The sequence below is a fragment of the Lolium perenne genome, chromosome 3 (genome assembly GCF_019359855.2).
Source record: "Lolium perenne isolate Kyuss_39 chromosome 3, Kyuss_2.0, whole genome shotgun sequence".
NCBI lineage: Eukaryota > Viridiplantae > Streptophyta > Magnoliopsida > Poales > Poaceae > Lolium > Lolium perenne.
Window position 1 is genome coordinate 230,256,551 of NC_067246.2, and position 72,089 is coordinate 230,328,639.

Below are 72,089 nucleotides of genomic sequence, written 5' to 3' on the forward strand. Positions count from 1 at the left end.
ATCCTCAGATATGTACGCAACTTTCATTCAATTTGAGCATTTTCATCTGAGCAAGTCTGGTGCCATTTTAAAATTCGTCAATACGAACTGTTCTGTTTTGACAGATTCTGCCTTTTATTTCGCATTGCCTCTTTCGCTATGTTGGATGAATTTCTTTGATCCACTAATGTCCAGTAGCATTATGCAATGTCCAGAAGTGTTAAGAATGATTGTGTCACCTCTGAATATGTCAATTTATAATGTGCACTAACCCTCTAATGAGTTGTTTCGAGTTTGGTGTGGAGGAAGTTTTCAAGGATCAAGAGAGGAGTATGATGCAACATGATCAAGGAGAGTGAAAGCTCTAAGCTTGGGGATGCACCCGGTGGTTCACCCCTGCATATATCAAGAAGACTCAAGCTGTCTAAGCTTGGGGATGCCCAAGGCATCCCCTTCTTCATCGACAACATTATCAGGTTCCTCCCCTGAAACTATATTTTTATTCCATCACATCTTATGTGCTTTTTCTTGGAGCGTCGGTTTGTTTTTGTTTTTGTTTTGTTTGAATAAAATGGATCCTAGCATTCACTTTATGGGAGAGAGACACGCTCCGCTGTAGCATATGGACAAGTATGTCCTTGGTTTCTACTCATAGTATTCATGGCGAAGTTTCTCCTTCGTTAAATTGTTATATGGTTGGAATTGGAAAATGATACATGTAGTAATTGCTATAAATGTCTTGGGTAATGAGATACTTGGCAATTGTTGTGCTCATGATTAAGCTCTTGCATCATATGCTTTGCACCCATTAATGAAGAAATACATAGAGCATGCTAAAATTTGGTTTGCATATTTGGTTTCTCTAAGGTCTAGATAATTTCTAGTATTGAGTTTGAACAACAAGGAAGATGGTGTAGAGTCTTATAATGTTTTCAATATGTCTTTTATGTGAGTTTTGCTGCACCAGTTCATCCTTGTGTTTGTTTCAAATAAGCCTTGCTAGCCTAAACCTTGTATCGAGAGGGAATACTTCTCATGCATCCAAAATACTTGAGCCAACCACTATGCCATTTGTGTCCACCATACCTACCTATACTACATGGTATTTTCCGCCATTCCAAAGTAAATTGCTTGAGTGCTACCTTTAAAATTCCATCATTCACCTATGCAATATATAGCTCATGGGACAAATAGCTTAAAAACTATTGTGGTATTGAATATGAAATTATGCACTTTATCTCTTATTAAGTTGCTTGTTGTGCGATAACCATGTTTACTGGGGACGCCATCAACTGTTCATTGTTGAATTTCATGTGAGTTGCTATGCATGTTCGTCTTGTCTGAAGTAAGGGCGATCTACACTGAGTTGAATGGTTTGAGCATGCATATTGTGAGAGAAGAACATTGGGCCGCTAACTAAAGCCATGTTCCATGGTGGAAGTTTCAGTTTTGGACAAACATCCTCAAATCTCTAATGAGAAAAGAATTAATTGTTGTTATATGCTTATGCATAAAAGAGGAGTCCATTATCTGTTGTCTATGCTGTCCCGGTATGGATGTCTAAGTTGAAGAATAATCAATAGCGAGAAATCCAATGCGAGCTTTCTCCTTAGACCTTTGTACAGGTGGCATAGAGGTACCCCTTTGTGATACTTGGTTAAAGCATATGTATTGCGGTGATAATCCAGGTAGTCCAAGCTAATTAGGACAAGGTGCGGGCACTATTAGTACACTATGCATGAGGCTTGCAACTTATAAGATATAATTTACATGATGCATATGCTTTATTACTACCGTTGACAAAATTGTTTCATGTTTTCAAAATCAAAGCTCTAGCACAAATATAGCAATCGATGCTTTTCCTCAATGAGGACCATTCTTTTACTTTCAATGTTGAGTCAGTTCACCTATTTCTCTCCACCTCAAGAAGCAAACACTTGTGTGAACTATGCATTGATTCCTACATACTTGCTTATTGCACTTATTATATTACTCTATGTTGACAATATCCATGAGATATACATGTTACAAGTTGAAAGCAACCGCTGAAACTTAATCTTCTTTTGTGTTGCTTCAATATCTTTACTTTGAATTATTGCTTTATGAGTTAACTCTTATGCAAGACTTATTGATGCTTGTCTTGAAGTGCTATTCATGAAAAGTCTTTGCTATATGATTCACTTGTTTACTCATGTCATACACATTGTTTTGATCGCTGCATTCACTACATATGCTTTACAAATAGTATGATCAAGATTATGATGGCATGTCACTCCAGAAATTATCTGTGTTATCGTTTTACCTGCTCGGGACGAGAGCGAAACTAAGCAGGGATGCTGATACGTCTCCGACGTATCGATAATTTCTTATGTTCCATGCCACATTATTGATGTTATCTACATGTTTTATGCACACTTTATGTCATATTCGTGCATTTTACGGAACTAACCTATTAACAAGATGCCGAAGTGCCGATTCTTGTTGTTTCTGCTGTTTTGGTTTCAGAAATCCTAGTAAGGAAATATTCTCAGAATTGGACGAAATCAAAGCCCGGGGGCCTATTTTTCCACGGAGCTTCCAAGACCGAAGAACACACGAAGTGGGGCCACGAGGTGGCGACACCACGTGGCGGCGCGGCCAGGGGGCCCGCGCCGCCCTATGGTGTGGCCCCCTCGTCGGCCCCCTGACTCGCCCTTCCGCCTACTTAAAGCCTCCGTGACGAAAACCCCAGATGAGAACCACGATACGGAAAACCTTCCCGGAGACGCCGCCGCCGCCGATCCCATCTCGGGGGATCCGGGAGATTGCCTCCGGCACCCTGCCGAGAGGGGAATCATCTCCCCGGAGGACTCTACGCCGCCATGGTCGCCTCCGGTGTGATGAGTGAGTAGTCTACCCCTGGACTATGGGTCCATAGCAGTAGCTAGATGGTCGTCTTCTCCCCATTGTGCTATCATTGTCGGATCTTGTGAGCTGCCTAACATGATCAAGATCATCTATACGTAATTCTATATGTTGCGTTTGTTGGGATCCGATGAATAGAGAATACTTGTTATGTTGATTATCAAAGTTATGCTTATGTGTTGTTTATGATCTTGCATGCTTTCCGTTACTAGTAGATGCTCTGGCCAAGTAGATGCTTGTAACTCCAAGAGGGAGTACTTATGCTCGATAGTGGGTTCATGACTGCATTGACACCGGGACAAGTGATGGAAAGTTCTAAGGTTGTGTTGTGCCGTTGCCACTAGGGATAAAACATTGATGCTATGTCTAAGGATGTAGTTGTTGATTACATTACGCACCATACTTAATGCAATTGTCTGTTGTTTGCAACTTAATACTGGAGGGGGTTCGGATGATAACCTGAAGGTGGACTTTTTAGGCATAGATGCAGTTGGATGGCGGTCTATGTACTTTGTCGTAATGCCCAATTAAATCTCACTATACTCATCATGATATGTATGTGCATGGTCATGCTCTCTTTATTTGTCAATTGCCCAACTGTAATTTGTTCACCCAACATCTTTGTTCTGTCTTATGGGAGAGACACCTCTAGTGAACTGTGGACCCCGGTCCAATTCTCTTTCTTGAAATACAATCTACTTGCCAATCTTTGTTCTCTTGTTTTCTGCAAACAATCATCTTCCACACAATACGGTTAACTCTTTGTTACAGCAAGCCGGTGAGATTGACAACCTCACTGTTTCGTTGGGGCAAAGTATCTTGGTTGTGTTGTGCAGGTTCCACGTTGGCGCCGGAATCCCTGGTGTTGCGCCGCACTACATCCCGCCGCCATCAACCTTCAACGTGCTTCTTGGCTCCTCCTGGTTCGATAAACCTTGGTTTCTTTCTGAGGGAAAACTTGCTGCTGTGCGCATCATACCTTCCTCTTGGGGTTGCCCAACGAACGTGTGAAATACACGCCATCAGCGTGAGAGTCCGTTGCATAGCCAACAAAGATTCCTTCTTGTGCTCTTGAATCAAACTTGGATAGGCGTGTGTCCTTGACAAGCACATAGCACTTGCATCGGAAGACCTTGAAGTAGGAAACATTGGGCTTGTTACCGTTAAGGATCTCATATGGTGTCTTCTCTAAACCTTTGCGAAAGTAGATGCTATTAGTAGCATGGCAAGCGGTTGAGAGAGCTTCCGCCCAAAAATTATAGTTGGACTTGTACTCCATCATCATTGTTCGAGCGGCTTCAATCAAGGTTCGATTCTTCCTTTCGGCAACCCCATTTTGTTGGGGGTATATGGCGAGGAGTATTGATGTTGGATTCCTTGTTCACCGAGGAAGTAATCCAAGGTGTAGTTCTTGAACTCCATTCCATTGTCGCTCCTTATTGCGAGGATCGTGGTGTCGTACTTGCGTTGAACTTGGTTGGCAAACTCCATCATGGTCCGTTGCGTCCCACTCTTGTACTTGAAGAAGAATACCCAACAATAACGTGAATAGTCATCAACGATGATGAGGCAATACTTCTTTCCTCCAAGACTTTCATGAGACGGTGGACCGAAGAGATCAATATGTAGAAGCTCCAAGCACCCTGTGGTAGATATGGTTTTCTTGGCCTTGTGAGGAGCTCCATACATTTTTCCTTGAATGCAAGCCTACAAACACGATCTTTGCATAAGGAAACATCTTCTTTTAGTCCGACAATGTGGCCTGATACGTCTCCAACGTATCGATAATTTCTTATGTTCCATGCCACATTATTGATGTTATCTACATGTTTTATGCACACTTTATGTCATATTCGTGCATTTTCTGGAACTAACCTATTAACAAGATGCCGAAGTGCCAGTTCCTGTTTTCTGCTGTTTTTGGTTTCAGAAATCCTAGTAACAAAATATTCTCGGAATCGGACGAAATCAACGCCCAGGTTCCTATTTTGCCCGAAAGCATCCAGAACACACGAGAACCGCCAGAGAGGGGGCACAGGCCCACCAAACCCTAGGCCGGCGCGGCCAGGGGGGGCCCGCGCCCCCCTATAGTGTGGGCACCCCCTCGACCTCCTGACGCCGCCTCTTCCGCCTATTTAAAGCCTCCGTCGCGAAAACCCTGATACGTTCGACGAAACCCACAGAAACCTTCCAGAGCCGCCGCCATCGCGAAGCCAAGATCTGGGGGACAGGAGTCTCTGTTCCGGCACGCCGCCGGAACGGGGAAGTGCCCCCGGAAGGCTTCTCCATCGACACCGCTGCCATCTCCACCGCCATTTTCATCACCGCTGCTGCTCCCATGAGGAGGGAGTAGTTCTCCATCGAGGCTCGGGGCTGTACCGGTAGCTATGTGGTTCATCTCTCTCCTATGTACTTCAATACAATAATCTCATGAGCTGCCTTACATGATTGAGATTCATATGATGATGCTTGTAATCTAGATGTCGTTATGCTAGTCAAGTGAATTTTACTTATGTGATCTCCGGAGACTCCTTGTCCCACGTGTGTAAAGGTGACAGTGTGTACACCGTGTGGGTCTCTTAGGCTATATTTCACAGAATACTTATTCACTGTTATGAATGGCATAGTGAAGTGCTTATTTATATCTCTTTATGATTGCAATGTGTTTGCATCACAATTTATCTATGTGCTACTCTAGTGATGTTATTAAAGTAGTTTTATTCCTCCTGCACGGTGTAATGGTGACAGTGTGTGCATCCGTGTTAGTACTTGGCGTAGGCTATGATTATGATCTCTTGTAGATTATGAAGTTAACTATTGCTATGATAGTATTGATGTGATCTATGCCTCCTTTCTTAGCATGAAGGTGACAGTGTGCATGCTACGTTAGTACTTGGTTTAGTTGTGTTGATCTATCTTACACTCTAAGGTTATTTAAATATGAACATTGAATTGTGGAGCTTGTTAACTCCGGCATTGAGGGTTCGTGTAATCCTACGCAATGTGTTCATCATCCAACAAGAGAGTGTAGAGTATGCATTTATCTATTCTGTTATGTGATCAAAGTTGAGAGTGTCCACTAGTGAAAGTATGATCCCTAGGCCTTGTCCCTAAATACTGCTATTGCTGCTTGTTTACTGTTTTACTGCGTTACTACTGCTGCGTTACTACTGCTTGTTTACTGTCCTGGGCAAAGCACTTTTCTGGTGCCGTTGCTACTACGTATTTATACCACCTGTATTTCACTATCTCTTCGCCGAACTAGTGCACCTATTAGGTGTGTTGGGGACACAAGAGACTTCTTGCTTTGTGGTTGCAGGGTTGCATGAGAGGGATATCTTTGACCTCTTCCTCCCTGAGTTCGATAAACGTTGGGTGATCCACTTAAGGGAAAACTTGTTGCTATTCTACAAACCTCTGCTCTTGGAGGCCCAACACTGTCTACAGGAAAAGGAGGGGGCGTAGACATCAAGCTATTTTCTGGCGCCGTTGCCGGGGAGGAAAGGTAAAAGGTACTCACACTCCGGATCTCGGCTACTAAGCTATTTTCCGGCGCATTGTAAGTACTCGAAGCTATTTCCTTTAGATCCTGCAATTGCATCTTTTTGTTTCTTGTTTACACTAGTAAGGTATAATGGACAACAATGAGCTTCTTATTCTATTTCCTGATTTAAGACATGGATGGTTTGATCCGAAAATTAAAAAACCCATGGAACATATTAGCATGAACACATTGAACACCATTGTTGCTAATGATATGAAAAATTCTAAGCTTGGGGAAGCTGGTTTTGATGAGCATGATATTTTTAGTCCCCCAAGCATTGAGGAGAAAATTTACTTTGATGATACTTTGCCTCCTATTTATGATGATTATAATGATAGTGGTCTTTTGTTGCCGCCTACTATGGAGGATAAATTTGATTATGATTACAATATGCCTCCTATATTTGATGATGAGAATAATAATGATAGCTACTTTGTTGAATTTGCTCCCACTACAACTAATAAAATTGACTATGCTTATGTTGGGAGTAGTAATAATTTTATGCATGAGACTCATGATAAGAATGTTTCATTTGATAGTTATATTGTTGAGTTTGCTCATGATGCTACTGAAAGTTATTATGAGAGAGGAAAATATGGTTGTAGGAATTTTCATGTTACTAAAACACCTCTCTATGTGCTGAAATTTTTGAAGCTACACTTGTTTTATCTTTCTATGCTTGTTGCATTATGCTTCTTGAACTTATTTATTTACAAGATTCCTTTTCATAGGAAGCATGTTAGACTTAAATGTGTTTTGAATTTGCCTCTTGATGCTCTCTTTTGCTTCACATACTATTTCTTGCGAGTGCATCATTAAAATTGTTGAGCCCATCTTAATGGCTATAAAGAAAAGAACTTCTTGGGAGATAACCCATGTGTTATATTGCTACAGTACTTTGTTTTATATTTGTGTCTTGGAAGTTGTTTACTACTGTATCAACCTCTCCTTATCTTAGTTTTGTGTTTTGTTGTGCCAAGTAAAGTCGTTGATAGTAAAGTTCATACTAGATTTGGATTACTGCGCAGAAACAGATTTCTTTGCTGTCACGAATCTGGGCAAAATTATCTGTAGGTAACTCATAAAATTATGCCAATTTACGTGAGTGATCCTCAGATATGTACGCAACTTTCATTCAATTTGAGCATTTTCATTTGAGCAAGTCTGGTGCCTCAATAAAATTCGTCTTTACGGACTATTCTGTTTTGACAGATTCTGCCTTTTATTTCGCATTGCTTCTTTCGCTGTGTTGGGTGGATTTTTTTGTTCCATTACCTTCCAGTAGCTTTGAGCAATGTCCAGAAGTGTTAAGAATGATTGTGTCACCTCTGAACATGTGAGTTTTTGATTATGTACTAACCCCTCTAATGAAGTTTATGAGAAGTTTGGTGTGAAGGAAGTTTTCAAGGGTCAAGAGAGGAGGATGATATACTATGATCAAGAAGAGTGAAAGCTCTAAGCTTGGGGATGCCCCGGTGGTTCACCCCTGCATATATCAAGAAGACTCAAGCGTCTAAGCTTGGGATGCCCAAGGCATCCCCTTCTTCATCGACAAATTATCAGGTTCCTTCTCTTGAAACTACATTTTTATTCGGTCACATCATATGTGCCTTACTTGGAGCGTCTGTATGTTTCTTGTTTTTGTTTTTGTTTGAATAAATGCTTGTGTGGGAGAGAGACACGCTCCGCTGGTTCGTATGAACAAATGTGTTCTTAGCTTTTAATTTTCATGGCGAAGGTTGAAACTGCTTCGTTAAATTGTTATATGGTTGGAATTGGAAAATGATACATGTAGTAATTGCTAAAATGTCTTGGATAATTTGATACTTGGCAATTGTTGTGCTCATGTTTAAGCTCTTGCATCATATACTTTGCACCTATTAATGAAGAAATACATAGAGCATGCTAAAATTTGGTTTGCATATTTGGTCTCTCTAAGGTCTAGATAATTTCTAGTATTGAGTTTGAACAACAAGGAAGACGGTGTAGAGTCTTATAATGTTTTCAATATGTCTTTTATGTGAGTTTTGCTGCACCACTTCATCCTTGTGTTTGTTTCAAATAGCCTTGCTAGCCTAAACCTTGTATCGAGAGGGATTACTTCTCATGCATCCAAAATCCTTGAGCCAACCACTATGCCATTTGGGTCCACCATACCTACCAACTACATGGTATTTCTCCGCCATTCCAAAGTAAATTGCTTGAGTGCTACCTTTAAAATTCCATCATTCACCTTTGCAATATATAGCTCATGGGACAAATAGCTTAAAAACTATTGTGGTATTGAATATGTACTTATGCACTTTATCTCTTATTAAGTTGCTTGTTGTGCGATAACCATGTTCACTGGGGACGCCATCAACTACTCTTTGTTGAATTTCATGTGAGTTGCTATGCATGTTCGTCTTGTCTGAAGTAAGAGAGATCTACCACCTTATGGTTAGAGCGTGCATATTGTTAGAGAAGAACATTGGGCCGCTAACTAAAGCCATGATTCATGGTGGAAGTTTCAGTTTTGGACATATATCCTCAATCTCATATGAGAAAATTAATTGTTGTTACATGCTTATGCATAAAAGAGGAGTCCATTATCTGTTGTCTATGTTGTCCCGGTATGGATGTCTAAGTTGAGAATAATCAATAGTGAGAAATCCAATGCGAGCTTTCTCCTTAGACCTTTGTACAGGCGGCATAGAGGTACCCCTTTGTGACACTTGGTTTAAACATGTGCATTGCGATGATCCGGTAGTCCAAGCTAATTAGGACAAGGTGCGGACACTATTAGTATACTATGCATGAGGCTTGCAACTTGTAAGATATAATTTACATGATACATATGCTTTATTACTACCGTTGACAAAATTGTTTCATGTTTTCAAAATCAAAGCTCTAGCACAAATATAGCAATCGATGCTTTTCCTCTATGGAGGACCATTCTTTTACTTTCATTGTTGAGTCAGTTCACCTATTTCTCTCCACCTCAAGAAGCAAACACTTGTGTGAACTGTGCATTGATTCCTACATATTTGCATATTGCACTTATTATATTACTCTATGTTGACAATATCCATGAGATATACATGTTATAAGTTGAAAGCAACCGCTGTAACTTAATCTTCCTTTGTGTTGCTTCAATGCCTTTACTTTGAATTATTGCTTTATGAGTTAACTCTTATGCAAGACTTATTGATGCTTGTCTTGAAGTACTATTCATGAAAAGTCTTTGCTATATGATTCACTTGTTTACTCATGTCATATACATTGTTTTGATCGCTGCATTCACTACATATGCTTTACAAATAGTATCATCAAGGTTATGATGGCATGTCACTCCAGAAATTATCCTTGTTATCGTTTTACCTGCTCGGGACGAGCAGAACTAAGCTTGGGGATGCTGATACGTCTCCAACGTATCGATAATTTCTTATGTTCCATGCCATATTATTGATGTTATCTACATGTTTTATGCACACTTTATGTCATATTCGTGCATTTTCTGGAACTAACCTATTAACAAGATGCCGAAGTGCCAGTTCCTGTTTTCTGCTGTTTTTGGTTTCAGAAATCCTAGTAACGAAATATTCTCGGAATCGGACGAAATCAACGCCCAGGTTCCTATTTTGCCCGGAAGCATCCAGAACACACGAGAACCGCCAGAGAGGGGGCACAGGCCCACCAAACCCTAGGCCGGCGCGGCCAGGGGGTCCCGCGCCCCCCTATAGTGTGGGCACCCCCTCAACCTCCTGACGCCGCCTCTTCCGCCTATTTAAAGCCTCCGTCGCGAAAACCCTGATACGTTCGACGAAACCCACAGAAACCTTCCAGAGCCACCGCCATCGCGAAGCCAAGATCTGGGGGACAGGAGTCTCTGTTCCGGCACGCCGCCGGAACGGGGAAGTGCCCCCGGAAGGCTTCTCCATCGACACCGCTGCCATCTCCACCGCCATCTTCATCACCGCTGCTGCTCCCATGAGGAGGGAGTAGTTCTCCATCGAGGCTCGGGGCTGTACCGGTAGCTATGTGGTTCATCTCTCTCCTATGTACTTCAATACAATAATCTCATGAGCTGCCTTACATGATTGAGATTCATATGATGATGCTTGTAATCTAGATGTCGTTATGCTAGTCAAGTGAATTTTACTTATGTGATCTCCGGAGACTCCTTGTCCCACGTGTGTAAAGGTGACAGTGTGTGCACCGTGTGGGTCTCTTAGGCTATATTTCACAGAATACTTATTCACTGTTATGAATGGCATAGTGAAGTGCTTATTTATATCTCTTTATGATTGCAATGTGTTTGTATCGCAATTTATCTATGTGCTACTCTAGTGATGTTATTAAAGTAGTTTTATTCCTCCTGCACGGTGTAATGGTGACAGTGTGTGCATCCGTGTTAGTACTTGGCGTAGGCTATGATTATGATCTCTTGTAGATTATGAAGTTAACTATTGCTATGATAGTATTGATGTGATCTATGCCTCCTTTCTTAGCATGAAGGTGACAGTGTGCATGCTACGTTAGTACTTGGTTTAGTTGTGTTGATCTATCTTACACTCTAAGGTTATTTAAATATGAACATTGAATTGTGGAGCTTGTTAACTCCGGCATTGAGGGTTCGTGTAATCCTACGCAATGTGTTCATCATCCAACAAGAGAGTGTAGAGTATGCATTTATCTATTCTGTTATGTGATCAAAGTTGAGAGTGTCCACTAGTGAAAGTATGATCCCTAGGCCTTGTCCCTAAATACTGCTATTGCTGCTTGTTTCTTGTTTCTTGCGTTACTACTGCTGCGTTACTACTGCTTGTTTACTGTCCTGGGCAAAGCACTTTTCTGGTGCCGTTGCTACTACGTATTTATACCACCTGTATTTCACTATCTCTTCGCCGAACTAGTGCACCTATTAGGTGTGTTGGGGACACAAGAGACTTCTTGCTTTGTGGTTGCAGGGTTGCATGAGAGGGATATCTTTGACCTCTTCCTCCCTGAGTTCGATAAACCTTGGGTGATCCACTTAAGGGAAAACTTGCTGCTGTTCTACAAACCTCTGCTCTTGGAGGCCCAACACTGTCTACAGGAAAAGGAGGGGGCGTAGACATCATGGCCCCCCTTGTGGAGACTTTGCAAAGTCCTCATGTTGGCATGGGCTAGTCGGTGATGCCATAACCAACCCTTGTCACCTTTAGCGAATAGGCAAAGAGCGGATGATGTTGTCTTTCCGAAGAAGTCAACAACAAACAACCCGCTCTCCACATATCCAACAAAGGCTACACAGAGTGTCATGCTCCACAAGAGGACCACCATATGTTCATCAAAAAGGTACAAAGACCCATGCATGCAATTTGATGAACGAAAAGTAAATTGTAACCAAGGGTCTCGACAAGGAGGACATTCACTAATGAAATGTTGGGTGTTACCACCACCTTGCCAAGACCCAATACCTTTGAGCTTTTGTTGTCGCCATAAGAAACGGTAGAATGATATGGCTCGAGGTCGACAAAAATTTCCTTGCTTCCGGTCATATGACTTGTGGCTCCACTATCAACCACCCATTTATCACCACCGGAAGCATAGTCCTACAAGGAATCAAGTCTTGGATTTAGGTACCCATTTCTCAATGGGTCCTATCATGTTAGTAACAAGGGGTTTGGGAACCCAAATAGTCCAATCAACATTGTCCTCATAAGGACCAATAAAGCGAGCACGAATATGTCCATAGTAATCAACAAAGAGAACATGAGAAGGGTTGTTAGCACCGGCGTAGCCCCTTGTGGTGGGATCGGGAACTCCACCCCTCCTTGGGTTAGAGTCACCTGATACGTCTCAAACGTATCCATAATTTCTTATGTTCCATGCTACTTTATTGATGATACTCACATGTTTTATACATACTTTATGTCATATTTATGCATTTTCCGGCACTAACCTATTAACAAGATGCCGAAGAGCTAGTTGTTGTTTTCTGCTATTTTTGGTTTCAGAAATCCTAGTAAGGAAATATTCTCGGAATTGGATGAAATCAACGCCCAGGATCTTATTTTTCCACGAAGCTTCCAGAAGTCCGGAGGAGATACGAAGTGGGGCGACGAGGCGCCCACATAACAGGGCGGCGCGGCCCAGGTCCTGGCCGCGCGGCCCTAGCGTGTGGGGCCCTCGTGGCGCCCCCTGACCTACCCTTCTGCCTACATAAGCCTTCGTCGATAATAGTTCCAGTACCGAGAGCCACGATACGGAAAACCTTCTAGAGATGCCGCCGCCGCCAATCCCATCTCGGGGGATTCAGGAGATCGCCTCCGGCACCCTGCCAGAGAGGGGAATCATCTCCCGGAGGACTCTTCACCGCCATGGTCGCCTCCGGAGTGATGTGTGAGTAGTTCACCCCTGGACTAAGGGTCCATAGCAGTAGCTAGATGGTCGTCTTCTCCTAATTGTGCTATCATTGTTGGATCTTGTGAGCTGCCTAACATGATCAAGATCATCTATCTGTAATGCTACATGTTGCGTTTGTTGGGATCCGATGAATATTGAATGCTATGTTATGTTGATTATCAATCTATCATCTATGTGTTGTTTATTATCTTGCATGCTCTCCGTTATTAGTAGAGGCTCTGGCCAAGTTGTTACTTGTAACTCCAAGAGGGAGTATTTATGCTCGATAGTGGGTTCATGCCTCCATTAAATCTGGGACAGTGACAAAAAGTTCTAAGGTTGTGGATGTGCTGTTGCCACTACGGATAAAACATCAACGCTATGTCTAAGGATGTATTTGTTGATTACATTACGCACCATACTTAATGCAATTGTCTGTTGTTTGCAACTTAATACTGGAGGGGGTTCGGATGATAACCTGAAGGTGGACTTTTTAGGCATAGATGCATGCTGGATAGCGGTCTATGTACTTTGTCGTAATGCCCAATTGAATTTCACACTACTCATCATAACATGTATCTGCATGGCCATGCCCTCTTTATTTTTCAATTGCCCAACTGTAATTTGTTCACCCAACATGCTATTTATCTTATGGGAGAGACACCACTAGTGAACTGTGGACCCCGGTCCATTCTTTTACATCGAATACAATCTACTGCAATACTCGTTCTACTATTCTCTGCAAACATCATCATCAACACTATACATCTAATCCTTTGTTACAGCAAGCCGGTGAGATTGATAACCTCACTGTTAAGTTGGGGCAAAGTACTTTGGTTGTGTTGTGTAGGTTCCACGTTGGCACCGGAATCCCTGGTGTTGCGCCGCACTACACTCCGCCGCCATCAACCTTCAACGTGCTTCTTGACTCCTACTGGTTCGATAACCTTGGTTTCTTACTGAGAGAAAAACTTGCCGCTGTACGCATCATACCTTCCTCTTGGGGTTCCCAACGGACGTGTGCTTTATCGTCACAAGAAGCAAAGCTTTTTCTGGCGCCGTTGTCGGGGAGATCAAGACACGCTGCAAGGGGAGTCTCCACTTCCAATCTCTTTACTTTGTTTTTTGTCTTGCTTTATTTTTATTTACTACTTTGTTTGCTGCATTATATCAAAATACAAAAAAATTAGTTGCTAGCTTTACTTGATTTACTATCTCGTTTGCGTTCTCTATATTAAAAACACAAAAAAAATAGTTACTTGCATTTACTTTATCTAGTTTACTTTATTTACTGTTACTAAAATGGGTACTCTTGAAAATACTAAGTTGTGTGACTTCACAAACACAAATAATAATGATTTCTTATGCACACCTATTGCTCCACCTGCTACTATAGCAGAATTTTTTGAAATTAAACCTGCTTTACTGAATCTTGTTATGAGAGAGCAATTTTCTGGTGTTAGTTCTGATGATGCTGCTGCCCATCTTAATAATTTTGTTGAATTATGTGAAATGCAAAAGTATAAGGATGTAGATGGTGGCATTATAAAATTAAAATTGTTTCCTTTCTCACTAAGAGGAAGAGCTAAAGATTGGTTGCTATCTTTGCCTAAGAATAGTATTGATTCATGGACTAAATGTAAGGATGCTTTCATTGGTAGATATTATCCTCCTGCTAAAATTATATCTTTGAGAAGTAGCATAATGAATTTTAAACAATTGGATAATGAGCATGTTGCCCAAGCATGGGAAAGAATGAAATCTTTGGTTAAAAATTGCCCAACCCATGGACTGACTACTTGGATGATCATCCAAACCTTCTATGCAGGATTGAATTTTTCTTCGCGGAACCTATTGGATTCAACTGCTGGAGGTACTTTTATGTCCATCACTCTAGGCGCCGCAACAAAGCTTCTTGATAATATGATGATTAATTACTCTGAATGGCACACGGAAAGAGCTCCACAAGGTAAGAAGGTAAATTCTGTCAAAGAAACCTCCTCCTTGAGTGATAAGATTGATGCTATTATGTCTATGCTTGTGAATGGTAGATCTAATGTTGATCCTAATAATGTTCCGTTAGCTTCATTGGTTGCCCAAGAAGAACATGTTGATGTGAACTTCATTAAAAATAATAATTTCAACAACAATGCTTATCGGAATAATTCTAGTAACAACTATAGGCCATATCCTTATAATAATGGTAACGGTTATGGTAATTCTTATGGGAATTCTTACAACAATAATAGGAATACACCCCCTGGACTTGAAGCCATGCTTAAAGAATTTATTAGTACACAAACTGCTTTTAACAAATCTGTTGAAGAAAAGCTTGGGAAAATTGATATACTTGCTTCTAAAGTCGATAGTCTTGCTGCTGATGTTGATCTTTTGAAATCGAAAGTTATGCCTAATGAAAATAAATATATTAAGTCATTTGCTACAGCAAACTCCATCCAAGTTAGAATTAATGAGAATATAAGATTGATGGCCGAATTGCGTGCTAGGTGGGAGAAAGAAGAAGATGCTAAAGACAATGTAGCTAAAGTTTGGACTATTACCACCACTAGTAATGCTAATGCTTCACATGTTGCTGCACCTCCTACTATTAATGGTAAAATAATTGGTGTTGGCAATGTTTCCACTTCTAATGCAAAGCCTGTAAAACTACCGGAACCTGCTAAAACTGCTAAAATTGCCTGTGATAAAACTGCTGAAATTTTTTCTAATGTTGGGGATAATGATCCCATTGCTTTATATCATAATGGTTTAGATTTTGATGATTGTCACATCTCTGAAGTTATAAAGTTCTTACAAAAACTTGCTAAAAGTCCTAATGCTAGTGCTATAAATTTGGCCTTTACAAAACATATTACAAATGCTCTCATAAAAGCTAGAGAAGAGAAATTAAATCGTGAAGCTTCTATTCCTAGGAAGTTAGAGGATGGTTGGAAGCCCATCGTTAAGATGAAGGTCAATGACTTTGATTGTAATGCTTTATGTGATCTTGGTGCAAGTATTTCCGTTATGCCTAGGAAAATCTATAACATGCTTGACTTGCCACCATTGAAAAATTGTTATTTGGATGTTAATCTTGCTGATAACTCTACAAAGAAACCTTTGGGGAGGGTTGATAATGTTCGCATAATGGTTAACAATAACCTTGTCCCCGTTGATTTTGTTGTCTTGGATATCGAATGCAATGCATCTTGTCCCATTATATTGGGAAGACCTTTTCTTCGAACTGTTGGTGCTATTATTGATATGAAGGAAGGTAATATTAAATATCAATTTCCTCTCAAGAAAGTTATGGAACACTTCCCTAAAAAGAGAATGAGGTTACCTTTTGATTCTATCATTAGAACAAATTATGATGTTGATGCTTCATCTCTTGATAACACTTGATTCACACTTTCTGCGCCTAGCTGAAAGGCGTTAAAGAAAATCGCTTATGGGAGACAACCCATGATTTTACTTCTGCACTTTTGTTTTATATTTGAGTCTTGGAAGTTGTTACTACTGTAGCAACCTCTCCTTATCTTTATTTTATTGCATTGTTGTGCCAAGTAAAGTCTTTGATAGTAAGGTTCATACTAGATTTGGATTGCTGCGCAGAAACAGATTTCTTGCTGTCACGAATTTGAGCAGTAGGCTCTGTAGGTAACTCAGAAAATTCTGCCAATTTACGTGAGTGATCCTCAGATATGTACGCAACTTTCATTCTATTTGAGCATTTTCATTTGAGCAAGTCTGGTGCACCTAAAAAATTCGTCTTTACGGACTGTTCTGTTTTGACAGATTCTGCCTTTTATTTCGCATTGCCTGTTTTGCTATGTTTGATGGATTTCTTTATTCCATTAACTTTCAGTAGCTTTGTGCAATGTCCAGAAGTGTTAAGAATGATTATGTCACCTCTGAACATGTGAATTTTGATTATGCACTAACCCTCTAATGAGTTGTTTTGAGTTTGGTGTGGAGGAAGTTTTCAAGGATCAAGAGAGGAGGATGATACAATATGATCAAGGAGAGTGAAAGCTCTAAGCTTGGGGATGCCCCGGTGGTTCATCCCTGCATATTTCAAGAAGACTCAAGCATCTAAGCTTGGGGATGCCCAAGGCATCCCCTTCTTCATCGACAACATTATCAGGTTCCTCTAGTGAAACTATATTTTTATTCCATCACATCTTATGTGCTTTACTTGGAGCGTCTGTATGTTTTTATTTTGTTTTGTTTGAATAAACTTGGATCCTAGCATTCATTGTGTGGGAGAGAGACACGCTCCGCTGTTGCATATGGACAAATATGTCCTTAGCTTTACTCATAATGTTCATGGCGAAGGTTGAAACTGCTTCGTTAATTGTTATATGGTTGGAAACGAGAAATGCTACATGTGGTAATTGGTAGAATGTCTTGAATAATTTGATACTTGGCAATTTTTGTGCTCATAAGGATCATGTTTAAGCTCTTGCATCATATACTTTGCACCTATTAGTGAAGAAATACATAGAGCTTGCTAAAATTGGGTTTGCATGATTGGTCTCTCTAAAGTCTAGATATTTTATAGTAAGGGTTTGAACAACAAGGAAGACGGTGTAGAGTCTTATAATGCTTGCAATATGTTTTTATGTGAGTTTTGCTGTACCGGTTCATACTTGTGTTGGTTTCAAATAAACTTGCTAGCCTAAGCCTTGTATTGAGAGGGAATACTTCTCGTGCATCCAAATCCTTGAGCCAAAAACTATGCCATTTGTGTCCACCATACCTACCTACTACATGGTATTTCTCTGCCATTCCAAAGTAAATTGCTTGAGTGCTATCTTTAAACACTTCAAAAGTTATTACCTCTTATTTGTGTCAATGTTTTATAGCTCATGAGGAAGTATGTGGTGTTTATCTTTCAATCTTGTTGGGCAACTTTCACCAATGGACTAGTGGCTTCATCCGCTTATCCAATAATTTTGCAAAAAGAGTTGGCAATGGGATTCCCATTCCCAAATAAATTAACCTTCATAATTTTACAAAAAATAGACACTCCTCCATGGTATGTGATTGTTGGACGGCACCCGAGGATTCGGTTAGCCATGGCTTGAGAAAGCAAAGGTGGGGAGGAGTGTCATCTAAACAAAACTAAAATAAAAAGGCACTCCTTCATGGTATGAGATTGTTGGCAGGCACCCGAGGATTCGGTTAGCCATGGTTTGTGAAAGCAAGGTTGGAAGGAGTGCCACCCAAAAATAAAAATGTTTCATGGGAGCCGCCCTTTGAAGGTTTGTCTGGCAAGGGGGTTAGAGTGCCCACTACCATTCGTTGACAACAACAAACACCTCTCAAAACTTTACTTTTATGCTCTCCTTATGTTTTCAAAATAAAAGCTCTAGCACAAATATAGCAATCAATGCTTCCCTCTGCGAAGGGCCATTCTTCTACTTTTATGTTGAGTCAGTTCACCTACTTCCTTCCATCTCAAGAAGCAAACACTTGTGTTAACTGTGCATTGATTCTTACATACTTGCATATTTGCATTCATCATATTACTTTATGTTGACAACTATCCATGAGATATACATGTTACAAGTTGAAAGCAACCGCTGAAACTTAATCTTCCTTTGTGTTGCTTCAATGCCTTTACTTTGAATTTACTGCTTTATGAGTTAACTCTTATGCAAGACTTATTGATGCTTGTATTGAAAGTACTATTCATGAAAAGTCTTTGCTATATGATTCAATTGTTTAACCATTGTCTTTACCATTGCTTCGAATCGCTGCATTCATTACATGTGCTTACAATAGTATTGATCAAGATTATGATGGCATGTCACTTCAGAAATTATCTTTGTTATCGTTTACCTACTCGGGACGAGTAGGAACTAAGCTTGGGGATGCTTGATACGTCTCAAACGTATCTATAATTTCTTATGTTCCATGCTACTTTATTGATGATACTCACATGTTTTATACATACTTTATGTCATATTTATGCATTTTCCGGCACTAACCTATTAACAAGATGCTGAAGAGCCAGTTGCTGTTTTCTGCTGTTTTTTGTTTCAGAAATCCTAGTAAGGAAATATTCTCGGAATTGGACGAAATCAACGCCCAGGATCCTATTTTTCCACGGAGCTTCCAGAAGTCCGGAGGAGATACGATGTGGGGCGACGAGGCGCCCACACAACAGGGCGGCACGGCCCAGGTCCTGGCCGCGCGGCCCTATCGTGTGGGGCCCTCGTGGCGCCCCCTGACCTACCCTTCCGCCTACATAAGACTTCGTCGATAATAGTTTCAGTACCGAGAGCCACGATACGGAAAACCTTCCAGAGACGCCGCCACCGCCAATCCCATCTCGGGGGATTCAGGAGATCGCCTCCGGCACCCTGCCGGAGAGGGGAATCATCTCCCGGAGGACTCTTCACCGCCATGGTCGCCTCCGGAGTGATGTGTGAGTAGTTCACCCCTGGACTATGGGTCCATAACAGTAGCTAGATGGTCGTCTTCTCCTAATTGTGCTATCATTGTTGGATCTTGTGAGCTGCCTAACATGATCAAGATCATCTATCTGTAATGCTACATGTTGCGTTTGTTGGGATCCGATGAATATTGAATGCTATGTTATGTTGATTATCAATCTATCATCTATGTGTTGTTTATGATCTTGCATGCTCTCCGTTATTCGTAGAGGCTCTGGCCAAGTCGTTACTTGTAACTCCAAGAGGGAGTATTTATGCTCGATAGTGGGTTCATGCCTCCATTAAATCTGGGACAGTGACAGAAAGTTCTAAGGTTGTGGATGTGCTGTTGCCACTAGGGATAAAACATCAATGCTATGTCTAAGGATGTATTTGTTGATTACATTATGCACCATACTTAATGCAATTGTCTGTTGTTTGCAACTTAATGCGGAGGGTTCGGATGATAACCTGAAGGTGGACTTTTTAGGCATAGATGCATGCTGGATAGCGGTCTATGTACTTTGTCGTAATGCCCAATTGAATTTCACACTACTCATCATAACATGTATGTGCATGGTCATGCCCTCTTTATTTGTCAATTTCCCAACTGTAATTTGTGCACCCAACATGCTATTTATCTTATGGGAGAGACACCACTAGTGCACTGTGGACCCCGGTCCATTCTTTTACATCGAATACAATCTACTGCAATACTCGTTCTACTGTTCTCTGCAAACATCATCATCCACACTATACATCTAATCCTTTGTTACAGCAAGCCGGTGAGATTGACAACCTCACTGTTAAGTTGGGGCAAAGTACTTTGGTTGTGTTGTGCAGGTTCCACGTTGGCGCTGGAATCCCTGGTATTGCGCCGCACTACACTCCGCCGCCATCAACCTTCAACGTGCTTCTTGACTCCTACTGGTTCGATAACCTTGGTTTCTTACTGAGGGAAAAACTTGCCGTTATTCGCATCATACCTTCCTCTTGGGGTTCCCAACGGACGTGTGCTTTACCGTCACAAGCAGCATCACCTCCCTCATGGGTGATACCCATGTTCTCGTTGTTCTTCTTCTTCTTTGTCCTTCTTCTTATCTTCCTCTTTCGCTTGGTAGCCACTTATCCTTCATTGCAAGAGCCCTCATTGGCTCCATCTTTAGCTTCAATGACTCCTTCCAAGTATTGGGCTTGGATTTGGAGTCTATCAATCTTGGCCTTCAAACGATTGACTTCATCTTCATGTTCCGGGTGAGGATGAGTGATATCAAACACTTGGACCTCCTTCGCCTTGTTCACCCGGAAATGCTCCATCAATGCTTCTTCTTGGAGAGAGTTCATCTTCATAAGAAGGCGCTTGTGGCTCTCCAACGTGGCAATGTCACATTCATGGTTGCAACATACACGGTCCTTGCTCAAAGGAAAGTACTCCTTCAAGGCTTCCTCTTGCATGGAATTGATCTCCATGAGCTTGGCCTTGCTCCTCTTCAAAGAGGCAACTTCTTCCTCATGATCACAACAAGTGACCTTCTCTTTTCTCAGGCGGAGGCACTCCATCAAGGACTCTTCTTGCATGCCACCCAACTCCAAGAGCTTGGCCTTGGTATTATCAAGGGCAGAAAATTCTTCTTCATGATTGCAACATGATGTCTTCTCCTTGCTCAAGCGGTAATACTCATCCAAGGCTTATTCTGAAGGGAATTGACCTCCAAGAGCAATGCATTATGCCTCTTCAAAGAAGAAACTTGATCAACAAGCTCGTCACAACAAGAGTTAGGGCCTTCGTCTTCTTTCTCCTTGCGAGCTTCCTCGTGAGGATGATCACATATCTCGGAGAAAAGCGCAAACTTAATCTCCAAGGATTTGAAGTCCTTGGTGAGAGTTGCAACTTCCTCGAGCAACAATTCGTGGTCATCCTCAAGAAAAAGCTTCTTCTTCTTGAGCTCACCCATCAAGCCAAGAGCATGATCTCGGTCCTTGGTGAGTTGGGATATGATAGCATTGTTGGAGTCTTCAAGGGCAATGACAATTGCTTCAAGAGACATGCGCAAGTTTTGCTTCTCCTCATGGGCTTGAGTGAGAGAGGCAATCTCATTTGCTGCCTCCCTCTCAAGCCTCTCCTTCTCCTCTATAAGGTCTTGAGCCGCACCAAGTTGAGCCATGAGGGCCTCAACATGGGTCTTGATATCCCCTTGCATGTTAGTTAGAAAAGCATTCAAACCCACAATCTCACGCTTAATGGTGATACTAGTGGCATCATCAATAGATACGGCATTAGAAGAAGATGTAGGTTTGGAAGGGGGTTCTACCTCCGACGATACCTTTCCCATGAGGCAACGGGAGTTGTTAGCGACGAGGTTCTCATTAGGGGAGTCGAAGAGGGAGATGGAGGGAGTACAAATGGCGATGGTGGCCACTCCCTCTTCCTTCCTTGTTCGAGCTCTTGTCTTCACGCTCTTCAGCTTCATCGGAGGAATACTCCTCATGGATAATGAAAGCTCTAGGCTTCTTGGTGAAGGAGACCTTGGCGTCACCGGGCTTGGAGAAGAACTTGGAGAATCCTTTGGAGAGGGATTTGAACTTGTCCTTGCGGACGAGCCTTCCACCATTGTCTTCCCTTCTCTCATAGACACAATCCGCAGCAAAATGACTTTTGTCGCTGCAATTGTAGCATGTTCCCCCCATTTTCCCCTCCCTTGGGCTCTTGGAGAAATTTCTTGGAGAGTCACGAGGTGAGTATCTTCTTGGTCTTTAGCTTCTAGTCTTGTTCCCATCTCAAAAGCTCTTGGCGGCGAGAGCCATGTGTTCATGATAGTTGGTCTTGAGATCATCCGGACCCCACTCAATGGGATCCTCGTCACTTTCACTAGCTTCATGCTCCTTCATATTCAAAGCGAGGTTGGGCTTGCGGGTGTTGTGAGCACGTGCAACAAGATCCTCCGCATTCTTCTTGGAGATGTCCAAAGCGATGACTTCGCTAAGGACTTCATCGGATGTCATAGCACGGAAAGAGGCATTTTGGCGGATGGCCGTCAACTTGACTTCCTCATAAGGGAGGAGAGCGTTGTAGAACTTTTGCTTGATCCAATGGTCATCCACAAAAGTTTCTCCAAGATCTTGCATTTGTACGGCAAGAGCGATGAGGCGCCAGTACATCTCTTTGGGAGATTCTCCTTCAATCATGACGAAGTTGTCGTCCATATTGTTCACTTCATCGAAACAAGAGATTTGAATGCTCTCATTTCCGAGGAAGAACTTGTCGAGTTTATCCCATGCTTCTTTGGTGGTGTTGAGAGAGAGAATGTGAGCACGGTCCTTGGGTGTGACGGCCATGTGGATCATGTTGATGGCGATGGCGCGTTGAGTGGTCATCCACCACTTCTCTTCTAGTCAATTTATTCGGGTCTCGTGGTGAATAACCTTCCTCGATGATGAGCCAAAGCTTGGTGGAGGTGCTGCGCACATGAAACGCATTAAGAATTGCCAATTTTCAAAACTATTGGATTCAAGTAGCGGTGGTGAACAATGAGACAAAATATGAGGCATAGGAATTGGAACATTTATGGTGTAATCACTTGGTGGTGGCACCGCATGATTACCTCCTAAATGTTCCGCAACCGGTGGTTCATCCTTCCCTTTTGATGAAGTGCCGGCCTCCCCAAGCCCTTCCTCTTGCAGGCCTTTTGTCGATTGAGCGACAAAGCCAATAAGAGGAAATTGATTAGATTTTGGTGGGGGAGCCTCGGCACTTGCCTTAGGATCTATGGCGGGGGTTGGTTTTGGAGCAACCAACTCCATCATCATAGCCGTTGTGCTATCGATGGTAGATGGTGGAGGTGGTTGCTCACCAATTTCTTAGGCGGTAAAGCCCGAGCAAGAAAACCTTGCTCTGATACCAATTGAATGGATCGTAGCGAACAAGAGGGGGATGAATTGTCGCTATACAATTTTTATGCCTTTTTCAGTTTTTATGCGATGCGGAAGTAAAGGTGATAACTTTGGTGATAGGGGTGCTCCTAGTATGATCCTAGGCTATGCAACAAGCAAAGGAACCGAACAAGGTAGTAAACAGAGGGAGTGAAACAACCGGGGACGCGGAGACGAGGCAAGGTTTGTTTCCCGTAGTTCCTCCCACAAGAGGGAGTACGTCTGCGTTGAGGAGGAGCTAACCACGAAGGCTAGACGGCCACGAAGGCCTCACCTTGTTCCTCGAGAAAACCCCACGAATGAGATTCCCCTTCTCCACTAAGTAACCGGTCAAACCGGCGGTTCCTTCACAAGGTTGGGGTGAGCTCCACAAAAACCGGAGGCTCCCAACACCCTATGGGGCTAGCACAACTCCAAGCTAGCCTCCATAGGAGCACTTCCTCCAAGATCCCACCATAGGAACCCTAACTCCAAGATCCACTAAGGACTAGATGATATTGATGAAATCTCTCTTGGTAGAACTATAGATCGGGGCCTCCTCCACCACTCCTCAAAGTTGGGCAAGATTGGTTGGGTAGGTGGGGAGATCCTCAAGGTTTGAGCTCAGCAACAATGGAGGAGAGAGAAGGAGAAGAGATAAAATCGAGCAAGGGCCCTTTTATAGGCTCCCCCAAATTCAACTGTTATGTGCATATCCCGCACAACCGGTACTACCGCTTGGGCAAGCGGTAGTACCGCTCTGGGTTCGAATTCCGCCTACAGATCTGCCACGTGGGCTCGAAGTGGTAGTACCATTGGCGGTACCGCTGAGGTACCGTCATGGCCTTTGCGAGCCCCGGACTCCACCCGGTACCTTGGCGGTACCAGGGCGGAAGTTTCGTAACTCAAAGTTACGGTACCAAAGCGGTACCATGCCGGAACTACCGCTTGGGAGCGGTACTTCCGTACCGTCAAGGTACCATACTTTGTTCTTTGGGCATTTCTGCATGCAATTCCAGAGCGGTATCTCAGGCCGGTATCAGTAGGGTAGCGGTACTACCGCTACTGGTACCGGTAGTACCGGTCAGGCAGATTCTGCAATTTCCTCTTTCCCTCTCCAACCACGTCACCTCACGACACACACACACAAAACCAGAAAACCTATAAGCTACGCTTGAGTATTACGATCATGATGCGTTCAGCGAGGGCACCGTGCACCTGCAAATCTATCAAAGACAATCTATGCCCACGGTTAAATTCATTCAAGTGTTGCTATCAAACACACAAAACACGAGGTATAGACCTTGCTCTTTCATGGTGTCTGAAACAACGAGGTCTCCATGTATCCACGCAGAAGCGGTGGGGAAGGGTGATGTCCCCTAGCGTCAGTGCGAAGGCACCGAAGGATGGAGTGGGGAGAGGCAAGGTTCCCCGGCGTCAACGGTGGAGTAGGGGCATTAACGACTAGGGTTATGTTTGTGGAAATATTGGGGAACGAGCGAGATGCGGGATTTGCGTTTGGCCAAAGTTTGGATGACGTGCACTAGGGTGGCTGACATATGGCCCCAAATACTAACAACCATGCTCCAATGGAAAATTTTGGTTCCACGTCAGTACCTCTATCCACGGAAAATTTTGGTGCCACATTTCAGTACAAGAACAAGAAAACATAGAGCTTGATTAATTATATTATTTAAACACGGTGTAAGTACATTTAAGTGCCTATACTACTACCGATAAGCAAAATTATTTACATCATCCACAAGCGGCTTTATCACCCCCACAAGGCGATCACATTCGTTTTGCAACATTTCAATCTCAGGCTCCACCTGCTGAAAGGCTCTCTCCATTTTTTCTACAACCATTTTGTTCTTGATATCGGCATCAGACATGGTGAATTTCCCTGTTCTTCGCATCGTTCCACATTTTATCCAGCTGGCGATTGACAGTTGGCTGTGACGATCATCAACAAACTTTATGAAGCTTCACCTCGGGGCTTGTAGTGGCACCCGAGGAACATGCGGCCATTGTGCTTGTCCTGGCCGTATGCGACCTACCGACTAGGCTTCAGAAAGACTTTATCTTTAGTTCTGCACTAGCAACCGAAGGCCAAGAATTGTGGGTGTTAGACCAATCTTTCGATTCCGATAAATTGATCCAATCCAGCGAGCCATCCAGAGATAAAATCCCCATATTCAATTCTGATGAAGAGATATTGATGAAAACAACCAAACAATAAAGAAAACCCTAATCTAGATAAAAGTAACGTGCAAATTCTTCGCCACCCAAACGAGTGATGCCATGTGGCCTGGTCTCCTTCTCTGTGTCGCCATTTGACGTCTCCTCCGCGCCCTCCATGTTCATCTGCTCATCCACCTCCCTCGCTGCCTCCATGTTTGTCTCCTCCTGCAGCGCAACCATTATGAGCATCTCCTCCTCCACCGTAGCCATGAGTGTCTCCTGCATATCCTCCGGTATCGCCGCCCGGCCACCGCTGAAGATTCTACAACTGAGATTTGGGGAGAGTAGTGGGAGTAGTACATATTGTAGTTATAACAGAGGCATGCATCGTGACAAATAAAAGGTCAAGTCTCAACGATCTTGGGATACAACAGCCAGTGTCACGGGCTTGACCAGTCTCCGCTTCGAAACCCACTATAAACGACAAGTCCAATCAAGGAAACTGTAATTTATTCCTCCGTTCACCTACCACGACAATAATATAGCATTGGGCTATCTGGCCACGGCGCAATTTTGTGCCGCTGACGAGTCTCGTACGGCAAAGAAAATCCGTGGGCCTTGTTGGCCGCGGCGAATGCGAATCCGCCGGCTAAAATATTTTTTGCAGGTCACTGCGGCTTGAGTCATCTAAAAAATCCGCCGGGTAAGTGGGGACTTATTCTAGTGTTCTTTTCTTGGGCCTTCATCTTTGACTTCTTTTACGTTTCTTTGTTCTTTGACTTGTTTACAATGGCTTGAGACTTTCCTTGATCGTGTTGACTATACCACTTAGGGCAAGCGGTAGGATTTCTCTATTCCAACAACATGTATTCTATCAAATCTTTAGTTATACATGGTCATATTTCGAATATTCGTCAGGTAATATACTCTCAAACTCGGTGTCTTAGATGTTATACTCCACCTTTTTTTCAGGGAGAGGGGGAGTATATCTTCGATAGGACCAACCATATTGTAGTTCTTCGGGTCAATACATCTCGGCACGTCCAGACTCTCCCTTGAGAGATGCTTAAACAAATAGACACATATACAAATAAATTTTTTAGTAACTCATGGATAACCGAGAATTTACTTAGCCTAGTCCCTGTTACCGCTCGATTGCTTCTAGCTTCAATTATTTTTCTCTTGTTTTCCCGTGGCCCATTGTCTGTTGGGTCGGTTTAGGTTGTAGGCTTGGTTTGTATTTTGTTACTATTTGCATTGGGTCACTGGAGTCGACGGGCTGGGTTTTCTTTGCAATAAATAGGTTTTGTTTAGAGGGAGTGTTTCTTGGTGTGTTACTTTTGTAGGCTTTATCATTTTGACATGATTGTTTGGATATAAAGTTTGTGAAGTTTCTGGACTTTTAATTTCATATAGATGTGTAATTGCACATACATGTGGAACTGCACATAGATGTGTGATTGCACATATGTGTGCACTTGCAATATATGTTTGTGGAATGATAGAGAATTTTTTTGATAGAGTTTGCTAACTTTTTGGCACCTAATTGCACATATGTGTGGGAAATTTTAACTTTATATGTAATTTTTAATTTGTTTTTTCCATGTTAACTTGTAACAGTGCTTGTAGTTGTTTGTTTTTGAGCTTGTTATTGGGTGTCTAATTTATGTATGAAAAAAAATAATGTCCAGAAAAGGAAAACAGAAGAGAGTTTCTCCTCGATCGTGGATGGCGTTAAAACGACATCCTAGAAATAATCATGACATTATAAAGGTATATTTTATGTTTTCTCGATGAAAAGAGTGCAACGGGCTCCAATTTCAGTTAAGAAATTGGATAGTCTTGTTCGTTACAGGATCCAAGAATAAACGAGGTAGACAAAAACATGACAATCCCTGTCAAAAGAACGAACCCGCAGAACACCAGGTCACTCAAACCAGAGCAGGAAGGTATCCGTACAGACCATAGAGTTTTAGCTAGATAAGACGCGGCACAAAACATCAACAGGAGACTAGGCAGCTATCCTCCTCCTCACACGATTCTAGCCGTAGTTTTGTCCAAAAATCTCATGCGTCAATTGCACCATTCTGCTAGCCCCAGGTAGAAATTTTTATAGTCCGCCTTTCTGTAGTTTTGCTTAAAGGTTAATAAAGTGGCATGCAAATAGAATAGCATTTGTGGGATCCCAAACCGAAATTTTTGAAAGCAAGATTTATTTCTTGTTTTCAAACGGCCCAAATGACAGCAATAGATCATATTATAACATCATTTCTATCTCTACCAGTACTAGTAATATTGCACGTGCAATGCACGTGTTCTGCAGTACATCTCAACCAAATCTCAACAAAAAACTTGTTCTAAGCATTCATATGCACAAATAGTTCATAATAATCTCCATCCTATAGCTTTTTCATATCGACATGTTGGTGACAAATAAAGTAGGCAACACGAACTCATGCAAATCACTGATAAACCAAGCCAAATTTCTCGTAGTTGTTTCATGTGTTTTGTTCTTCTTCCTTTACATGACCATTGCTAACAAAAGCATCTTCATGAAAGAATTAAAGTTGTTAGAACAATTTCACTTCGCCCAAACAAAATTGCACATCTATACCAATATAAAAAGACCCGGCAAAAGCTTCTTCGACTAAACAAAATTCCACATCTATACCAAAAAAATTCCACATTCCAGGCTTTCTTATTCAGATTGTCAAATCGGTCAATGCAAATGTCCAAATTGGCAGCAATGACACAAAGACCAACAAGTGTCGTCACCCTTGTTTCCGGCTTGCTGCATGCACGACTTCATTTAGAAGGAAATGTTTAAATAATTAGGGCTTTTGGATCAAGAAATGCAAGCATCCTGCCATAGCCACCTAGCAGATGTGTTTCAGTAGTATGAAACATCAAAATCTTGTCAAGATCCAAGGCAGTAATTAAACCTTATAAAGGCCAAAACGGTTAACTGCACTGATGCAAAATAACAATATCAGTGTTTAACAATTAAATTTGTGCAGGATCTATCAATAAAATAATCCATCTCTATAAGTATAATATAAGAGGTATAATAGCGCGAAATCTCCAGTACATCATGTACTTAACAAATTGGAAGTGTCACAACAACAAATCAGCAGCAATGGAAACTAAAAGCCATATAGTTCAGATGAAAACCATAGCAGCAGAGAAAATCAGTGCCTACAACTACATTACCCTGCTAAACTGAGCCTACCAAAATCAATGTCTAAAACTACACTATGTCTATACAATATATATAGATCTAGTTGCACAACAGATAGAAAGGAAGAAAAATTGCAGGCCTTCGAGAACAAAAAGTATATTGCTAATGGATCATTCCTCACTGCATATATCTGCCTTCTCTTATTGCATCACATGAATCCGCTAAATATGAAATGAAATTCAATATTTTTTCTAATATAATATAAATCAGTTAGAATACCATTACTTAAAATGACAGTTAGAAGGCCATTACTTAATAATCAGTTACCGATGGAGATACAGCTGACAGATTCGTCAGTTTGGTCAGGCTGCGCTGTCTCACGTGATCCAGCTTCAGATCATGTAAACAATTCCATAAAACGATGGCATTTCACTAAATGCATTAATTTCAGTAGGGTGTCAAAGTATGGTATTCGATAATCTCTTTCCTATTAAAATATTTACGCAATGTAAATAATCAAAGAGGTGCTACATTATCGCTCCAAGAGCTCAACCAAATAACCAAAAAATGTTGTCAGCAATTCTTAAAGATGGAGTGGGCCTTTTCATCCTGTCATAAACTGGTCCGTCAGAATCAATTTTAGAAATAAGACAGTAGCGACCATTATTGTAGAATGTAGATAGAGTAGCCGTTTCTCCAAACATTCTAAGAAACCATACCTGAATGCCCAGATCTAGGAGATAACCGTCGTAATGAAGGGTGAAATAAAACATAGATACTCCAGTAGAACACATTGATTAGTTATCAACAGTGTCTCCAGCCTCCACTTCCTTGTATGGCAGTAATCATGATCCAGTACCACTGACTGCAAAGAAAAGAAATGTCCTCGTCAGCCATATATTCAGATATACCAGTGTCAGCTGCTAGTCTGATATCTGATAATATAAAATCCAAATGGCCTAAATGGCACAAAACTACGATTGTAATACAATCAAATTTCAAGAGGATAGGTTTAGAGGACGGTACAGTCCACAATCTGAAATTTAACAGATAACTTCAAGTGTAGTTGAGCTGGGTGCAGAGCGACAACAGGTGCAGAGGAGGCGCCACCGTGCGGTTGCGGAGATTTTCTGGGGGGATTCGGCGACGCGGCGCGGCGGCTTGTTGGTGGCGGCGCGACGCGGTGATTGTGAGACGCTGCGCTCGCGGCGGGGCGACACTCGCGGAGGGCGGCACCTGCGACGGACGGCGCGGCTGGTTGCTGGGGACGGCGTGGCGATTGCCGGGGCGACGCTCGCGGCGGGCGGCACCTGCGATGGACGGCGCGGCGGGTTGCTGGGGACGGCGTGGTGATTGCCGGAGCGACGCACGCGGCGGGCGGCACCAGCGATGGACGGCGCGCGGCGGGTTGCTGGGGACGGCGTGGTGATTGCCGGAGCGACGCACGCGGCGGGCGGCACCAGCGATGGACGGCGCGGCGGGTTGCTGGGGAAGGCGTGGCGATTGCTAGGGCGGCGCTCGCGACGGGCGGCACCTGCAACGGACGGCGCGGCGGCTTGCTGGGGCGGCTTGCAAGCGGTTTGTTTTTTTGAGGCGTGGAGACGTGGGGCGTCTAACAGGCGTCTAACACTGTTTTAGCAGTAATCTAAGCCGGTGGATTAGATGATTAGATGGCCTAGATCGTCTGGATCTGCCGCTCTGGCTCTTTTAATAGTAGTAGAGATGAGTATGAAACCAATCTCTATATGAACCCGTAGAGACTCAAGGTAAAGAATAGATTCCTAGAGATACACTAACTACACACCAAATATATTTCTCTAAAGGACACAAGAATAACATATGCTCTTGGGTCTCGAGATCATCGCAAAACTCGCATAGTTCCTATTTTTCCATCCTTTGTCCATAAGATTTTCTTTGGTAAAAATCCTATCTATGATTACCAACCAACAGAAAACTTTGATCCTCAAGGGCATCTTGAGGGTCCACATAGATTTGTACGAAAAAAATGCATTTTCAACTACTAAGAAAGACATACATCGACTTGAAAGAAAATACTCCAAATTTAGTTAAAAGCCTAGTTAATCTTATCTGGTTCATCAGAAAACTGTACTTGGCTACAAACAACCAAAAGTTTAAACCATGTATCTTTGGTTTCCTCTCCGAGAAACCTTCGAAATTTCGAGATGTCAAAACCCCTAGTAAAAACAGTGTTCACTATAACATTATGACTGCAACAAAGAGTACAAAGACATGGGGAAGATTGGCAGAGTTATTTGTGGCCAATCCAACTATCTTCCCAAAACAAACTTTCCTTCGATCACCAAGAACCCTTTTACATCATCTATAAAAAAACATCTCACTGAAACTATACCTGACCAAAAGTGCGAGCGGTCAGGGCTTGGTTTACATTGAGTAAACGTCACTTTTTCAGATATTTCTCTTTAACCAGATCTGGACAGAGTCGTCTTCGTTCTCTAACCTCCAGATCCATTTACATAAAAGGCTAAGATTGTTGAAGTGCAAATTAGTCACCGCAAGGCCTCCTTGATCTTTTGGTTGGAAAACATCCGGCCACTTAACTAGATGACATTTCTTGACATTTTATTTTTTTTCTTTCCAAAGCCTGCGACCTCGAAAGAAATCACATCTCTTGAGGATCCCTTTCGCAATTATGAAAAAGGAAATCATATAAATATGTGAGTCTTGCTTACTTGGTTTGGGAAGCGGATGTACAACCCAAGAACCAGGTTCAAGTTTCCAGGGACGCAAATTTGGGTTCTTATTATTTCAAAAATAATGTAGAGGCTTCCCCTACCATATTCCTTTATTTAAAAAGCATATAGCTAGTTACATTACATAGATAAGATTCTAGCAAGATAAGTCTAGATCCAATGGAGGTAATATTACCTTTCCATCTAGAATTTTCCTTGTCTATTCTATCCTCAATATCTTTCCAATCACTATTTAACAAGCATTTATTATGCATGGGGTCCCCAAGTACATGAAAGGGATATATCCTTTTTTGCAAGTATAAATATGAGCATACATATCTTGTCTACTGCAGTACTAAAAAAAAGATACCTCACTTTTATGAAGATTAATTTCAAACCCGTGAGTTGCTCAAAGATACAGAGGATAAATTTAAGATTTCCGCCACTTTCCAAACTATCTCCAAACATGAAAATGATACAATGGGCATACTAAACATATCAGCTACTAAGCCAGTTATCTCTCATGTGCTCTGTTTATTAAACAACTAAAAGTTCAGGAGCTATGTTAAAAAAGAGGGGGGAGAAGGCGTCCCCTTGCGTTAGACCCTTCTTGGTTTGAAAAATAAAACCCTAGCCGATCATTAACCATGATACACAACTTGCCATTGTTCACTATTGCCTTAGTCCAATTGGTAAAAATCTCAGGAAAACCTTCCATGTTCAAAGCCGAAAACATAAACTCCCAATTAATTTTCTTGTAGGATTTTTTGAAGTCCAATTTGAAAAACATGCCAGATTTCTTCTTCCTATGGATATAATGTAAAGTTCCATGCAACAAAGTTACACTATCCAAAGTAAATCACTGAAGGCAAATAGAATGCTAGAAATAATTTTATCAGCCATGCAAATGTCTCTATTGTTTAAAACCTTCATGAAAATTACATTTAGTGAACAAATAAGACACCCTATGTATACCATATTGAATTATCACTGACAGTATTTTCTTAAAGTTGCTACGTAGAATTTTTCTTAGTTAAAAAAGTTGTCTTCCCTTAGCTAAGGGATTATCATTTGAAAAAAATAAGATAATGTTTCATGCATTGTTTCATATATCTTTTCCCTTAAAAATTATTTTCTTAATAAAAATAATTGATTCTTATTAATTGGTAGGGATGATAATAAAACATATTGCATTGTGTGATTTATATCTTTAGTTTTTAGATGACCTATATAGTGGCTGCCATTGTACATGCTCTAAGAGGAGAGCCTGACAAAGCCTAATTGTACAACGAATGCAATTTCTTGGAAAATCACACTGCTACATGCAACTTGAACAATCTGCATTCTGCGATAGTAGCATCATTTTCTGAAGGAGAGAAAAGGCAGCAGTCTAAGATTAGGAGAAGGTCACTTACCACTGGGCAAAAATAGCCACGGGCGGAGGGGGCAAGTTCCGTTCACTCCTCTCATTCATGCGCCATATTCGCATCCTCTAATCCAAAAGGCCATAGTCTTCTCCTGCCCAAAGTAATCCTCCTCTTGATCCCGGGGTACCGAATAATCGTCCACCGGCAATGGCCAGGACGGCGGCATCCGATGACGACGATGATGGCCCGCCCACCTACACCGTGGCGCGTGGGACACGCCGTGACCCCCGGCTCAAGGACATGGGCATCTCTTGCATGCTCAACACCGAGGTTGCCGCGCTCCTCGCCGTCATCCGCCGCCGCCCAGACCCCTACACTTACCTGCCTCCGGCGGTCGCCGCCGCCGAGGAGGCCGTCTTCGCGGGCCTCATCCAGTCTCTCAAGAGCCTCCGCGCCCTCCTCTTCCAGCCTCGACACGGCGCGTGGCGCTGCTCCGACCCGTCCATGTACCTCTCGCCGTTTCTCGACGTCGTGCAGAGCGAGGAGGTCCCGCCGGCGGCCACCGGCGTGGCGCTGTCGTCCGTGCTGAAGATCCTGCGGATCGATGTGTTCGACGAGTGCTCGCCGGGCGCCCGGGACGCGATACAGGCCATCTTGACCGCGGTGACGAATTGCCGCATAGAGCGCATCGCGGAGGCCGGCGCCGGCGCCGAGGAGGCAGTGCTCCTCCGCGTGCTGCAGGTGTTGGCCGCGCTCCTCCGTGCCCGCGCGGCGCCTCTCCTCTCGGACAGCGCCGTGTGCACCGCGGTCAACACGTGCTTCCAGGTTGTGCAGCACGCGGCCAGCAGCCGCGGGAGCGAGCTCCTCCAGCGCACGGCTCGGCACTGCATGCACGAGATCCTGCAGGCCGTCTTCGCCCGCTTGCCGGACATCCGCGACGAAGCTGACGACGACGTGTCCGTCCCCTCCGCGGCAGGCTTCGGCGCGCGGTGCATGGTTGATATCTTCAACTTCCTCTGCTCTCTGCTGCTGAACGCGCCCGACATGGTCATGACGCCCGAGGGACACGGCGCCTTCACCTCCGAGGAGGACGTGCAGCTCTTCGCCCTCGTGCTCCTAAACTCGGCCGTCGAGCTGGGCGGCGAGGCCATTGGCAAGCATCCCAAGCTCCTGCGCCTCATCCAAGATGACCTCTTCTACCACTTGATCCACTATGCCACGGAGTGCAGCCCTCTGGTCCTCTCCATGATCTGCAGCACAGTCCTCAACCTGTACAACTTCTTGCGACGGTAAGCACACATGCTTTAGTGTCTCTTTTCTTTCTATTGCTTGTATCAACCATGTACATACATGATGCACCATGAACCACATTGCTCCAGGTTCCTCAAGCTCCAGCTGGAAGCATTCTTCATGTTCGTGATACTTCGAGTTGGCAGCGGCGCGAGCGGGTTGCAGCTGCAGGAGGTGGCGATCGAAGGGCTCATTAGCTTCTGTCGGCAACCAACATTTGTCATCGAGATGTACGTGAACTACGACTGCGACCCACTCCTGCGCAATGTCTACGAAGAAGTCGGCAGGCTGCTCTGCAAGGCGGCTTACCCACTGTCGAACCCGATGACGACCATTCAGCTCCAGGCGTTCGAGGGTCTGGTGAACATGATCACCACCATCGCCGACAACGTCGAGGTCGAGAAGGCCCCAGATCGTGAAGCATACAACGTGGACATCTCTGAGTACCGGCTCTTCTGGCTGGAGCGGTGGGACTCCAGCGACGACCATGGCCACGAGACCTGGGTGGACTACGTCCGCAAGCGCAAGCTCAAGAAGAAAAAGGTGGCCATCGCCGCCAACCACTACAACCGCGACGAGAAGAAGGGCGTCGAGTTCCTCAAGCTCTGCCACTTGGTGCCCACCCCGCCGGAGCCCAAGAGCATGGCCTACTTCCTGCGCTACTCGCCTGGCCTCGACAAGGTGAAGATCGGGGAGTTCCTCGGCGACCCGGACGATTTCAACCTCAAGGTGCTCAAGGAGTTCACCGATACGTTTGATTTCGCCGGATCCGTCCTCGACACCGCCCTCCGCACCTACCTCGAGACGTTCCGGCTTCCTGGAGAGTCGCAGAAGATCCAACGCGTCCTCGAGCACTTCTCAGAGCGGTTCTTCGAGCAGCAAGCACAAGAGGTCTTTGCGACAAAGGACGCGGCGTTCATCCTCTGCTACTCGGTCATCATGCTCAACACCGACCTACACAACCCTCAGGTCAAGAAGAAAATGTCAGAAGATGACTTCATCAGGAACAACCGCGCCATCAACTCTGGCAAGGACCTGCCCAGGGAGTACCTGTCGGAGCTCTTCCACTCGATAGCGTCGAACGCCATCACCATGTTCAGCCAGGGAATCACCAACATCGAGATGACCACTAGCCGCTGGGCGGACATCGTCAAGCGATCACGCTCCATGGAGCCGTTCACGCCTTGCGACTTCAAGCACAAGCTCAGTCGAGAGGTGTTCATCGCTGTCTCTGGGCCGGCGGTCGCGACATTGGCCGCCATATTCGACTATACGGACGATGAGGAAATCCTGAACCAGTGCGTCGAGGGGTTGATCTCCGTGGCCCGCATTGCACGCTACGGGCTGGAGGACGTCCTCGACGAGCTCCTCTGCTGCCTCTGCAAGTTCACAACGCTGCTGAATCCCTACTCCACCACGGAGGAGACCATCTTCACTTTCAGCAATGAGCTGAAGCCAAGGATGTCGACGTTGGCACTCTTCACCATCGCCAACAGGTTCGGCGAGTCGGTGCGTGGCGCCTGGAAGAACATCATCGATTGCCTGCTCAAGCTCAAACGCCTCAAGCTGCTGCCCCAGTCAGTGATCGAACAGGAAGGCGGCATGTCCAGCGGCTCGGATCGTTTAGGCCATCGCCCCAGGTCAGATTCGGGCGTCATTTTCCCCTCGTCGCACCGTGGCGCCGGGACGAGCAGGCATGTGTCCGGCATGATCGGCCGGTTCTCTCAGTTCCTGTCCCTCGACAACGCCGGCGAGTCGCTGCTCTCCGTGGGCAATGAGTTCGAGAACAACCTCAAGATTATCCAGCAATGCCGGATCGGGAGCATGTTCACCGAGAGCGGGAAGCTGCCTGACGAGTCGCTGCAGAACCTTGGCCGGGCGCTCATCTTTGCGGCTGGTGGCAAGGGCCAGAAATTCAGCACCCCGATCGAGGAAGAGGAGACGGTCGGCTTCTGTTGGGATCTCATACTGCTCGTGTCGCTGGCGAACCTTCAGCGCTTCTCCTTGCTCTGGACGCACATGCACGACTGTTTCACGGCCGTGTCCCAACTGCCGCTCTTCTCGCCATGCCCTTTCGCCGAGAAGGCCATCGTTGTGCTCTTCAAGGTCGCCGTGAAGCTGCTCCCTGGACAGCCCAGCCCCGACCGCTTCGCCGAGGAGCTCATTTGCAAGTCGATTAACCTGATGTGGAAGCTCGACAAGGAGATCCTCGACACATGCTGCGAGGGCATCTCGGAGTGTATCGTCAAGCTCATCATGGATCACGCCGGGAGCGTCCAGACGCCGATTGGGTGGAAGACGCTGCTGCATCTGCTCTCCGTCACTGGCCGCCACCCGGAGACCTTCGACCAGTCCGTGGCCGCCATGATCAAGCTCATGAGCGACGGGGCTCAAATCACGCGGTTCAACTATGCCGCCTGCATCGAGGCAGCCTTCGGGTTCGCCGCTCTCAAGATAAGCCCCCTCGAGATAAGCACCAAGATCCTGGAGCTAATGGCGGACTCCGTGAACTGGCTCGTGCAGTGGCACAAGTCGGGGTACTCTGATCCGGGCAGCAGCAACAGTAGCGGCAGCAGCAACAGCGGCTCATCCTGGCCCGAGGACGCGTCGCGCATGGGCAACCTGGCCACCAACATGTTCATCAAGCTGGCCGAGACGCTGCGCAAGACGAGCCTGGTGCGGCGAGAGGAGATCCGCAACCAAGCCGTGGCAGACCTCGGCCGGAGCTTCGCGCTGGCCGCGGCGGGTGAGCTGGACTTTGGCCCGGCGGGCTGCCTGGCGTGCTTCAACCTCGTTATCTTCGCCATGGTGGACGACCTGCACGAGAAGACGCTGGAGTACTCCCGGCGAGAGGGCGCAGAGCGCGAGACGAGGAGCATGGAGGGTACACTCGCTGCGGCAACCGAGCTGCTGGCCGACGTGTTCCTGCTGTTCCTTGGGACACTGGCGCAGGGTCCAGGCTTCCGGACGTTCTGGCTCGGCGTGCTGCGGCGGATGGACACATGCATCAAGTCCGACTTGGCTGCCGGCGGCGGCGCCGGCGTGATGCAGGAACTGGTGCCACGGATGCTCAAGAGGATGATCGTGGAGATGAAGGACAAGCAGGTGCTGGTACAGAGAGACGGAGACGAGCTCTATGAGATCACTCACATCCAGATCCAGTGGATTGCACCTGCTCTCAAAGATGAGCTGTTCCCTGAGTAGTTGTTAACAACTACAGTATATAGTTCAGTTCACAGATAATGTTTTAAATTAACAACAGGGAAATTAGCGTCGTGCACTTCATAGGGCTGTATTACCTGTATAGCTTGCTACATATAGTCTTCCTTCCAGTGGAGCCTCGAGTTTTTCCTTCTGATGGATCATCTGCATCTGTCCATTTCTTGGTACCAACTTGCCTGATGTGGCAGTTTACTGCTCAATTCTACAGGTTTTTACCAAGAATGTTGGCCATTTGGTGACACGAGAACAGGATTTACCAAGGTTAAATACCTGAGCAAGTACTACGCGAAACAGCAATTAAGACTTGAAAAAAATGAATGACTTCATTCTGGGCAAATGTAGCTGCAAACTAGCAATATAAATTAGCCAAGCATACATTTCAAATAACCTTTGCTGATTCATATTTATTTTTCATCCACACTGATAATCCCTAAGTGGGGAAAATACAACAATTCTGTGACCACCACCATTTTGTTCACCATCACACAAGTAATACACAAGATGATTATACAACGATCTGCATTAAGTGTCGACAGATTGAGTTAAACACGGAAATCCGACAACCCTAAGTATCTAAAGTTACTAATGGAAATTAAGGCTACCAGCCCTTGCAGATCCAACTATCACATGAAACCCCCATTATGTGTATGAAATACCTTGCACGTCCAACTATTGGCAGAAATCCCTGTCATGTTCCTGCATCACCGAAATAAATAAATAAGTCATCTTCCATGTTCAACCTCTGGAGTGCTTAAATTTTACAAAACATAAACCATTATTCTAATGATGAACCATGTATGCAAAAGGAAGGGCCTGTTGACCTTGTTAAAACAATATGAGCATGGCGCGATAGTGATAATATTATGACACTGATGCAAATTTCCACCAACAACAGGGATTTTAACAAACAGTTTGGTCAACATCCACAAGTCGTGTAGTGGTACTCCCAATTGGGTAGATGAATGATATTAATGGTACTCAGCAAAAGTTAGGAATCATATACATATATTACAAATGGGTGTAGTAATAATAGACAGTCACGGTAGGTTTCATGACACTAAAGCTACTCACAAGCACACATTCAAACGTGTCTACCATACCCACACAAAGAAACAAGCTCAAAGGCTCCAAGAAAGACTGAAAATTATATATTCTAGTTCCAAATGAAATTGATTCACACATCACCAAGGAATTAAGAGCACCTACTAAAGAGCAAGGTAAACTAAATACTATATATCGTAAGGAACAAGAGACGCAGTATTTGAACTAGTGCATACCGGAGAAACTATAAAAACATGTGCATATTTCAGTTTGAAGTGCAAGTGCAATCGCTGAATAACAGAGTATAGCTCCAATTCTGATATGCGTACTGCTAAGAAATTTCTACTTTCCTGCCAACTTGTACAAGAACAACTTCCGTCTATGGAAACTTAAAACTGGCTCACGAAAGTACTTATCCTACTTTAAATCGTGAAACTTTTATGCAATATTTGACTGATACTGAGGTGACACACTTCTCAGGAAGATACTGGAACGTTTCATGTCCTAAGTATGCATGCTCATTAAGTATAAGCAAATAACAGCTTCCATGTCAGTTCTCCAAGATGTAATTATATATATTGTGATCTTTTTACAAAGGTGAAAATAATTCACAATTAGGGAAATTAATCTAACAAGGGAAAAAGTACCAAGTTTGGTAACATGACAGCCTTAAATCAAGTTCAACTAGTACCATATAGACATAGATAGAAGTCCGCAAATTATTGATTCAGGGTGTGTAGAAAAGTGTCTGGCAACATAATATTGAGCCTTCCATATCCAAGAACAAGTCAATATACAACCTAGAAATTCCAATAGTAATATATCTCCCTATATCTCAAATAAATTTTTGAATAATCTGATGACAGAACACAGATCGAACTTAGCATATATCTCCAATAAATCAAATTAGATATCATTCCCCTGTAGCACTGAGGGTAATTTCAAACCAAGGTCTAGAACTTCGACACATTGCCCCTTATAATTGCCATAGTCATTCACTGCTCTTCGTCGTCTTCAATTTACTAAGGCAATTGGCCGTGTCTTCTCATAGGATTTCATTTTCCTATTCTTCTACCACGCCACGTAACTTTTGAGATAACATAGATAATGAATACTGTCTAAACAAATTTGCGTCTAATCCTAAATGCAGACCCCACAAAATTATAAAGGGCATCATATCAAGGCTGAATATGCTAATATCGGTGTATAACTAACTGGCATATCAAGTACAGCTGGTGACATGTATTTTAGTTTCTTCAATGATGTGTCCAGTTCTCATCATCAAAATAAAGATAGACATCCATCATGAGAAGCCGTTCGGCAGACGAAAAAACAAGGTTTGCTCAACATAGGATATGAGAAATATAACATAATCTAAACACAATGCTACATGACATGATTTGACCCTACAATTTATCTGCTTGATTGAATGAACTAACCTCATTTGCAGAACTTCTAGGCCAGGGCTAAGGAGAAGCATCCACAGCGCCATTGGTCTGCATTTCAACACCATTGTAATCTCCTAACCTCTTGTTATCATCATCGCCCTCCTCCTCTGTATCATCCTCCTCCTCGAGACTAGCAATCTCCATTTGTGCTCTTTCCAAAGTTTCTCTCCATCTAACTTCAAGGTCTCTTTGCATATCGCTTCGCATTCGTTTCAACTCCGCCATGTGCTGCCTCTTGCTACTCTCCACCCTTTCGTAAACCTCCCCAAGCCTACGGATTGACTCTAGGATCACCGCAAAATCGTTCCCCTTCACTACACCAGGCTCATCTGTCTGGTCTTCCCCCAATTCCGCATCTGGGCCTGAATTCCCTGGTGCTGCTCTGCTACATCCAGCGAGCACAAATTCACCAACGTCCACTCCCCACGACTGCCGTGGCACTGGGCGTGTGTCACGGCGGCGCTTCACGATAGGAGCCAGAAGCAGCGGTGGCGGCGGCGGCGGCGGCGGCGCCGGAGGGCTCATGAGGGACAGCATCTTGTCGAAGTAGACCCACTTGGAGGGGGAGGGGCGGTTGGAGCGGTGGGCAGCGAGGCGGGACCTCTCCTTCTCCTTCCTGAACATCTTCCTGAGCGTGTCGATGCGGTTGCGGCACTGTGACTCGGAGAAGTATCCCGCAGGGCGGGAGTCGGCGGCGGCTGCGAGGCGAGAGACCTCGACCCACTCGTCGGCGCTGAGGCTGCGGCGGCCGGCGCAGACGAAGCGCTCGCCCCAAGCGTCGAGGAGCGCGAAGGTGGAGTCCTCCGTCCACACCGGCGTGGTGCGGTGGGCCGGGGCCGGGGCCGCCGATGGCGCAGGGCGGGGGGCGAACTCGAAGCCGAGCGCATAACGGTCGGTGCGGCGACGCTTGGAGCGCGGCGAGGGGGAGGGGGAGGAGGACGGTGATTGAGAGGGGGAAGCGGCGGCGGCGACCGGCGGCGTCGGGTCCGCGTCGCCGTCCATGTGCCGCGGCTAGGGTTTGGGTTGGAGCTGTTCGGCGAGGTGGATTGGCCGGAACGATTGCGAGTCCGGCGAGGTTGGAATTTTGGACAACATCGCGCGCGCGATTTTTATGCATATGTCGCTCACCAGGTTGTAGCAGTTACTACTGCCGCTTTACGATAAGGGGGGAATTTAACACCCGTCGGATTAGATTTGTGCGGCCAAGATCGGTCTACAAAGATAATCGGGGCGACAACAACAACAACAACACAACAACACCAACAAAAGCTAGAGTAGTACACCTAGTTGGCGGTGGACCGCCCTTTTCATGTGGGCGGGGTTAGTCTTAGATAGCAAAATGGTGAAAATATCGCCGCTACCTCTTCTTTCTCAACTCCAGCGAACTACCCTCCAATGCCAGCCTAACTGCTTGCCCTTGCCGCCTAAGTCCGGCGTCGAGCACCTCCTCCACCGCACAGCCACCCTCCGGCCGGCCATCCCTCTAAAGCCCCTCGCCCTCCCAACTCCTTCTCCGGAGCCGACGACCATACACTACAAGGGAAAGGCCTATTGCCGGCGCACCAAATAGGCTTATTGCCGGCGCACCTAAGCCCGCCGGTGCGAACGGGCCAGTGATAACAGCTCATTGCCGGCGCGCCTGGATGTTCGCCGGCGGTAAGGCAGCTACTGCCGGCGCACCGGCCCTGATTCGCCGGCAACTACCATATTCCACCGGCGCACTTGTTGCTACGCCGGCAGTAGGGATGCCAAGATCGGCGCGTGCTTTGTGCGCCGGCAGTAGGTAATGTAGGTTCGCCGAGTGTGATCGAAAATACAATTTTATAGCCTTTTTCCAGCTTATTACAATGCATATTTGCAAATTTATACAACAGATCATATTTGTACAGCAGCACATGCAATATGAGAAGCACATAGAGAGTCAAGTATCATTTCGGTATCAATACACAAATACACAAGTCTAGTTCCGGAATGTTGATTCATACAACACATGTGCATATGCAACACCGAAGGACGAAGTTTCACAAAGTTAGAAGTCTCGGTACATAGTCGTCGCAAGTGTCGTTATACACCTCACAATGTAGCTCCTAACCTAAACTACAATCACATAGAACATGACCAACATGGTCACGATGACCATCATCACGAAGGCCATGGTCTTCATCCGGTTCCTCCTCGTGTCCCTCATCTCTCCCGCTAGATAACGGGCGTATCTTCCTTCCGCCTCCACCCTAGTAGGGTATCCCTTGTAGTTGTTGCCGCTGAAACGGTGCACCTGTCTCCGACAGTCCTCCCAGTCGTCGTAGACTCCAGGAACCCTCCCCTTGTACACGACATATGTCGTCGGCATCTCCATGCACAAGACAAGTAAAACGTTAGTACCAATGCAATGAACAAGTGCCAACTCAAATAAGAGACAAGTAGTATGAACTAAATAGCATGTGCCTCATACTTTGTTGGTCGAAATAAATAATAACATACAGGGATGGGGTCAGCGAGGCTAGGTAGGATGCACAATAGATTGATATTTGTGGCCATCACACCAAGCCTCACTGGCCCCACCCCGGAGTGTACAAGTGACCAAACATTTTAATCATCGGCCAATGCAATTAAGAAGTGCGAACTCAAATAAAATACAAGTAGTACGAATTAAATAGCGTGCCTCATACTTTGCCGGTCGAAACACATATTAACATCCAGGGATGGAGTCAGTGAGGCTAGGTAGGATGCACAATAGATTGATACTTGTGGCCATCGCACCAAGACTCACTGGCTCCACCCCCGAGTGTACGAGTGACCGAACATTCTAATCATCGGCGAACTCCAAATACGAGGCAAGTAGGGGTCGAGTAAATGCAAATAATTATTAAGGTATCTACGCCATAATCTTGAAATATATAGCAAAGTAAATGAAACTATAGACACATGTTCACATGCACATCCATACAACTAAATAAAAGCAACAAGTCGATTCTATGGGAATATGTAGCAATTATTACAATACGGAAGTTCAAAGACATATCGTTCAAGCTTTAGCAGTAGTGTTCCTGTCATAGGATCAGGTTGTACGCCTAGGGGGAATGGACGGCAGCCCTCAAGCGTGTTGAACGGCCTCTCATCACGCGACATCTCCAAGCGGAGTTCTATCTCATCATTAGGTGGTAGACCGTAGCCGTAGAAGAACTCGCCAGACCTAGTGTTGACATCCTGCACGATTACCGTGCAAATGAACTGCTGGATGCGACCCCAATTCTTTCTAATCTCTCTATCAGGGGCATCCGCCATGTTTGCAAACCTGTTTCTGAGACTCTCTGGCAGCAACATGTCATCTGCGTACTTTATGTACTCCTGCATCTGAAGGATGGCGTACCACGCGTCCATCCCATTGTCTTCCTTCGACTGCCTGAGGCAGGGGAAGTTGGTTGTGTGGGTTAAGACCAAGATTCCTCGGGATTTCCTCTCTACTTTGAGGGGGCATGCCTTGTTGGTGAAGCCGGTGAGAGCATCATTGAGAAGGGCCCTGATGTGGGAGTAGTCTTTCTTCTTGTCCCTACCCGAGTCGAGATAGAATGCATGCGAGTGTTGCGGGTGCACAACGATGAGGGTGCAGAACTTGTCTCTGCGGAAAACACACGGATTAACCTTTGGAAATGCAAATGGAGATATAGGATAGAATGGTGAAGGGGACTAGCGAGTGATTACTTACTCGGGGAAGTAAGGGATGAGAATGGCGCCCTTCTTAATGTTCGTCAGCATGAAATCCTCGACCTGCCGGGTGGCAATCGCCCGATCCCCAGGGTTGCAGATGATGCTCTCCCGCATATAGAAGGGGTCCATTATCGCGATGGTCGGCGTCCCCTCCTTAACGATCTGGGAAGACAAGCTAAGAGCAACTAGGCGAACCACACTAAAGTGGAGCATTTGCATGCGAAAGATGGTGAAGATGTCATTGAACCGGATGAAGCACAAGTCCGCGGGGTACTTCTCGACGAAGTTCATGCCAGTTGGCACCTTCACCACGAAGAGAGGGTAACTAGGATCTTTTGATTTGAGAAGCTGCTTCTCCAAATAGAGGACTTGGTTATGCAAGCTCGCCATATCCACGGTGAGTCTGTTGATGACATACTCCGGCAGCATCGGTTCACCCAAGTGATGGATAGGTCGCCAATTGTTTGGCAACTTGTCAAGGAGTGGGACCTTGTCCTTGGATTTGGCCGCCGCCTTGTCTTTGGCGTCCTTCGTATTCCTCGGCCTCTGGCGCCGCTGGCTGTTGTGGTGGGGCGCTGACCACCGGCGCAGCTGGCCGTTGTGGTGGGGCGCTGACCTCTGGCGCAGCTGGCCGTTGTGGTGGGGCGATGACCACCGGCGCCGCTGGCTGTCGTGGAGGGACGCTGACATGTGGCGCCGCAAGGTGCTTGTCTTTGCTTGTCGTCGACCCCGAGTAGGTGTTGATCCTAATTAGGGTCTTCGGCCATAGCAGTACCCAACCCTTAAGTGAGGCCAGATTCAACGGGCTATCGTCATCGGCACCATGCGGTTGATTAGGAGGAAACAAATCCTCATAGCCCGGTAACGCCCGATCCACTTCAACCCGGTAAACGTCATCCTCCATATCTCGTGTGTGCCACTTCTTATCCAGGGGCCGAAGGATGGACCCCCTCGCGGCGTCTTTGAGTTCGTCGTTTACTCTCATCAGGAAGGTGCATGGCGTTGAGAGCGCCTGCGAGAACATGTGTATGGCGTTAGAGAGAGGGCAAGGATGACGAAACTAATATATTAACTTGATGTACACATTAGTTAATTACCGTGAGGGCGTTGAGCTCGGCTAATGTCGACGGGCCGGCACATGCGGCGGCGGGCGTGCAAGTGACGGAGGGGCTGCTACCCGGCATGGACGGTGAATCCCTAGCACCAGTGACATTGCCGGTGGCCGGAGGAGTCTCCATTATAACATTGTCATTGCCGGCGGACGGCGGCGCCATCGAGTTGCTGCCGTCGAAGCTAACCACTTGCATTTTCGGGGGGGGGGGGGGGGCCTTGTTTGCCACCCTCATACCACGCGTGTAGAGCGTTGAAATCTGCTTGGACTGAAGGGGCGACTTCAGCTTTGACTTCAGGTACGAGTGTAGCTTTGAGTTGCGGTACCAGTTGCGGTACCAAACCAGCTTGGACTTGGGCTAGGATTGACTCCCTCATTTCCTCCGCCTCCCGCTGCTTCCTCTCATTGCGCGCATTTTTATCGGCCGCAGACGACAAGCCGTAGTGACCATGCTTGTAGCCTGTACCGGCGCCAGCCACACGGCCTCTATGCGGCCTTCTCGTCGGTGAATGCTCATTAACGATGTTTAGCGCCCGTACGAGAGGCTTGTCCCAGGCTACCCTGCCCATCGACGCCTGGGACGAGGAGCCTTCGTCACATTGAGAAAGTTTTTGTCTTTCTTCTTCCTGCGGAAGAAACGCGAACCATTTAGAAATGTTGCTACTATTATATGAACGATACTTGATCTAATTAAACCGGTAAATTGCTTACCAGTTTTTTCTCCAACGCCAGGACCTTCTTGTCGTTCGTGAACCAAATTATGTCGGTTACGACCTTCGGGTCCGTGACAAGTTCCCCGGTTAGTTTCTTCTTATGGTACCGGGACCTGATGAATCTTCTTTCAAGCGGGTCCTTGTACTTGAGCCAGGGGTTCTCAATGCCGGCATTTACATACGCCTCGTCCTCCTTCGCCCAATAGGGCTCCTTTCCCTCGTACCCACGGCTCCCAAGATTGTGGTTGCCGATGTTAAACTCCCGCATTTCCTTCCCCCACAACTTGCGATTCTTGGTTTCTTGTAGTTCTTCATTGGCCACAAAAGCATCAAAGTCCGTCTGGGAGACATGCGGAAAGGCGGAGTGGACCTCTTCGAAACCTTTGCCCTCAGCAATCAGCTTCCGCACCATATACTTATAGCTGCTGAGGTGTTTGGTGAACTTCAGGAGGGCTTGTGAGTTCACAATGTTGTTGGTTTGATGACTGGAGGCGTAGTCGCCTAGGAACTTGTATCGTGCGTGCAACCTCGCAATGAGCTGGGCTCGCAAAGGCGCTTTGTTCTCAGCTCGGAGGTCCGTCTCGTTGAGATTGACGACCTCTCGGAGGATACATGCCAGTTGGTTGCCATACCCCTTGGCAACATCCTTAGGCTCCACCGGCAAACCACTGGCGGGGTCCACCTCTTTTATTGTGTCTCTGCTGGTGGCGACCGTGTTTTGGCGCCTTGCCTTCCGCGGCCTCTTGGAACCACTTGTCCCGGTGCCACTACTCCCGGCGGCGCCGCTAGGATCGTCGCCGCTTGTCTCGCCGCCACCCCCGGCGGCGCCGGTTGCCTCATCGCCGCTAGGCTCGTAGGTACTACCCCCGGCGGCGCCGCTTGCCTCGTTGCCGCTTGGCTCGTCGGCACTACCCCCAGCGGCATCCTCCATCTCATGGTCCTCGTCTCCGCCAACACCAGCGGCCTCGGCATCCTCCTCCGTCCTAAAGAAGTACCTATTGTAGTGCTCCTCTAACTGTTCTTGAGACGCCATGGTGGCTTGCACTAATAGAAGATGAAAAAGAGTTAGAATTCACGGAAAAATTCGGCATGACCTTTGCTAAAAATTGGTCATGCCGAGTGCTAGAATTGCCGGAACGGAAATGAATCGACATTCCGGCACTCAATAGCAACTCAATCCCCGTAAATGTAAAATGCAAGCATCTTGACAACACATGTAAATATTTACGAGACATGTAAATGTGTAACGTACATCAACTAAGCAATATTTACTAAATCTGAACATGTATACAGTATCTTCATTTTCATTTCTTTTCCAACCAGCAGCAAGAGAGCAGCAGCTTCATTTTCATTTTTTTCCAACCAGCAGCAAGAGAGCAACATGAGCTTAATTTCATTTTCTTAACCAGAGAGCAACATAAGAACACCCAAAATTGTACAATGCTCTCCAGTTTAAAAATAGGTCACAGATTATATAGCAGACTTAAATAAACATGTGCAAAACAATAAATAGGAACTCATAGTATTGCATTTTCCAAGAAATACTAGTTCACCTTGTGGCTTCTATTACAGAAGCAAATGAATACCCAATATTGCTACTGCACAGAATTCTACATTAACAACATGAGGGAAACACATGGTCTAAACCAACAGTAGTAGTAGCAGCAGATATATATAGCAGCAGCTATATAGGAGCAACACCAACTGATAGCACTTGTTCTTTTTAAATCCAGCATACCTATTTTTTACCTTTCAGCCAGCCAGCACGCTTACAGAGAGCTAGCTAGACCTTGGCATTTTGCTATATCTTGGCATTTACAGAATTTGTACAGAATTTACAGAATTTCAGCCAGCCCACATGATGAACCAAAACATCTTTCTATGCACAAAAAGAACCAAAACCAGAGAACAATATCCTGGTTATGTTGGAGTACTAGGAACAACTATAAACTACAAATATTTTCATTTTCATCATAAACCATAGCATAAAAACCCCTACTGCCTAGCTACCTAGGTACTGCAAGTTTATTTCATTAAAGCAGTAGCAGTTTTATCTCATTGCTTAAACCAACCATGAATTAAAATAGCACAAAGACCCACATGAGCTTCTTACTAAAGAAAAATATGAAATTAAAATAGCACAAAGGCCCACATGAGCTTCTTACTAAAGAAAAATGTGAAATTAAAATAGCACTGGTTTAATTACTGTAACACACTAAATAGTATTGGTTTTCATCATAAACCATAGCATTAAAAAATTGAATAATGCCAGAGCTCCTACCTCTTTCCTTTAACATGATAATGATGTATATAATCAATAGATGCACTGGTTTAATTACTGTAACACACTAAATAATATTGGTATGAACAAATCATGTATGCTTACTAACCACTTTAAAAAATGTATGCTTATTGAAGAGCAAACAACTAAAGGCCTGTCACATTGTTTACAGTTTGGCAACAATAAAAGTATTCAGTGGCAAGCAGAAGCATCTGAACTAAATGAACTAAATTTCAAACCAGAGAACAAAATCATTTTCTTTTATTTTTTCAAACCAGAGAATATCACTTGTTCTTTACCAAATTCAACTAAACCTACTAATACTGCTACTGCAAGCATTCCACTAAACCTACTAATACTGCTACTGGAAGAATTCCCAAGTAATTAGTTTAACACAGGGAGAGGGGAAGGAAGAGGGGGGACAGGGGAAGGAAGAAGGGGAGGGGAGGGGAGGGGGAGGTGGAGGAGGTCCTGGCGGCGTTGGGGAAGGAAGAGGGGAAGGGAGAGGGCGGTTCTTACCAACGGTGGGGACGGTGGCCGGCACGCGTGCGACGCCCTCCTCCTCCTCCGCGTGCGACGCCCTCCTCCTCCTCTGGTGGCGACAGTGTGGAGACGCCTGCTCCTCCTCCTCTCAGCGGCTCGGCGGCACGGGGGCGGGTGCAGGGCAGCGGCGGTTAGCTAGGGTTCTGGCGGCGTCGAAGGAATGGGGAAGAAGGAGAAATCGAGTCGGCGTGCGGTTAAGTCCCAAGTATACACGGACTAGACTTATTGTCGGCGCACCAGGGCTTTGGTGCGCCGGGGACAGGTGGACCCCCGGCGCACCAAAGCCCTGGTGCGCCGACAATAAGTCTAGTTTGTGTATACCTGGGACTTGGCCCAGATCACATGCACCAGGGCTTTGTAATATGCATGACATCAAGGCAGTGAGGTGTATCGAGAATTTTCCAGTACGGCAAGTCCCAAAACACGGACCTCCTTTTCCATACACCAATGAGCGGCGTCGTTTCCTTTTTCTTCTTCTTCTCTCCAGGCTTTTGACGAATCTTTCCCGGCGCAGGGCACTCCTTCCAACCTTTCAGTAATGTATCGATCTCTTCGCCGCTCTTCTTACGTGGAGGTCCTCGGGGTTCATTTGTACCATCGAACAGATCTCCACGCTTTCTCCATGGGTCAGTCTTCTGTAGCCACCTTCGATGCCCCATGTAAACTGTTTTCGAAGAGCCGGGATCCTTACCAAGCTGCAAAAACATCGTCTCTTCCATGCACCTGACACATGCCTTGTGTCCATGGCACACCTGGCACGAAATGTAACCGTATCCGAGGTAGTCCTGCACCGTCGTGATCAACGCGGCTCTCAAAGGGAAATATTCTTCCGCGACGGCGTCCCATGTATCTACCCCTTCCTCCGCCCACAACGTTTCAAGCTCCTCCTTTAATAGTTTGAGATACATGTTGATATCGTTTCCTGGCTGTGTCGGCCCTTGAATTAGCATACTCATCTGTATGTACTTCCTCTTCATGCACAGCCAGGGCGGGAGGTTGTAGATCCATACAAACACGGGCCATGTGCTATGTGTGCTACTCTGGTTTCCGAACGGATTGAATCCGTCCGTGCTCGCACCCAACCTGATGTTTCTGGGATCTGCCCCAAAACTTCCGAATTCATTGTCTAATGCTTTCCACTGACTTGCATCCGAAGGGTGCGTCAGCACTGGGTGCTCAATCCGCTCTTCATCATTCAACACTGCCTCCTTTCTTTCAGCGTGCCAGCGCATGAGCTTTGCTTCCTTGCTGTCCGCGTAGAACCGTTGAAGCCGGGGGGCGAGCGGGAAGTACCACACAACTTTCCGAGGAGCTTTCTTCTTCCCTTTCTTGTACCGTTCAGCTTCACACACAGGACATTTAAATGTGAGAATGGTTCTTACTAAACCGGGTGTGACAGTTTGGTTTCTACACGTGGGCTTCTTCAGTTTGGGTTGTAATGGGCTGGCGTCGGAAAAGGTTTGGTTTAGTTCGGTTCCTTTAGACTCTGGTTTGGTTGCGATTGGGTATAGGTCTTACGGTTCCAGGCGTAAACAGGTCAAACCCGTGGTTTTTAACCGGTTCCTCGTAGTGGTTCAGTCTTCCAGGCCTGCGAACTCCCCGTGTCGCTGGACGGAGCTGCCGCCAAATCCATCCCCTACCTAGAGTCGTTGACCTACCGCCCGTCACCGTGGATGGCGGCGACAAGGGTGGGGAGCGCGTCGCCGACGGAAAGAAGCTCGCCGCGCAGGGGATCGTCGCGCCGATGGAGGGCGTCTCGCGCGCCGCGCACACCGGGCCTCGGCAAGGACGGACAGGGGATCGTCGCGCCGCTGGAGGGCGTCTCGCGCGCCGCGTACACCGGACCTCGGGAAGGACGGGCAGGGGATCGTCGCGCCGCTGGAGGGCGTCTCGCGCGCCGCGCACGCCGGGCTCAGCAGCGTCCTTCTTCTACGGCAAGGGGAATCGTCCCCCATCCTCGGCGCCTGCCGAGGAGAAATCGAAACCGTCGCGGTGGTCCACGAAGGACGGCGCCGCGAGAAAAAATCAGGGAGATCAACGGCGTCGCGTGCATTGCCTCGCCTGCGAATTCGCGCGTCCCCTGCTAATCAGGGAGGGAGTTTCGACGGGAGGCAACTGAATTTGGAACAGTTGTTGCTTGTAGCATAATTGGTTCTCAAACCATTTGAGCAAATGGTTTCAACCCGTGGGTGTGCACCGAGTGCAGTTAAGTTTAGGGGAAGAGTAGAGGTGGTTTAGTTTTGGCTGGGCTGGCAACAACATTAAAGGGTTTGAGTTTGGGTTTGGTTCACAGCAAAAGCCGTGCGGGTCTGGTTGAGTTATGGTTTAGATACCCAACCACTCTCAGGTTGAAGGACATTTGGTCTTGTCCATGTGCTCCTTGCGATACATGATACAGTCGTTGATGCAGGCGTGATACTTTTCGTGGGGTAAGTCGAGAGGGCACATGATTCTCTTGGCCTCGGCTAGACTACCAGGACACGTGTTCCCGGCAGGAAGGAGATCTTTCACGTATTCCAGGATGTCGTCGACGCTTGTGTCCGTCCATCCGTGTTTCGCCTTCATCTGCAGCACATCGAGAGCTACTCTCAAGCGAGACTCCCCCAACCCGCGACCTGAGTCGTACAACGGAGTATTCAAGTCTATCTCGAGTTGCTCAAGCTTTGATTTCCACTTGGCGCCTTTCGTCTTTTCGAGAAGCAGATCTTGAAGATGAGGGTCCCGTACGACTGAAGCTAGCGGCACCTCTTCGTCGTCGTCAAGGTTATTGTCGTCGTCAAGGTTATCGTCCTGTGCGACAAACTCTTCATCGTCATCAATATCATGATGCCCTCCTTCTTGCCGGCCATTATTACCACCTGCTGCCGTCGCCCCATTGACCTCTGCGCCATCATCACTCATCCATTGAGTGTGTCCATGCATGAAACCATTAGTGAGCAGGTGCCCCTGCAATTTGCCTGAATACGGGTCAAACCATTTCCCTCGTTTGCATCTCCGGCACGGACACAATACCTCCGTGCGGTTATTTTCATACATGTCGATGACCGCGTGTTTCAGATATCTCATCACGATGCTTTCACTCATCTCGATAACCATTATCGCCTGCATGGTAAGATTACATAATTGATTAGAACCATGCATCCGTCGGTAGTTTTCACGGAAAATTTCGGCATGACCTTCCTACACGGTAGGACATAGGAGCGCCAGAAATGTGCCGAAACGGAAACTTAACGAATCAATATTTCGACGCAACGTTGGCAACTCATTTTCAACGCCAACACACACAAGCACAAACACAACATATATATATGCCACACGAGAGCTTTGCTTCAAATGTCCAACATACGTCGATTTCATTACTCAATTTGTTCATTAATCACCTATTTGTTTGATATATTCGTCGATGAGATCGAGACGACACGCCGCGACAATGGCGTATGGAAGCCGACTTTCTAGATCTAGAACTAGATCTAGATTGAGCGGTCAATGCGCGATAGATAGATCTAGATCTACATAGGGATGTGGGAGATGCATGTAGGAAGGGAAGATTTGCTCAAAAAATATGATTTTGTTTGGTCAAATTGGCTAAAGTTGGGGTAGAAATGGGCAAAAATTAGGTGGGTTGGGAGAAGGGTCGGGTTGTGTGGATGAGGAGTGAGTGTAGTGGCTTGTGTGAGTGCTGGTTGGTGGCTGTAATAAGTCCCAGGTTACTGCCAGCGCACCAGGACCTGGGTGCGCCGGCAGTATATAGCCCATCCGGCTATATCTGCTCCAGACCAGGCCCACGAAGCATTGCCGGCGCACCAGCCCATGAGCGCGCCGGCAATAGAAAATTACCGCCGGCGCGCTCCTGGGCTGGTGCGCCGGCAATGCTTCGTGGGCCTGGCCCGAGTTGGGCGAGGTATTGCCAGGAAATAGCGCCGGCGCGTCGGATCAACAGGTGCGCCGGCAGTGGGCAGGCATCGCCGGCGCGGCGCTTTTTTGGTGCGCCGACAACAAGTTCCACCGGCGCATGCCTATGGTGGTGCGCCGGCACCACTTGCCTCCACCTATAGGCTTTTCCCTATTAGTGATACCCATACTCTCTCCCTTAATGATTTGGGCGTTGACCATCTCCCTCGCTTGATGTGCGCCCCACCCTCTACCCTAAGGACTTGGGTGTTGGCCATGAGATGCGTTTCAGAGCAGAGAGGAGGAAATCGTGAGAAGAAGACGAGTTGGGTGGTTGAAAGATATAAGATGGGTGGGTCCCGCCCCATATTCTCTACGCGGTGTGCGTGCGGTGCGATGATAACTGCAAGTGCACATGTTGATGTAGCTAGTTTTGAAATAAAAGTTTCGATCGCATAGAGAGCCTATTGGCTATGGTCAACTATTGGTTCTTTGTTACAACTTATTTAAGGGTGCAAAATGATGCACGTAATCCCAAGAAATTGCAGTGGGCTGAGGCGTTCTTGGGGAACCTTGGATTCACCTCTAGTGTTTAGAGTGTTAGAGATTAGGATGTTCTAGTCAGTCTTTTATGCATGTGTATCGGAAGAGTTCCAAATAGGACGGTGACATAGGCATCCCCAATGGGCCTGCCGATGATGGTACCCGGGGTTTACTGAAGGCCCACTACCCGAAGAATAAGAAGATTCGGAAGCCCAAGATATTGTTAAGGAAAGCTAGAGTTGTAATAGAAAGCATTATTTGTAATCTTGCGGGAGGAGTTAGAAACCTTCCCGGACTCTGTAACTTGTACAATATGAATCCCTCGACTCCGCCTCCTATATAAGGGGGAGTCGAGGGACACAGAAGGCATCGAATCATTGTTTCTCAAACCCTAGTTTTCATATTCGTCGAGTACTTTTCGGCTGAAACCTTCGAGATCTACTTGCCCTCTACATCCAACTAAACCCTAGTCTATAATCCGTAGGCATTGACAAGTTAATACCTTGTCAATTGGCGCCGTCTGTGGGATCTAGAGGCGACAAGGAGCTGATCTCGATGGCACGTTTAAGATCGTCGACTTCATCAGTAGCAAGCAACATCATGGACAGAGGTAAACAGATCGAAACTGGTCTCGTTGATTTTATTCCTCACCCGCCCTCCCGTTTGGATGCATATGCGTATCTGGAGGAGCCCATGAAGATGACGTTTGGAAAATTCCACTTTCACGTCGAGAAAGAAGGATCGTATCGTCTCGAAGTTCCGATTTCATCGGGATTATCGGCGGATGGTCTTGATTTCTCAAACTCAGTATCATCCATCGAGTCAAGCGACAAGGAGATTTCGTCGCCACGCTTCATCGGCAGCAGGGCAAGTGAAAAACTCGCCAAAATCTTCAGCGACATGTCCTTCAAGTCATCGGCGGACTCCTATATAAGCGATGATTCGAGCGACACCGATAGCTTCGACTTCATCGACAAATCCATCTCTATTGGGAAGGTCTACACCAATCTCTATGATGGTGTCACCGAACCAAGCAAAGCGAAAACTCCAAAATATCACCAAGTTTATGCCATTGGAGAAGCAAGTCGCGATCAAGAGGAAACATCAGAGGCTTTCGACGATTTGGGAAATCCCTATGTCGATCCCTCAGATCTAAGGAGAGGTTTGGGCACTAAATATGTCGGGCCCACACCACGTGCCAGAGTTCAACTTCCACAAGCAGCCTGGGATAGAGCTGCGAAAGCTTTAGATGGCTCTGAACCAATGGAGACAACTGCTACAGTCGAAGAACTGCAAGCTTATCAATATAGACTCGCCCGAGCTGGAAGAGAGTTGGAAAAACAGACAGCTGCCTTGAACAGAAGAATGGAGGCAGCTTCCGCATCAAGCAGGCGACGAGCGGAATTAAGTTGACACTCAGAAACTTCAGGAGATAGTCACAGAGAAGCTCGGAGGAGAGCAAGATCTCGGCTGCAAAATATACCGGAAGCTAAAAGAGAAACTCTAATCCAAAACCTCGACATGTCCTTTATGTCAATCGACACGAGGGGGAATATTATCCCAAAAACACCGGAAGCAGGGTACATGGCGACACAAGCTTTCATCTTAGCGTCCAGGCCACCTCCCGGAGATCCAAGAGAAGCGTTGTACAACATGGCCATGGCAGGATGTGGAGCCATGGGAGCAGGGTTCACAGCTACACCTCCCGAAGGAACTGCAGGGCAAAATAGTCCGAGACCTACCACAGCAGTACAAGATCCACCAAGAGCAAGCGGAGCCAGGGACACAGCAACTCAGGCCAGAGTCGATAGAGCGCGACAAGAAAGAAGGGAACGTCGGCATTCACCAGAACTTGCTGAAGAGGACATGTGTGGACTTCCATGTTTCACACGACGGGTCCGAAAAACTCGAGTTCCATCAGGATTCAAGCTACCCGATAGTTTCAAAAAATTCGATGGCCTGCAAGACCCCGAGGATTGGCTTGTGGATTACCTCGAGACAGTAAAATTGATAGGCGGGACCAGAGCGACAGCCATGCAGAGCATCCAGATACATCTGTGCGGAGCCGCCAGATCATGGATAAAAAAGCTTCCCCCAGGTTCCATCGACAGCTGGGAAAGTTTCGAGGACGTGTTTATCAAGAATTTCCGGTCAACCTGCAAGAAACCTGCGACACTAGAGGAATTTAGGTCATGTCGACAAAAGCATGATGAATCAATGAGGAAGTACATCCAAAGGTGGAACATCATAAAAAACTCGGCAGAAAATATATCTGACGAAAGAGCGATAGATGCATTTGTTGCAGGAGTTCGACGAGGAGATTTCATGGAAGACTTGGGGAGGACAAACCCAAGAACAGTATCAGCTTTAATGGAGATAGCAAACAGATGGGCAGATGGCGAAGATGCGGTACATAACAAATGACATAGGTCCCCAGAGGAAGATCGCAGTCGAAATTTTCAAAGTAGACGTCGATTCCCCCGTCAATTTTCAAGTTACGATGCACCTGGCCAAATATCGGCCGGCTTTCGGGGAAACAATGGAGGAAACAGTAGGGATGACTACCAGAGAAGTAATGCACAGCAAGGCGACAATAGAGATAACAGGCAAAATAGCGGGCCAAGGTTCCAGAGACCTTTTGTGTCTCCCGAAGAGATGATGAACGGGCCGTGTCAGATGTATTTCTTTCTCGACAGCAATGGAAAAAGACAGTCAGGACACTTGCAAAAGGATTGCCGAAATTTCCAGGCAATGTTAAGATGGGCAGGACATGCAAATGCTCAGGCAGCTCACAGAAATCCTCAAGGACCTAGGAGTGAGATTCACTTGCCACCTCCTCCCGCGGTTACAGACGAAAATCGACATCAGCTCAGAATAGCGGCAGCACCTGCTCCACCGCCCTACGTCGATCCTAACTCTAATGGAGCGGTCTCGATGATTCGAAAGGCAGGCCATCCAATAGAGCTCAGAAAGTAATCTCGCGACAGGTGTTTATGGCAGAGAAGATGCCACCACCAACAGTCGAGTACCTTAACTGGTCAGGGCAAGATATTGGCTTCACAATAGCTGATCATCCACAGCAAGTTCCTCGATCAGGGCAGTCAGCACTGATCTTACCAGCAGTAATTGCGGGATTCGATGTATCTCGAGTATTCATAGATGGCGGCAGCAGTCTAAACCTTATGTACGCAGATACGCTAAGGAAGATGAATATTTCCCTCGCAAATTTGAAACCAACCGACACACGTTTCCACGGCATCACACCAGAAAAGCCAAGTTACCCACTGGGGAAGATCAATCTTGACGTTCAGTTTGGGACCCGAGAAAACTACAGGATAGAGAGATTGGAATTCGAAGTTGTGGATTTCCCGTCGCAGTATCACGCTTTGTTGGGGCGACCAACATATGCCAGGTTTATGGCGGTACCACATTACACGTACTTGCTTTGGAGGTTACCTGGACCTAAGGGACCAATCACAGTCAAAGGAAGCTTCGCGCTAGCCGATAAATGCGACAAAGATTTTCATCGACTATCAGAAACTTTCGGGATGCAGGCAGAGTACGCAGCGTCAAGGCTCATGACTGATTATGATGTGCTGCCAGACGTAGGGAGGCCCAACAAGGAATCAACTTTCAATACAGCAAAAGATTCTAAGGAAGTGCAGATTCACCCGACAAATCCGAAGAAAACGACGTCCATCGCGACAAACATGGACCTCGCATAGGAAAGCGCGCTCGTCGAGTTCCTCCGTGAGCACTGGAAAATCTTCGCATGGTGTCCAGCTGACATGCCAGGAGTACCCAGGGAACTTGCCGAGCACCACCTAAACTTGGATCCTATTGCGAGACCAATCAAGCAACCTTTGCGGCGTTTTTCGGAACCAAACCGCAAAGCCATGCTGTCAGAAATTGATCGACTTAGAGAAGCTGGTTTCATCAAAGAGATATCTACTGAGGCCACTTGGGTAGCTAACCCAGTGATGGTGCCGAAGAAAAACACGAAAGTCCTTCGCATGTGTGTCGACTTTACGTGCCTCAATAAACATTGTCCAAAGGATCACTTTCCCCTCCCAAGGATCGATCAGATTATCAACTCCACGGCAGGATGTGAACGTCTTTCCTTCTTGGACGCATATTCTGGTTACAACCAGATCAGATTAAAAGAAGACGACGAAGCCAAGACAGCGTTCATCACACCGTATGGCGTATTTTGTTACAAAACAATGCCCTTCGGGTTAAAAAACGCGGGAGCAACATATCAACGGATGATGCAGAAGTGCCTAGCAACACAGATTGGAAAAAATGTACAAGTGTACATCGACGACGTCGTCATCACATCAAAAAAGGGGGCAACATTAATCGAGGACTTGAAGGAAACTTTCGACAACCTCGACAAATTTTGTCTCAAGTTGAATCCGACGAAATGTTCTTTCGGCGTCCCTGCAGGAGAACTTCTCGGGTTCCTAGTTTCAGCGAGAGGGATCGAAGCAAATCCCGAAAAAATCCAAGCTATCGTAACAATGAGGAGGCCAACAAAGTTGAAGGAAATACAACAGTTAACTGGGCGAGTCGCAGCTTTAAGCAGATTCATCGCCAGGCTGGGAGAAAAGGCGCTACCATTCTACGCCCTAATCAAACAAGGAGAGAAGTTCCAGTGGAACGAAGAGGCAGATAGGGCCTTCGAGGACCTCAAACGGAAAATTTCGACACCACCAATTCTAGTGGCGCCAAAAGAGAAAGAACCGCTCCTGTTATATATTGCGGCTACACCTCAGGTGGTCAGCACGACACTAGTTGTCGAAAGAGAAGAAGAAGGAAAACTCCATGGAGTGCAGAGGCCAGTATATTTTATCAGCGAAGTATTATCGCCCTCAAAACAGAGGTACCCACGGTACCAAAAGCTAGCATATGGAGTATTCACAACCGCAGGAAAATTGCGTCACTATTTTTCAGCGCATCCGATAATAGTGGTCAATGAGGCGCCTTTATCCAACATACTCAATAATCCAGAAGTTACAGGCCGTGTCTCCATTTGGGGAATAGAACTTTCTCCTCGGGACATCACGTATGAAAAAAGAAAGGCAATAAAGTCAAAAATTCTACCAGACTTCATCGCAGAGTGGATGGAGTTGCAAAACACAGGACCTCCGGATTTATCGAGAACCTGGACTATGAACTTCGACGGGTCCAAAAGGTTAGAAGGAGCTGGAGCAGGGGTAATACTCATATCACCTGAAGGCGACAAATTGAAATACGTCCTGCGGATGACGTTCCCAAACGCATCTAATAATGAGGTAGAATATGAAGCCCTTATACATGGGATGAAGATGGCGAAAGCCTGTGGCGCAACTCGACTAAAAATATTTGGCGACTCACAATTGGTAGCTCAGCAAGTCATGAACCAATGTGATGCGGTCAATGATAGCATGGTGGCGTACAAAGAGATGTATAATGAGCTGGAGAAGCTGTTTGACGGATGCGAAGTAAACCATATCAGTAGGCTGAGCAATGATGAAGCCGATGTTCTTGCAAACATCGGGTCGCAGTGCCTCGCGATTCCCCCAGGTGTGTTCTGGGAAGAAATAACAGAGAGGTCCACGAAACCGAAGAAACCAACAAAGAAAGAGAAGAGCGAGAAACCCTCGGGAGCTGTGAAAGAAGCATTGGAAGAAGAAGACGAGGAACAAGATCTAGTATTGATGGTGCAAACCCCGTGGATGCAGGCGTACATATCATACATCCTAAGAAAAACAATACCCGACGATCCAGTTGAAGCAAGGCGAGTTATTAGGCGATCCAAAGCTTTCACGGTGGTCAAAGGGGAGTGATACAAACGCAGTATCTCGGGTGTGTTACAACGGTGCGTCACACCCGAAGAAGGAAGGATAATTCTGAAGGATGTACACGAAGGAGTATGTGGCCATCTATTTTACCTTCCTCTCATAACCACAGTAAATGCAAAGGGCCAATCACCTTAGTACATTACTATTAAGGGTTTCTCTCAGATCCCATGGATATGGATGAAAGCTCTATGAATCTCCTCCAATTCCCCCTTAATCGTGGGATGGGGGATGAGCGTGAGAGTGTCACTTGACGCCTCCTCTCTACCACACGTCCAATGGTAATCCCCTCTCTTGTCCTAAGAGACAAATATTGCATGGTCGACTTCATAAAATATCAAGAGAAACAATTAATACATCATGATCAAAGAACGAATAAAATATGTTTATTTCAATTGTAATCCATAACTAGGGTTCCACTATATGCCCAACGACCGAGGAGTCTACTGACACATAGAGGTAGGGGACAACATCATAGCAATAAAATCGATCAAATACATATGGATATGAATTCTTGTTCAGATCTACACCAAAGTATAAGAAATACAACAAGATGTGGAGGATTGATGGTGAAGATTGTGTTGATGCGGATGATGATGATGGAGATGATGACCAAATCCTGTAAGATCCGAGTAGCGTCGAGGATTGATGCTTTACTGCTAGTTCCCCCTCCAGACCCCTTCTGGAGGTGAGGTTTCTGTGTTGGGCCATGCTACATGGCGGCGCCGCACAGGTGCCTTTTCGTGCGGCGGCTCCCAACAACGTGCAGCAGCCCACCTCCTGCATGAGACATCATTTCAATAGTGCCACAGAAGCAACATGCAGTACCAGGCTACCACAACACGCAACAGCTAGCTAGCTAAAACTCTAAGAATAAAATTATTTTCATCTACATGTAGCTAGTACGGTGCTAGTACTCCAAGCTACTACCAGCTACAACTAGCTATCACCGGCAAGAATGTTCTCTATTATTGATGTTTTGCACTATCGTCTACTAGTACTAGTAGTATGTTTGTTGATACAACCTTTTGAAAATAATTAATATTTTTTATTTATCTCCTAATTTTTTCAGAAACAATTGTCGAGTTAATTTGATGCAACTACATTTTTTCAAAAAAAATGAGCATAAAAAGATGATTCTAAAAAATGGAACTACCTACCAGATTAATCAAAAATAATTGCAATAAAAAAATATGATTCTAAAGGTTAATTTGCAATTATCATAGTCTTTAATGCAACAATCAGGTTAATTTGAACACCTTCCAGATTTTTTGATTGCAACTATCAGATTAATTTTATGCACCTACCGGGTTAATCAAGAGCAATTGTAAAAATTTGTACTGCAACTACCGGGTTTATTTTATACAGCCACCATGTAATTTGAATCTAATTCTCATGTTTTTTAATGTAGCTACAAATGTAAAACACCAAATCCTTCAGCCGAACTACGACAATCTAGTTTTATGAAACAAACTATCTGATTATTTTTCTGTAGCTACCTGATTATCTAGAAATAACTAACATGTTTTTTATAAATAGTAGTTACCGGGTTCTTCCATTTGTACAACATATACGTGAGTATGCTTATAGTGCAAAGGTTCGCCAATTTTTTTGTTACCAGATAACTAAAAAGATCTTTGCCCAACGGTGCATTATTTCGATTGTTATGAGAATCCAAAAATATAAGCTATACTAATCTGTAGTAGTCAGAAAATCTGTCACATGAAAACTGAAATTTTACTTATCAAATAGTTTCGTTTTAATTAAGTACTAAATAACATGACTGAGCTAGCAAAAGAAATCGAACGTGCGTACAACAGGACGTACTAGCACTCTGCAAAGTGCATGTGTACTGTAGCTCATGTAGCACGAGACGTAGTATCACACTAGTAGTATGCGCGCGCATGTGCTGAAAAAAGAAGCAATCAAATTCAAAACTGTAACGTTGCAGCAGAGAGATTCCCGCTGCAAGAGATTAAGTGCGGTTACCCAAAAAAAATAAAAAGATTAAGTGCGGTTAAAAAGGTTCGGCCGAACCTGCACGTGCAAGTGTCGTGCGGCTATATATGAGGACGTGCGCATTTTCCTAATCAGAGCGTCGCACGGAACGACGCGAATGCGGCGCCAATGAGTAGATTTTCCCTTTTGTGTTTTTCTGGTGTCTACAAATGTCACATCTTTTTTTCTATTTTCACAAGGTGAGACTATTTGAAGAGACCAAGGCGGTGGACGGTGGTACGACCGCACCGTACGGGCTCTGCCAGTACCAATGGTCACCAAACTCTCTGATTGCTTCGTTTTGACGGTTTTCTTAGCAAGGTTTTCCCACGTGCTAAGGAAAATGTCTTTATTGCTTTAGATGACATCCAATCAGCATATATTTGTATCCAAAATGACCGCTATGCTGATTGTATCCATTATGTCTTTCCATTTTGGAATCCTGCCGAAGCTAACATAAAAGGTACACGCGCACGCGGTAAAATACTAAAATTCTATCACTACAAATGCAAAAAACACAAAGTATATATGCTTTAAAAATGCACTCATCAACTTTCCCAAGTTTAGACTCTTGCTCGTCCCTGAGCAAGACAACAATTTGTTGGACGTGGTCATCATGTTTGTGAAGCGCGAATGGTTAAAATACATGACGTATTTGAAGTAAATGATTATCTTAGGATGATACATAGACCAAACGTGGGCTTGATACGTCTCCAACGTATTTATAATTTTTTATGTTCCATGCTAGTTTTATGACAATACCTACATGTTTTATTCACACTTTATAATGTTTTTATGCATTTTTCGGGACTAATCTATTAACAAGATGCCACAGTGCCAGTTCCTGTTTTCTACTGTTTTTGATTTCAGAAAAGCTGGTTTACAAATATTCTCGGAATTGGACGAAACAAAAGCCCACGGCCCTATTTTCCACGGAGTGTTCCAGAAGACCGAAGAAGCGTCGAGGAAGGCCAGCAGGGGGCCCACACCATAGGGCGGCGCGGGGGGCCCCACTGCCGCGCCAAGGTGTGGTGAGGGAGCCCCCTGGCCCCCCCGACGCTGCCCCTTCGCCTATATATTGCCCCAGACGCGAAAACCCTAGAAAAGCCAGTCATATTCCACGAAGAGTTCTGCAGCGCCGCCGCCATCGATGACAAGTTTCGGGGGACAGAATCTCTGTTTCGGCACGCCGCCGGGACAGGGAATTGCTCCCGGAGTCATCTGCATCGACACCACCGCCATCTTCATCGCCGCTGCTGACTCCCATGATGAGGAGGGAGTAGTTCTCCCCCGAGGCTGAGGGCTCTACCGGTAGCTATGTGGTTCATCTCTCTCTCCCATGGTGTGATCTTTATGTGATCATGAGCTTTGTAATCTAGTTGAATATGTAGATGTTACTCTTGTCTATTATGCACTCTAGAGGTTACTTTAATATGAACTCCGGAGTCACTCTCCACGGTGTGATGGTGACAGTGTGTGCATCGTGTGTGATTCCTTTATGACGTTGTGGAGCTTGTTTACTCCGGCTTGAGGTGTGCTTTTGCAGCCCTACACAATGAATGGTGTTTGTTATCCAACAAGAGAGTGTTTGAGAGTAGCATTTATTTATTCAATTATGTGATCATTGTTGAGAGTGTCCACTAGTGAAAGTATGATCCATAGACCTTGTTTCTAAGCATTGAAACACCGTTTCCAACAAGTTCTGCTACATGTTCGCTTGCTGCCATTTTTATTTCAGATTGCAATTACTACTTATAATCATCCATATTACTTGGATTTCACTATCTCTTCGCCGAACTAGTGCACCTATACATCTGACAAGTGTATTAGGTGTGTTGGGGACACAAAAGACTTCTTGTATCTTAATTGCAGGGTTGCTTGAGAGGGATATCTTTGACCTCTACCTCCCTGAGTTTGATAAACCTTGGGTGATTCACTTAAGGGAAACTTGCTGCTGTTTTACAAACCTCTGCTCTTGGAGGCCCAACACTGTCTACAGGAATAGAAGCGTGCGTAGACATCAGGGCTCTAGTCTACTTACACATCTCAAGGTGACTTAGTTGGCTTACACACCTCACTACTAATAGTTTACAAGAATATCAGTTATAGTATGATGTACGACAATTAACCTGACCGAATGAGTTTGTGAGGTGATCTCAAACATGTTTAGAACTTCACACATCCTCTTAAAATTTAACAACTTTGTATGGTCTCTTTTGTTTCCTTTCATAATCATGGTGCATGCCTTTGCACATTTCCAATTTGTTTATACATATTTTGTACCACTTGTATATAAATAAGTTAGGCATGCATTCAATCTCATGAGAAGACTCAAAATGGATCAAGCCTTGTGTCAAATACCAAGTCGAGTATGAGATAATTCACTTTATGTGATTTGAGTATCTACCTCATCTTGTGCTCATTCAAAATATTTTGATAGTTTTCATTTGTTTCACTCTCCTCCTTGTTTTTATAATGTCATGCTATCAAAGTTCTTCATATATCCCGCTGGTACCAAGAGTGTGGAAGACTCTATCTTCACTTATTGCGTACGTACAAGTAAAGTAAAACCCATTCTAGTCCCTACATCTAGTAAAAAACCATAAACTGAAATACTTGTAATATAATAAAAACTCGAAATTTATAGGTTATAATTATAAATCTACCATCCTCAAATGGAGCTAAAGTTGTAACTTATTATGCAAAACTTTGAAATATTAAATTAATATGCGTGCGGGAAAGTAAATATGCTAAAACTGTAAAAGATAGATTTACAAGGTCTTAAAGATCTCCCATGCTTGGAAGCAAATTAGGTAGAATCAAATAATCACTCACGATTATTTGATACTGTGGCAAAATCTTCTACGGTGGAGTAGCATCTTGGTAAATTTTAGCCTCGAGGGTCTTGTTTGTTGCGGTGAGGATGGAGATTTGGAGCTTATACAACTTTTTTCTAGGGAAACAGCAGGACTCTGCTGTGAGCTTTATTAATAATCATATAATAGTTACATCGTCTATTAATAAAGCAACAATAAACTCTGGCGGTTCATCTACCCAAAAAGTTGGTAGTGATCCCGTCTCTCTCGATTCTTTTCTGGAGCTTATACAGCTGGTTGAGTGTCTCCAGATGGTTGACTTGAGTTTTTAATACCTCAATCGACTTGCTCTGCATATCAATGGCCCGGAGACACAATTCAAGGTTAGCTTCCATCCCCTTCGTGTTATTCTCTTTCATCAAATCAAGATAGAACCTCAAGAGATTGAGGTGCCTTGGGGATCCAGAGGGCACACCTCTACTTTCTAGATGCGTTGATTGAGAGGGTCAAGAATATCTTGCTTCTCCTATTCCCCAAGAATTGCTCGCTTCAGAAAGAACTCATCTCTGTTAAGCTCGGCATTACTATATTTTCTTCTTGTGCAAAGGAACCCGAGCGATCCTGTCGTACACCTTGCGTCCCTCTTCAATGATCTTTCTAAACTTGATATCCTCCGTTGGATCAAGCATCCAAAGGAACTTTTCTTCCTCTTCCTTATTCTTTTCCAGAACATTCATCTTTTCCACGCAGTGGGCTGCGTAGTTATCTCCCGATGACTTGGCCATGGTCCCTTGTTCGAGGTAGGAGAAGACTCAAGGTGCATTAGATATGTTAGATAAAAAGTGAAACCAAGGTTTGGGAGAATATATGAGGGAGTTAGGAGCTACAATCAAGAAAAGAATCCCAACGAATACCTGGTTACCGAGAGTTTAACGACCGGTTGTACGGGCGCAGCCCCGCATACCACCTAGTCGTAACTCTTCTTTTTGCCAATCGTTCATTTCTTCATAGGGTTTAGCGATTGATTGCGCGTGAAACACACGTCCATTGGGAACCCCAAGAGGAAGGTGTGATGCGTACAGTAGCAAGTTTTCTCTCAGAAAGAAACCAAGGTTTATCGAACCAGTAGGAGCCAAGAAGCACGTTGAAGGTTGATGGCGGCGGAGTGTAGTGCGGCGCAACACCAGGGATTCCGGCGCCAACGTGGAACCTGCACAACACAATCACAGAACTTTGCCCCAACGTAACAGTGAGGTTGTCAATCTCACCGGCTTGCTGTAAACAAATGATTAGATGTATAGTGTGGATGATGATGATTGTTTGTGAAGAACAGTAAAGAATAATTGCAGTAGATTGTATTTCAGATGTAAAGAATAGGACCGGGGTCCACAGTTCACTAGTGGTGTCTCTCCCATAAGATAAACAGATGTTGGGTGAACAAATTACAGTTGGGCAATTGAAAAATAAAGAAGGCATAACAATGCACATACGTATATCATGATGAGTACTATGAGATTCAATCAGGGCATTACGACAAAGTACATAGACCGCTATCCAGCATGCATCTATGCCTAAAAAGTCCACTTTCAGGTTATCATCCGAACCCCTTCTGGTATTAAGTTGTAAACAACAGACAATTGCATTAAGTATGGTGCGTAATGTAATCAACACAAATATCCTTAGACAAAGCATCGATGTTTTATCCCTAGTGGCAACAGCACATCCACAACCTTAGAACTTTCTATCACTGTCCCAGATTTAATGGAGGCATGAACCCACTATCGAGCATAAATACTCCCTCTTGGAGTTACAAGTATCAACTTGGCCAGAGCCTCTAGTAGCAACGGAGAGCATGCAAGAACATAAATAACATATATGATAGATTGATAATCATCTTGACATAGTATTCAATATTCATCGGATCCCAACAAACACAACATGTAGCATTACAAATAGATGATCTTGATCATGATAGGCAGCTCACAAGATCTAACATGATAGCACAATGAGGAGAAGACAACCATCTAGCTACTGCTATGGACCCATAGTCCAGGGGTGGACTACTCACACATCGATCCGGAGGCGATCATGGCGATGAAGAGACCTCCGGGAGATGATTCCCCTCTCCGGTAGGGTGCCGGAGGCGATCTCCTGAATCCCCCAAGATGGGATTGGCGGCGGCGGCGTCTCTGGAAGGATTTCCGTATCGTGGCTCTCGGTACTGGGGGTTTCGCGACGAAGACTTTAAGTATGCGGAAGGGCAGGTCAGGGGGCGTCACGAGGGGCCCACACAGTAGGCCGGCGCGGCCAGGGCTTGGGCCGCGCCGCCCTAGTGTGTCACCACCTCGTGGCCCCACTTCGTTTCCTCTTCGGACTTCTGGAAGCTTCGTGGAAAAATAGGACCCTGGGCGTTGATTTCGTCCAATTCCGAGAATATTTCCTTTGTAGGATTTCTGAAACCAAAAACAGCAGAAAACAGCAACTGGCTCTTCGGCATCTCGTCAATAGGTTAGTGCCGGAAAATGCATAATAATGACATAAAGTGTGTATAAAATATGTGAGTATCATCATAAAAGTAGCATGGAACATAAGAAATTATAGATACGTTTGGGATGTATCAAGCTTCCCCAAGCTTAGTTCCTACTCGCACTCGAGTAGGTAAACGATAACAAAGATAATTTCTGAAGTGACAATATATCATAATCTTGATCATACTATTGTAAGCATATGAGATGAATGCAGCGATTCGAAGCAATGATGAAGATAATGAGTAAACAAATGAATCATATAGCAAAGACTTTTCATGAATAATACTTTCAAGACAAGCATCAATAAGACTTGCATAAGAGTTACTCATAAGCAATAAATTCTTAGTAGAAAGCTTTGAAACAAAACACAAAGGAAGATATAAGTTTCAGCGGTTGCTTTCAACTTCAACATGTATATCTCATGGATAATTGTCAACACAAAGTAATATAACAAGTGCAATAGGTAAACATGTAAGAATCAATGCACACAGTTGATACAAGTGTTTGCTTCTGGGATAGAAAGAAGTAGGTAAACTGACTCAACAATAAAGTAAAAGATCGGCCCTTCGCAGAGGGAAGCATGGATTACTATTTTTGTGCTAGAGCTTTTCATTTTGAAAACATAGAAACAATTTTGTCAACGGTAGTAATAAAGCATATGTGTTATGTATAAGATATCCTATAAGTTGCAAGCCTCATGCATAGTATACTAATAGTGCTCGCACCTTGTCCTAATTAGCTTGGATTAACACGGATTATCATTGCATAGCATATGTTTCAACCAAGTGTCACAAAGGGGTACCTCTATGCCGCCTGTACAAGGGTCTAAGGAGAAGGTTCGCATTGGATTTCTCACTTTTGATCATTCTCAACTTAGACACCCATACCGGGACAACATAGACAACAGATAATGGACTCCTCTTTAATGCTTAAGCATTCAACAACAGTTAATATTCTCATAAGAGATTGAGGATTTGTGTCCAAACTGAAACTTCCACCATGAATCATGGCTTTAGTTAGCGGCCCAATGTTCTTCTCTAACAGTATGCATACTCAAACCATTTGATCATGAAAATCTCCCTTACTTCAGACAAGACGAACATGCATAGCAACTCACATGATATTCAACAAAGGTGAAAGTTGATGGCGTCCCCAGAAACATGGTTACCGCTCAACAAGCAACTTATTAAGAAATAAGACACATAAGTACATATTCTTCACCACAATAGTTTTTAAGGCTATTTGTCCCATGAGCTATATATTGTAAAGGCAAAGAATAGAAGTTTAAAGGTAGCACTCAAGTAATGTACTTTGGAATGGCGGAGAAATACCATGTGATAGGTAGGTATGGTGGACATAAATGGCATAGTATTTGGCTCAAGGATTTGGATGCACGAGAAGAATTCCTCTCAATACAAGGCTAGGCTAGCAAGGTTGTTTGAAGCAAACTCGAGTATAAAAGGTGCAACAAAGCTCACATATGAACATATTGTAGGTATTATAAGACTTTACATTGTCTCCTTGTTGTTCAAACACCTTAACTAGAAAATATCTAGACTCTAGAGATCAATCATGCAAACCAAATTTTAACAAGCTCTATGTAGTTATTCATTAATGAGTACAAGGTACATGATGCAAGAGCTTAAACATGATCTATATGAGCACAACAATTGCCAAGTATCACATTATTCAAGACATTAAACCATTTACCACATGCGGCATTTTCCGTTTCCAACCATATAACAATGAATGAAATAGTCCAACTTTCGCAATGAACATTAAAGATAAAGCTAAGAACACATGTGTTCATACGAAACAGCGGAGCGTGTCTCTCTCCCAAACAAAGAATGCTAGGATCCGATCTTATTCAAACAAAACGAAAATAAAAACAAAAACAAACAGATGCTCCAAGTAAAGCACATAAGATGTGACGGAATAAAAATATAGTTTCACTAGAGGTGACCTGATAAGTTGTCGATGAAGAAGGGATGCCTTGGGCATCCCCAAGCTTAGACGCTTGAGTCTTCTTAAAATATGCAGGGATGAACCACGGGGGCATCCCCAAGCTTTGACTTTTCACTCTTCTTGATCATATTGTATCATCCTCCTCTCTTGACCCTTGAAAACTTCCTCCACACCAAACTCAAAACAAACTCATTAGAGGGTCAGTGCATAATTCATATATTCAGAGGTGACATAATCATTCTTAACACTTCTGGACATTGCACAAAGCTACTGAAAGTTAATGGAACAAAGAAATCCATCAAACATAGCAAAATAGGCAATGCGAAACAAAAGGCAGAATCTGTCAAAACAGAATAGTCCGTAAAGACGAATTTTTAAGAGGCACCAGACTTGCTCAGATGAAAATGCCCAAATTGAATGAAAGTTGCGTACATATCTGAGGATCACTCACGTAAATTGGCAGATTTTTCTGAGTTACTTACAGAGAACCATACCCAAATTCGTGACAGCAAGAAATCTGTTTCTGCACAGTAATCCAAATCTAGTATTGACTTTACTATCAAAGACTTTACTTGGCACAACAATGCAATAAAATAAAGATAAGGAGAGGTTGCTACAGTAGTAACAACTTCCAAGACTCAAATATAAAACAAAAGTGCTGTAGTAAAATGATGGGTTGTCTCCCATAAGCGCTTTTCTTTAACGCCTTTCAGCTAGGCGCAGAAAGTGTGTATCAAGTATTATCAAGAGATGAAGCATCGACATCACAATTTGTTCTAATAATAAAATCATAAGGTAACTTCATTCTCTTTCTAGGGAAGTGTTCCATACCTTTCTTGAGAGGAAATTGATATTTAATATTACCTTCCTTCATATCAATGGTGCCAACAGTTCGAAGAAAAGGTCTTCCCAATATAATGGGACAAGATGCATTGCATTCAATATCCAAGACAGCAAAATCAACGGAGACAAGGTTATTGTTAACCATAATACGAACATTATCAATCCTCCCCAAAGGTTTCTTTATAGCATTATCAGCAAGATTAACATCCAAATAACAATTTTTCAATGGTGGCAAGTCAAGCATATCATATATTTTGTTAGGCATAACATAAATACTTGCACCAAGATCACATAAAGCATTACAATCAAAATCATTGACCCTCATCTTAATGATGGGCTCCCAACCATCTTCCAACTTCCTAGGAATAGAGGTTTCAAGTTTTAGTTTATCTTCTCTAGCTTTTATGAGAGCATTTGTAATATGTTTTGTAAAGGCCAAATTTATAGCACTAGCATTGGGACTTTTAGCAAGTTTTTGTAAGAACTTTATAACTTCAGAGATGTGACAATCATCAAAGTCTAAATCATTATGACCTACAGCAATGGGATCATTGTCCCCAATGTTGGAAAAAAAATTCAGCAGTTTTATCACAAGCAGTTTCAGCAGTTTTAGCAATTTCAGGTAATTTTGCACGCTTTGCACTAGGAGTAGAAACATTGCCAAAACCAATTATTTTACCATTGATAGTAGGAAGTTTAGCAACATGTGAATCATTATCATTACTAGTGGTGGTGATAGTCCAAACTTTAGCTACATTATTCTCTTTAGCAAGTTTTTCATTTTCTTCTCTTTCCCATCTAGCATGCAATTCAGCCATCAATCTTATATTCTCATTAATTCTAACTTGGATGGCATTTGCTGTAGTAACAATCTTATTTTCATTATCCTTATTAGGCATAACTTTCAATTTTAAAAGATCAACATCAGAGGCAAGTCTATCAACCTTAGAAGCAAGAATATCAATTTTATCAAGCTTTTCTTCAACAGATTTTTTAAAAGCAGTTTTTGTACTAATAAATTCTTTAAGCATGGCTTCAAGACCAGGGGGTACACTCCTATTATTGTTGTAAGAATTCCCATAAGAATTACCATAACCATTACCATTAGCAGAAGGATATGGCCTATAGTTGTTACCAGAATTATTCCTATAAGCATTGTTGTTGAAATTATTATTTTTAATGAAGTTCACATCAACATGTTCTTCTTGGGCAACTAATGAAGCTAAAGGAACATTATTTCGATCAACATTAGATCTACCATTCGCAAGCATAGACATAATCACATCAATCTTATCACTCAAGGAGGAGGTTTCTTCAACAGAATTTACCTTCTTAGCTTGTGGAGCTCTTTTCGTGTGCCATTCAGAGTAATTTATCATCATATTATCAAGAAGCTTTGTTGCCGCCCCCAAAGTGATGGACATAAAGGTACCTCCAGCAGCTGAATGCAATAGGTTCCGCGAAGAAAAATTCAGTCCTGCATAAAATGTTTGGATGATCATCCAAGTAGTTAGTCCATGGGTTGGGCAATTCTTTACCAAAGATTTCATTCTCTCCCATGCTTGAGCAACATGTTCATTATCTAATTGTTTGAAATTCATTATGCTACTTCTCAAAGATATAATTTTAGCAGGAGGATAATATCTACCAATAAAAGCATCCTTACATTTAGTCCATGAATAAATACTATTTCTAGGCAGAGATAGCAACCAATCTTTAGCTCTTCCTCTTAAGGAGAAAGGAAACAATTTTAATTTTATAATGTCACCATCTACATCCTTATACTTTTGCATTTCACATAGTTCAACAAAATTATTAAGATGGGCAGCAGCATCATCAGAACTAACACCAGAAAATTGCTCTCTCATAACAAGATTCAGTAAAGCAGGTTTAATTTCAAAGAATTCTTCTGTAGTAGCAGGTGGAGCAATAGGTGTGCATAAGAAATCATTATTATTTGTGTTTGTGAAGTCACACAACTTAGTGTTTTCAGGAGTATTCATTTTAGCAATAGTAAATAAAGCAAACTAGATAAAGTAAATGCGAGTAACTAATTTTTTGTGTTTTTGATATAGAGAACAAGACAGTAAATAAAGTAAAACTAGCAACTAATTTTTTTGTGTTTTGTTTAAGTGCAGCAAACAAAGTAGTAAATAAAATAAAGCAAGACAAAAACAAAGTAAAGAGATTGGAAGTGGAGACTCCCCTTGCAGCGTGTCTTGATCTCCCCGGCAACGTCGCCAGAAAAAATGCTTGATTGCGCGTGAAACACACGTCCGTTGGGAACCCCAAGAGGAAGGTGTGATGCGTACAGTAGCAAGTTTTCCCTCAGAAAGAAACCAAGGTTTATCGAACCAGTAGGAGCCAAGAAGCACGTTGAAGTTTGATAGCGGCGGAGTGTAGTGCGGCGCAACACCAGGGATTCCGGCGCCAACGTGGAACCTGCACAACACAATCACAGAACTTTGCCCCAACGTAACAGTGAGGTTGTCAATCTCACCGGCTTGCTGTAAACAAAGGATTAGATGTATAGTGTGGATGATGATGATTGTTTGCGAAGAACAGTAAAGAACAATTGCAGTAGATTGTATTTCAGATGTAAAGAATAGGACCGGGGTCCACAGTTCACTAGTGGTGTCTCTCCCATAAGATAAACAGATGTTGGGTGAACAAATTACAGTTGGGCAATTGAAAAATAAAGAATGCATAACAATGCACATACATATATCATGATGAGTACTATGAGATTCAATCAGGGAATTACGACAAAGTACATAGACCGCTATCCAGCATGCATCTATGCCTAAAAAGTCCACTTTCAGGTTATCATCCGAACCCCTTCCGGTATTAAGTTGTAAACAACAGACAATTGCATTAAGTATGGTGCGTAATGTAATCAACACAAATATCCTTAGACAAAGCATCGATGTTTTATCCCTAGTGGCAACAACACATCCACAACCTTAGAACTTTCTGTCACTGTCCCAGATTTAATGGAGGCATGAACCCACTATCGAGCATAAATACTCCCTCTTGGAGTTACAAGTATCAACTTGGCCAGAGCCTCTACTAGCAACGGAGAGCATGCAAGAACATAAATAACATATATGATAGATTGATAATCATCTTGACATAGTATTCAATATTCATCGGATCCCAACAAACACAACATGTAGCATTACAAATAGATGATCTTGATCATGATAGGCAGCTCACAAGATCTAACATGATAGCACAATGAGGAGAAGACAACCATCTAGCTACTGCTATGGACCCATAGTCCAGGGGTGGACTACTCACACATCGATCCGGAGGCGATCATGGCGATGAAGAGACCTCCGGGAGATGATTCCCCTCTCCGGCAGGGTGCCGGAGGCGATCTCCTGAATCCCCCGAGATGGGATTGGCGGCGGCGGCGTCTCTGGAAGGTTTTCCGTATCGTGGATCTCGGTACTGGGGGTTTCGCGATGAAGACTTTAAGTAGGCGGAAGGGCAGGTCAGGGGGCGTCACGAGGGGCCCACACAGTAGGCCGGCGCGGCCAGGGCTTGGGCCACGCCGCCCTAGTGTGTCGCCACCTCGTGGCCCCACTTCGTTTCCTCTTCGGACTTCTGGAAGCTTCGTGGAAAAATAGGACCCTGGGCGTTGATTTCGTCCAATTCCGAGAATATTTCCTTTGTAGGATTTCTGAAACCAAAAACAGCAGAAAACAAAGAATCGGCTCT

The 72,089-nt window shown here is 44.6% G+C and overlaps 2 protein-coding genes across 2 annotated transcripts; one reads left to right on the top strand and one right to left on the bottom strand.

Annotated features, from left to right (window-relative positions):
• Nucleotides 1–32,692: 32,692 nt before the first annotated feature.
• Nucleotides 32,693–37,233, top strand: LOC127343611 (ARF guanine-nucleotide exchange factor GNL2). Its single transcript, XM_051369762.2, has 2 exons — nt 32,693–33,874; nt 33,965–37,233. Exons 1-2 carry the CDS (start codon nt 32,793–32,795, stop codon nt 37,077–37,079), a joined length of 4,197 nt encoding a protein of 1,398 aa, XP_051225722.1. The 5' UTR covers nt 32,693–32,792; the 3' UTR covers nt 37,080–37,233.
• Nucleotides 37,234–37,474: 241 nt separating this feature from the next.
• Nucleotides 37,475–40,703, bottom strand: LOC127343612 (trihelix transcription factor ENAP2). The gene is made up of 2 exons (XM_051369763.2): nt 39,578–40,703; nt 37,475–37,793 (listed from the first exon to the last, which is right to left on the bottom strand). Exon 1 carries the CDS (start codon nt 40,586–40,588, stop codon nt 39,605–39,607), a length of 984 nt encoding a protein of 327 aa, XP_051225723.1. The 5' UTR covers nt 40,589–40,703; the 3' UTR covers nt 37,475–37,793; nt 39,578–39,604.
• Nucleotides 40,704–72,089: the final 31,386 nt, after the last annotated feature.

Excerpts from the sequence above, each read along its gene's own strand:
- LOC127343612 (XM_051369763.2), bottom strand. The coding sequence starts at position 40,588 with ATGGACGGCGACGCGGACCCGACGCCGCCGGTCGCCGCCGCCGCTTCC.
- LOC127343611 (XM_051369762.2), top strand. The coding sequence starts at position 32,793 with ATGGCCAGGACGGCGGCATCCGATGACGACGATGATGGCCCGCCCACC. Across the intron at positions 33,875-33,964 it reads CTGTACAACTTCTTGCGACG|GTTCCTCAAGCTCCAGCTGG; the intron begins GTAAGCACACAT and ends ACATTGCTCCAG.